This window comes from Andrographis paniculata, unplaced genomic scaffold, assembly GCF_009805555.1.
Source record: "Andrographis paniculata isolate CXL003 unplaced genomic scaffold, ASM980555v1 Contig75END, whole genome shotgun sequence".
Classification (NCBI taxonomy): domain Eukaryota; kingdom Viridiplantae; phylum Streptophyta; class Magnoliopsida; order Lamiales; family Acanthaceae; genus Andrographis; species Andrographis paniculata.
The window spans coordinates 2,595,392-2,667,480 of NW_026137612.1; the positions used below are offsets into that span (position 1 = coordinate 2,595,392).

Sequence of the window (72,089 nt, forward strand, 5' to 3'; positions counted from 1 at the left end):
AATATTAGAAATGTTTATTAAGTCCCTTCTTTACGACTCTCTCTCTCTCTCTCTCTATGGAAGTTTAGAGTGTTGCATTATTTTTAGAAAATAATTATGTAATTCTGAATATAGCCATGTTAACGAAATGTCAGAAGCTGTATTTGAAATTTTACTAGAGGGCATCTATGATATCTAATGAAGACATGTCGATATAAGAAATGTTTATGAAATCCTTTCTTTTGTATGTGTTGGGGGGAGGGGGGGGAATATTTATTTCTTTAAGACTGTATATACGGGAATTTTATAATCTCTCGTTATTATTAGAAAATAATTATGCGTTCTGAATGTACAGCCATGCTAATGAAATGTCAGCAGTTGTATTTGCAAGTCTAAATGGCCCTTGATAAATCAGTAGAGGGGAGAATCTGTGACATCTAATGAAGACATAGTGATGTTAGAAATGTTTCTAAAGTTCTTTCTTTATCTATTATTTATTTCCTTTGGGGTGGGAATATATTTCTGAAGGACTATATAATGGGAATTTTATAATGTCCCGTTATTTTTAGAAAATAATTATGTTATTACTGAATGTACAACCATATTAATGAAATGCCAGCAGCTGTATTTGTAAGCCTAAATTGCTCTTGATTATAAATTTAATTGAAAATGCTTTCTAAGTTGGAGCGGTTATAACAGACAATATTATAACTTGTGCCCACTGTTGTAATGCAAAATGCGATGTTTGATTTGCACCATCAAGCTGTGCTATATGTGTGATTTGTTAGAGCATTAAGATATGTGTGTGCATGTTCCCTGAGTGATCATGCTGAGGCTAGCATTGCATTGAATCGATACTGCAATTAGTATAATGTTAGTTACTTTGCACTTTGGTTGAAGCTTATCCTCGATAGTTGGTTTGAGAAGTTGGTGTGGTGTTTTAGTCTTTGTGAATGGATTCTTTTGTAGATGGGTGGAAGATCGAATGTTAAAGATGAAGTACTTTACCGTTTCACTTTCCCTGAGAGACCTGGTGCTTTGATGAAATTCTTGGATGCTTTGAGTCCTCGTTGGAACATAAGTTTGTTTCACTATCGTGGACAGGTTGTGATCCTCCAAAACTTGTCTTGGTTAAGTAAACGGCTTTGTTACGTATGCATTCATTATGCTTGTGCACTTAACTCATCAAATCTCCTTTTTAGGGAGAAGCTGGTGCAAATGTTTTGGTAGGCATACAACTTCCTGAGACCGACATGGGTGAGTTCAAGGAACGTGCAAAGAGTCTCGGGTACTACTATGAATTGGAAACACATAACGAAGCATTCCAGCTCTTAATGCGGTGATGGAATATCAACTTAAAAATCCAAGACTTTGTATTTGAAGTTTATTAGTTCGTTTTGAGTGTGTTCCCTATCCTACATTAGCGGACAGGTAAAATAAACTAGATAAGTGGAAACTGTTGCTATTGTAGAGTCAGTCTTAAATAGCATAGCATGTTAGGTGCATTTTTATCTAGCTTTTATACACGTCTCTCTGTCCGTCTGTCTGTCTGTCTGTCTGTCTTATGCGGGATTGAGTTTTCTATGAAATCATGTGACTTCTGTGTTGTGCAAGGATGCAGAAGATTTGGATGTCTGTCTGTGTAGTATTTATTGGCTTTTTAAGATTGAGGCTGGGATTAGTTTGATAAGTTTTGGTTGCTTGAATGACTGCCTTCACTTTGCCATCTGTGTAATAAATAATGTACGATTCAATTGACTAATATGTTGCTCTTAACATAGGTAGGTCTTCTTATCTCACATTTTTTAAGGAAAACTTTGGGGCTGTGTGTTTACTTATTGGTTATTTCATATTTGAAGTTGTTATAACATATAAATAATAGTTTTATGTGATATTTTTGTAAGGTAGAATTGAGATTTCATAGTAATGTAACTTTTTTATTAAAATAGAATGGGTGTAATAAATATAATAAAATAGAATGGGTGTAATAAATATAATGTAATTTTTATTTATTTTTTATAACATGAGAATCCGCAATATGCAATAGCTATTAGTTGAGTGTGTTCTGGGTAAATTTTCGGTCGAAATTAATAGCCTGCAAACTTCGTTTGACTTACTGGTCAAACCATGTGTGAAATATAAAATTGGAAAAAAATCAATTTTGGTTCCAATAATTTTGGTCTAAATATAAAAAATTCATCAATTTTGGTCCCAATATAACAAATTTTAATCAATTTTAGTGTCATCATTATCAAACTAATAGAAAATACTGACGTAGACATACGGAATCGACGTGGCAACTAACTTGGACTTTACACGGTCGTGTACAATTGAACACACCCCTGTGTTTAGACCATCAACATCCACTCAATAAAAAAACACGGTCATCTTCTATTTTTCACGGCCGTGTACATGTTAATAGTCATGATCCCTTACTGTATTTGTACATGGCAGTGACCAAGATGAAGATGAAATGGACTGATTAACAATGATGATGACGAGAGACCAATAGTGACGTGTGTCCGTATACCTTTCATTTTCTTATACTTTATTTAAGACAAATAACAATTACGGCTATTTAAAAAAAAAAAAACAATTATGCTATTATAACCAATGATTTTTAAGCTTTGTTTTAAAACAATTTGTTTGAAAAAAAAATATATTTGCATGATATTAGAAGAAAATATAAATTAATTTAAATAATGGATAAACATGATAGTTTTGGATGAAAATTAAATACTACGTCCATCATCAAAAGAATTTTGGAAATAAATTTTAAGACTATTTGACTAGCTGAACGTATTAATTGTTTGTGCGAAAATATTTTGTAAAATAATTTTTTTTTACATAAAATGATAATTAAGGACATCTTATATGTTTAAAAATATTTAATTGCATCATTTCAGTCTATAAGATATTTTAGAATTTTGATTATTAGTTGTTGCACATTATAAAAGTTTTATTAAAATATTTTATTTTGTTGTTTCTTAAAAATAGTTTTAAAGAAAATTATTAGATTGTTAATAAAAAATATGAGCTTTTTTTTCTTTAAAATTAATGTAAATATAAAAGAACATATTATTAGTATATGTATTATTAATTAATTTAATTTTTATCAAATTTATAATTTTAAATAAATTTATTTTAATATATTCATCTTTAGTAAAAAATTTGTCATAAAAAATATATATAAATAAATTAATAATATTTTTATTTTTATTTTTCCTTTATTTTAACAAATTTAGAAATAAAAAAAAAAGTTACATATAAAAAAAAATTAATTTCAATAACTTTAAATTTATAAGTCTTTAGAATAAATATAATAAATAATTAATAGATATTGTTAAAAATATAGTAATAAGAGTGAAATAAATATTTAATTCTTAAGGGCAAAAAGAATAAGAAAAAAGAGAGTGAAAAAATAATTTTGAAACATTGAGATGACGTTTCAAAAATTAACGTTTTAAATCCAATAAATTATTTCAAAAAATCAATTTATCAAAACATTTGAATTAATTTTTTAATTGATCAAATAGGTAAAAACTCCTATAAGGCTAAAAAAAATGTTCTCCAAATACTCTTTAATATGAATAATTTTATCTTTTATGTTAAAAAATAAAAAAAAAATGGTATATTTTTTTATTAAAAAATAAGCATATTTTTAAATGATAAATAAAAAAGTTTTTAGATGACCAGTCATAGAGGGAATAATTAATATATTTATTAATTTTTTAAAATAAGTTAATAAAGCTTAAAATTTTGAACCAATTCAATGAATAAAAGATGAAAGTTATCATCTTTAAAATAGAAAAATAAAATTTGACAAGTTAATGGGTAGAAGAAACCAAAAATATATTTTATCTTATTTTTAAATAACTATACAAATTAAATATATAAATACTGAAAATGTAGATACAAACAGCTAAAAACAACAATTCAAACCCCACCCCCATGGATATATACCATTGACCATTAAATATAGACTTCTCATATAATTCAACCTATTTCTTAGGTACATTATGGGATCCATTATTAATCAAATTAAGCAGATGATCAACTATTCTTTCATTGTATCTTATATATCTTGAATACCTCTCTCTCTCTCTCTATATATGTATATATATATATATATGACTTAGTGGACATCATTGACCAAATTGTTTTGGTGTTGCATCCAAAATTTTCCCCATATATATATATATATATATATTACTTTTTTATATATTCATATGTTTTTATTTTTGAAAATAAACTAATTATATAAAAAAATATATTCATATTGATATCATTTTATAGAAAATTTCTTTTTATATAATACATGAATTTAAAATTCCAAAAAATTTGACAATAAAAATATATTCTTTAAAATAAATAAATTAATTAATTAATTTGTTGCACAACTATCACAAATTTATTTATCTGATCCTTTCCTCTTTTTCTCTCTCTCTTCTTTATGGCCTATTTCATTAAAAAGATAATTAACAATACGGCGGCTGCTACCCTGCTGAATCTTAACAATATGGCATCATGCTGACAATCTACAACAGTACACTGTGCTATCACACAATACAAGTGTTACTAGAGACAACACATCTTATGCATTTATATAATACAAATAAAAGTAAGAACTAACAATACATGTTATAGTCTTATACAACTCAAATAATAGTTGATTTCAGCATACCAGTCATACAACACACTTGTAATTATGACCAACAATACAAATACATCACATTAAACCAACAACACATGCTATAGTCTTATACATCATAAATAAGAGTTAATTTCAACACACCACATACATACTATTATACAACATACTTATAATTATAAACCAACAGACATGTTTTAAGTATAATAAGATGGTATGTTGTTTATATATATTATGCTGAATTTTCTAAATTAGCACCATAACCGTTCCCTTACAATATATTAATATATTATGTAAAAATTTGGTTGATTGAATTGGTTTGGTTCGTTGACCGATTTTCTCCCAGTATATAGATGAACATGCCGTACATGTGGATCCCATCTTCCATTCAGATTTGAAAGCCCTGATTCTCAACCCACGACGGTGGTGTCCGTTGTCCGATGACCAACGACGCTGCTCATCTTCGTCGGCGTCCTGCAATGGCGCGCCCTACCACAGAAATCCTGTACCTTTCTGACGCTGACTCATATCACCATTGTCGTTGCCTCCATCCATCGGTAAGCCTTATCCCCGGTCAATTTTGGATTCTTGATTTGCAAAAGTTTCTTCATTCATTTCTTGCAAAATCTGATCAATTATTGGGTGGTGTGTGATTGATCGATTCATACCATCAATGTTCTTTTGGATGGTGGGGTGGTTCTCATTCTATTTCGGTTGTTTGCCTTGGTTGATTTGGCATCGAGAGCTTTGATTCTGCTCGACTAGAAATTTGTATAAGTGAATGTTTTTGGAGTTTTATTTTGATCATCCAGGCCTGGTTTCTTGATTTTTGGGTGATCTTCAAGTCGCCTGGTACCTCTTGATACCAGAACCTTGATTCAGCAGAGAAGATGAAAATTTCATTGATGATTTCGATTTTCTGTTTCAGAGAACTGAAATCACTCTTATGGGCGGATACGATTGATTGGTGTGAGTGGATGGATGCGTGATTCTTTCTTTGTGAGAATTACTATGGAGAGAATTATGGTAGGGGCAGTTGCAGTCTGGTTGATTAGTGTTTCATATTCAGCCCAATCTGGTAAATCTTCCGAATTTACTTATAATAATATTCCATGGTACAATTCATAGACAACTTACCACAAAAGTACATATGCATGTACAATGAAACTACGACTTTACAATATAGAGGTCGTAATTAGAGAATTAAATTATATTTCTAGGACCATGTTTGGTCTAATAATCGATTTGCTTTTAGTTTACACTATTACATGTTTACTTTCAAACTCTCTAGTATCATTTTTTTTTATAACGGTTTACTTTATTCTGAAGCAAAGTTTTCTGAATATGCATTCTCGATGTCTTATTGTATTTGTAGATTTGTGGCATAGCCTTTATATTTTTCTTGAAATGCAGAGGCTGGTGGTAGACTTTCTATCAAACTACCTGTTTCTGGCTATTTTGAGAGTTGGCTCAAGTAGAAATTTGATTGTGCAAAGAGTTGAATATGTTCTTGAGACCGATAAAAGAAGCCATTTGATAGACCTCCTTTATGCGCAGAGAGTGAATGGTGTTCAGGCAAAGGTAAAAATTTGGATTAAACATTACACATGTTGCTTTGCTTTCCTTTAAGAATCGATGGATTTTGTGTTCCAGGCTATATACTGATTATTTTTCCCTATCATTTCCCCTTTTTGGCATGTGCATAGAATTGGTGTCGGTCATTATGATTCCAAGAATAAGAAATGTGGCTGAAAATTGAATATAGCAATATTTGGATTTCTGAATTCTAGAATATTGGCATGTATCTTCTTAGGAACAAGCAATGTTGTTAGTTGTATACATTTTCTTTTATAACAAGCCAGTGTCGGTGGGTTTGACTTTGCAACAGACAATAATAGGTTTTGCTTGGTTATTGTTTTTAAGGTCTTTGAGAAGTGCAGATGTAATATCCCCAGTTGGCTCATACTGGAAATGCTACCGCTACACTACATCATGAGGTCGTCACCTCCTACTTTGGGCTCCACAATACAATGTTAAAGCTAAAATTAACCATAAAAGCGCATTATTATATATATAAAAAATCTAATTTATGAATATTTACAAAACACACTCCTAAACAAGAGGTTTTTCCGGTTAAAAATTTACATATAATACAATAGATGTAAGTTCACCCACTCAGCCCATCTTTCTATATCCCGAGACGTCCCCTGTCCCGGAGGTGCCATGCATACCTGAACCAAATATTTTTTCTTAAAAGCAGTTTAGAATTAAATACATTTTAAGAACTAATGTGAAATATGTCATGTTATACCTTTTAAAATAAAATATAATTTTCGTCAATCATAAAATACGTGTCATTGCATGCCAATAGGGGTGGAAATAGGCCAGGCGGCCTGTCAGGGGCCTATGACCTGGCCTACATCAAGCCTGGCCTGGCCTGTTCTATTTATTAGAAAGGCCAGGTTCAGATTTTTGTTAAAGCCTGTTTATATATACAGAATAGGCTTAGGCTTATGAAAAAGCCTATTTACTAAACAGGCCGGCCTGTTTAATAATAATATTATTATTATATAAAATTATTTTTTATTATTATAAAATAAGAATAGTTTTATATATAATAATGATATATAAAAAAAAAATTTTAATTATAAATTTATTAAAAAAAAACAAAAATAAAAATAATTTTTATCCCAATAAAAAATTTCAAATATGAACAACTACTGCACACATGTTCCTTTTTTTGTTTCTTTTATCATAATTCAAATATTATCCCGCTGTAAACTGAACAACAACTGTCCATATTCCTTTTCCACCGCTGCAAGCCTGCAACTGCTGCCAGACCTCCACGCCGTCCAGGGTTTTGCAATCTTCTTCACAGAGACCCACTACTTTTCTTTTTCCTTCTTCTGTCTTCATCGCCTCTTCTTTTTTATTGCTACCGGTGGAATTTGGAAAAATAAGGTAAATATCGTTTTTATATGTTTTTTTTCGTTATTTTTATTTAGATATGAATTTCAATATATATATTTTTTGTTTTTTGTTATATTTTATTTATCTTATATATTTTTTTATGACGTTTTTTTTGTTTTTTATAATGTCATTTTTTTAAAATAGTTTTGTTATTTTTATTTTTGTGTTTTATATTATTTAGATTAAAATGAAAATTTTATATTTTTGTAGAAAAATATAAGATATATATTTACAAGAATGAACAGTTTCTGATATTTTTGTTTATAATGTATATCATTAATTAAATAAATTTTTTTATTTATTTTGAAGCAGGATATGGCTTCGATGGATGAAACAAATATTTTTGATCTTCCATCTGATACACACAATAGTATATCAGTGGATTCCCTTTCAAGCCAACCTGTGGATGATAACAGAAATGAAGACGAAAGGAATTCAAATCAAGCAAATGAAGGTGCCAATAGGAAAAAAAGGAAAAAAACTTCAATTGTGTGGAATGACTTTGATGAAATTCAAGTTGCTGAAGGTGTTAAGAAAGCTATTTGCAAATACTGTAAAAATGCATTTGCTACTGGGGGAAGAGGTGCGAGCACAAGCCATCTAAAGAGACATTCAGAAGGGTGTTTGCAGAGGTCAGTACAAATGGCTTCACAAAAGAAACAATGTGTCATTCCTTTTAAGCCATCCAATTCAAGTAATCCGTTTATAAGTCCGGGGTTTAGATTTTCTAATGAAAAGATGAGGGAAGTCATTGCCACTTCTATTATGGTACATGAGTATCCTTTTAGCATTGTAGAAGACGATGCTTTTATATGGTCATTTCAGTATGCGAACCCTGAATTTCAGAAAGTTTCTCGTAAGACGATACGAAGTGATTGCATAGCAATATATGAAGCAGAAAGAAAAGCATTGAAGGAATTATTAAAGAGTGTGAGCAAGATTAGCTTGACAACAGATATGTGGAAATCCAGTCATCAAGTGATTGAATATATGGTAATCACTGGTCATTTTATAGATTCTGGGTGGAAGCTTCAGAAAAGGATTTTAAGCTTTGTCAAGGTGCCTGCTCCAAGGCGAGGAATTGATGTAGCCAATGCCATTTTCAAATGTTTGAAGGCTTGGGGGATCGAAGATAAAGTGTTCTCAGTATCAGTTGACAATGCTTCATATAATGACTCGTGCTTGAGGTATCTAAAAGACTACATATCACGCAGCACCAAGCTTGTCCTCGATGGAGCTCTATTTCATGTTAGATGTTGTGCACACATATTGAATCTTTTGGTGCAAGATGGGCTTAGTCGAATCAAAGATATCATCCATAATGTTCGTGAAAGTGTGAAGTATGTAAACTTCAATGATTCAAGATTGAAGAGTTTTGGTGAAGTAGTTGAACAAAAGCATCTAAAAGAAAGGAAGTTGATAATTGATTGTCCAACAAGGTGGAATTCTACATATCACATGTTAGCCGCTGCTTTAAAATTCAAGATTGTCTTCTCAGAATACCAAGAAAGAGAACCTCATTATACATTTGCACCTTCAAATGAAGATTGGGAGAAAGTCGAGAAAGTTTGTAAACTTTTAGAGGTTTTCAACTTAGCTACCAATTTAATATCTGGAAGTGAATATCCTACTGCCAACTTGTATCTTTCAGAGGTCTGGAAAGTGAAGCAAGTAATTGATGATGCGACAAAGGATGATGATCTTTTTATGATACAAATGGCAACGCAAATGAAAGAAAAGTTTGATAAATATTGGGGTGAGTGCAATCTATTGATGGCTGTTGCAAATGTATTGGATCCGAGAGTTAAATTTCATGGTGTTGAAATATGTTTTCCAATGATATACAAGTCTGAAGAAGTTGCTGCCGAGTATGTGAACAAAGTGCGTGCTTCACTGCAACAACTATATAATGATTATGTGGCCTTAAGTGTTGAAGAATCATCCTCAAGTCAGTGCAATATGGCTAACATCTCCTCTGCCACCACCCAATCTGAATCTGCGATAGTTACTGGGTTTGATCAAATTATGAGTCTTGTAAGAGCAAAAGAAGCAATTCCTGTATCAAAATCTGAATTGGATGCCTATCTCGAGGACAGTGTTTATATTCCTGATGGAAATATGTCTTCATTTTGTGCCTTGGAGTGGTGGAGGAACAACAGCATGAAATATAAAGTTTTATCGAAGATGGCTGCTGATGTACTTGCGATTCCAATATCAACGGTAGCTTCAGAGTCTACATTTAGTGCTGGAGGTAGAATTATAGATGAATATCGTTCAAGATTGAATGAAGAATCTATTGAGACACTAATTTGTGGAGGAGATTGGCTTCGACATAAATACAACTTGAAAAAAAAGAAGGTAAATTTTATTATTAACTGTCTTTTCTTTATCTTATTCATCACCCACAATATATTTTTTTCTAATAAAAATATTTCTCTCATTTGAAGGTGAATGAGTCTTTGAAGGAGATAAGCTTATAGATTAAAGAAGTTCTTTAATACTTTGGTTGCGGTACGTTTTAAATTTATAATATTTTCTGAAATTTTTTATACAGATTAATTGTTTGAAAATCTGATTTTTTTAGTAAGATATTGTTGTTGCATGATGTATTTTGGGAGGATTCAACTTTGATTTTCTGAAATTTGTTGCAGGATGTATTGTTTGAAATATTTAGATAGGTTTGCAGGTGGTTGTTTTGATATTACAATTATTTATTTATTTTTTTTAAAATATTTGGATAGGTTTGCAGGTGCTGAAATTTTAAATTTTGATTTTAGGAGTGGAAATGCTAATGTCCAGAAGATATTATTGATCTATTTGCTATTTTTCTCTTGAAACTTTTATTGTATTGGTAAGTAAGATATTCCTTTTTTCTTTTTGTTCTAATATAATTTTTTGATGCTTTGCGTAATTTATATATAGAAGGAAGAAATTTCAGATATAATACTAATTTGATCAACTTTTGTACTTGAACAGATTTAATGGTTTCAGAAACTTTGGGGGAATTTGCAATTCTTGTGGCTTGTGGCCTGTGGGTGACGTGAACTTGAAAAACTATGTTATTAATTTCTAAATATTTTTGTCGAATTTTTTAATATTGCTTCTGAGTTAGCGTTGCTTATTTCTTTGTTAGAACAATCAGCTTAATGACAATAGATTGATGTAAACTGTTTTTTTTTTAATGTCATTATGCAGTAATTTCTATCAGCTTTTGTCTGGAGTTTGCAAGACTTATTCCCAATAATTATATATATATTTGAATGAATTGTAATATACGTTTTTTTGCAAATTATTAGTATAATATATTGTATTTTTATATGGCAATAAAAATGATTATTTTTGTCATTAAAAAACAGAATTTTTTATTTTTTTATATATAATATAAATAATTGTATCTGTTTTATTTTTTATTTATAGTACGAAATTTACAAAAAAAAAAAAAATAATAATAATAATAAATTATTATGTAGCCTTTTAAACAGGCTCATAGGCCAGGCCAGGCTCAGGCTTTAAAAATATTTTTTTTCAGGCTGGTAGGCCAGGCTCAGGCCATATCTTTTTAAGACAGGCCAAGCCTATTTAACCAAAGCCTGGCCTGGCCTGGCCTATTTCCACCCCTACATGCCAATAGTGAAATGATGCAATAAAGATATCAAACTCGACAACAATATATATATACACTCAACAAGTTATTAGCAAAATCAACTCCCCCAATACTAACCGGAATTTGTATATAAAATTCTCGGCACTCTAATACTTCTCTTGATGGAAGTAAAAATTCCACTACCACTTCTACCGATGAATTCAGACCCAATCTTTTAACCAAACGTTTAGATATGAACGAGAACGTTGCACCCGAATCAAATAACACAAGAGCTGACAAACTGCAAACAATAAATCTACCCGTTAGAACCTCACCTAAGTGATGATCAGCCTCTGTTTGGGTAACAACATTTATTCTGCCACGCTGGTTAGGTCCTCTGCTTGGCTGCCTAGATGATGAACGTGACTGACTTCGACCATCTCGCCATGATGGTCCTAATCCTCTCCCCTGTGACTGCGAAGATGGCTATTGCCATGGCCGAAATCTCGGTTCTGCAAACTCCCTTGCAGTTACCACACTAAGGTATAACCTAACAATATGACCACTACCACCACACTTAAAACGTGTTAATGGAACTTTATCACAACGGGTACCTGAATGACTTGTTCCACAACGTCGACAAACAACCCCCGATTGTTGAAACCTCTCTTGACTCAGTTCTTTAATCGAAATCCCCTTATACGATAGCCCAGACCTGAATATTTGCCACTATTTATTTTTATCCTTTGATTCATCCTCCACCTTAGCTTTTCCTTTATCTCGAAACTGATGGTGATACCCCATTTTGTTCTCACTGTTCTTCTGCCTGACTTCCTACTTCTAAGGCTATTTAACAGAGAAAAAAAAAATCAGCACATGGGTAGAGCTAAAGCTAATTCCAACATCAACCAATATATAGTTTAGGGCATATCAAAAAAAATGAATTTAGCAAGCATTGCAAATTTTCAGCCGCTTTAACTCAGATGCATCATCTCCTATCACATTAATGTCATCTAAACCGAAATTCAAGAATACAAAGAAAACATACAACTTAGACAAAAAAATATTACATTGATGTACCTTTGAAAATAATGGTAAAATATCTAAGGCAGTTTTATCAAGATTCGTCTCTTTCTGGAATTATCAAGGGCCAAGACTCCATTAGTAACTTTCTTTTGCTTAAAGCAGAAGTGTCAAGAGTACTTTATCAGAGTGAATCATGGGGGACATAGAAAGTCTTTTCCCCATTATTTACATTCAACATTCACCAGTTTATTTTGGGAACTTCTGAAGAGCCTGAGACAAGTCAAAAAAAAATTGTTCATTGCTCATCAACTCATCCTCCAATTAACTTTCACCAAGGATTAATGCAACCATTATTGTATATCACCAAAAAATTTAAAACTAAACTGATAAGATGAACAATTGTGCCTGAGCATGTTATCCAATTCAACTCTATTTAGCTAATGACGGTAGAAACTAAAGCATGCTCAAGTACAGAAAATCCTAACATAATTACAAATGCATTCTAACAACTAATAATAGCAACTTAACTATTTAAAACATCAGATCGTTCATAAGAGCAATTCTCCGGGGTGTAGTACAATTTTGTTGGCATTTATGGTTTCAATGTCTTTAAGTGGCTATAAAAGATTCGCCTGCAATAATCTAATCCCGCAGTGATTTATTAATATAAGATACATTATTTGAAAAAACATGGTATCATATTATAATATTAGCAAGGATAAATACTTCCATTTAGAAGTAGTGAAGACTTCAAGGTGAGGCATGGTGAGATCGGCACAACTCCAATGAATCTTTTATTCCATACATTTACATACACGAATCAATCGCAGAAAATTATAATGCAAGTATATGTTACTTACGGAACCAACTACATTTCTGCAGTGTTTAATGTTATTCTCCTAGAAGTGACTCAAATGTTAATGCTTAGATTGTCATACACAATCCCCATCTCAGAGTTTTCTCCACAAATATCTCACATTACACAACCATATAAGTGTGATTGGATCTTGGAATTCAGCTCAACTAATAGAATTTTTTCAATTTTCAATTTTAACCTATAACATATTTTTTGCATAAAATCAGAATAACCCAAAGTAGCAACACAACATATAATTAAATAATTTTCAAAACAAGAGATTTGTAACTAGATATCAACAAAGCATTTGTTGCTACTCCAAGGAAGCAAAACACAAAAGGAAATAAAATCAAGAACACGGTAAGAACAACTTATCCTTCTTTCTTTTGCCGGAAAGCTCCTATCGGTGACAATGGTGTCTTCGGTTTTCATCTCCGACATCAATCGGCGACCACGAACGGAACAGGCGGACAACAGCTACTCTAGAGAAGAAGAAAAATGAAACAAAGAAAAGAAGTAAACGAAGAAAGAAAGGAAATGAGGAATAAAAGGCGGAAGAAGAAAACAAAGAAGGGGAGGACGAAGAAGGAGAAACAAGAAAAAATGGAAATGAAGAAGAAAAAGTAAGAGGAAGAAGAAGGCAAGCGGCGGCTAGGGTTTGATGTTTATATCAGGTTTTGTTTATTTTATTTTTATCTTTAATTTAAATTATTATATATTAATAGAAAAATAAACAATAATTAGAAGAAATTGAAGATATTTTTATTATTTCTATCAATTAATTTATAATTAGCAATGAAAATATAAAGTATAATAAATTAATTAGTTTCAATTATAAAAATAAATTTGAAATAATTGTATATAATTATTTTTTTATAATTATAATATTAAAATTTTTGTTACCGATTAAATTTGCAAAAAGTATATATATATTACATCTTACCTTATATGTAATTGCTACTGATATATTATCGAAATAAATATTTTTTTAAATTTTAAAATAATTTTATATTGATTTTTTTTATTTAAATAGAAAATTTTAATATTAACTTATTTGTTACGGCTTGAAATGCATAACAAATAGGTATATGATAACATCTCATCCAAAATGTGTAATTGTTACGAATAAATTACCGAAAAAACTAAGTTTTTTTAAAATTTTAAAATAATTCTATATAGATTTTATATATATACAGAAATTTTCAACATTTAGATATTTGTTACGGTTTGAATTTCGTAACAAATTTATATAGGACGACATCCCGTCGAAAATGTATTTATTACAGATAAATTATCGAAATAAATACAAAAAAAAGGTTGACCAACCATTAAACTTTTTATTCCGATAAATTTTGTAACAAAAGCCACTTTTTGTAGCAGACTTATTTTGACGGACAAAATACTCGCTACAAAAAGTCAATCTTTTAGTAGTGTTGGAAGGTCCGTAGGTCGGAAAGTCCGCAGGTCGGACAGTTTGAAGGTCGGAAGATCCGCAGGTCGGAAGGTCCGCAGGTCGGAAAGTCCGCAGGTCAGACAGTTTGCAGGTCGGAAGGTCCGCAGGTCGAAAAATCCACAGGTCGGACAGTTTACAGGTCGGTTGGTCAGCGTGTCGGATGGTATGCAGGTCGGGAGGTCTGTGGTCGGATCAACAACTCGAAGGATCTGCAAGTCGGGAGGTTTGCGGCTGGACCAACAAGTCGGATGGTCTGCACGTCGGGAGGTTTGCGGCTGGACCAACAAGTCGGAAGGTCTGTGGTCGGGCCAACAAGTCGGTTGGTCAGCCGGTAGGATGGTATGCAAGTCGGAAGGTCTGTGGTCGGACCAACAAGTCCGATGGTTTGCAAGGCGGGAGGTTTGCGGCTGGACCTACAAGTCGAAAGGTCTGTGGTCGGGCCAACAAGTCGGTTGGTTTGTGGGCAGATAGGTAAGTCGGTTGATTCACAGTTGGATGAACGAATTGTTGGTTGTTGTGGAGGTCGGATGTCGCGGAAAGCAAGTGAGAATAAGAGCTCGGTCGGCTGAGAGCACGTGTCAGCAAAAGAGGGTTTAGCGAACGATTGAGATGAGGCGTTTTAACCGTTCAGGCGACGGTTCCAAGTACCGTTTTTGAAGAGTATTTAAGGATTGAGATTTGCAACTGACAAAATATCTTCAATCATCTCCAAACGACAACAAAGTCATTGATTCGGGGATCATCATTTAAATTTTCAGTCTTTTATTTTCCAGTTTATTTTTTGTACCGTACATTGTTTAGAGATTCCTAATCTCAGGCGCTAAATATATCAAATTCAAAGATAATTTCCTATTTTTCAGATTTTACTTTTTATTGTTGAAAAAATACATCAACAAATTGGCGACCAGAGTAGGAGAAAGGCAAGATTGCTGATCCTACATCAACAGAGAATTTCATACGACTGAGGTCCGGCCGAATCATCAGAAAACTCAGTATGGCAGGCACACAACCTCAATCATCATCAGCACCGGTGGGAGAAAATATTTCACCACCCGTCATGCCAAATCCAGGGGAGATCCCCCAACCACCTACCGATTGGTTGTCTTATGTTCAACAATTGAACAATCAACAAACTTCGGCTATGCAGAATATGTTGCGCGAGCAACAGAATATCATGTTGCGCAAGCAACAAAATCTCATGTAGAACATGTTAGATCAAACTTTATCAAGGGTTACTCTTCAACTCACTCAGACGCCGCCAGGAATATCACCGTCAAGAATGCAAGCAAATTTCGCAGGGCCATCATACGTTGACAGCACACTTCCAAGCCCCACAACGTTCAACCGAACAGATAGGGGAAAGACTCCTATAACTTTCCCTAATAATGTTCATTTGGGGCCAAGAATTGACAATCTGCAGCCAAACGTTGTCAGGGAATAGAGGCAAGGAGCACATGTGCAAGATCCCATCTTCATCCCTGATCATCAACACCCTCATGTGATCCTGAAGAGATTGCGCAAGTGTTGAGAGTGCATTTCGGCCTGAATCCTCAGATGGCCAATTGCCCTGCTTATCAAAGGCCTTTCCCCGAATGGATCATTAATGACTATCCACTTCCAAGGAATTATCGACCACCTGATTTCCATGCCTTTTCAGGGGAAGACGGATCCTCCACCATAGAGCATGTGGGAAGTTGGAGGAAGTTGGAAATAATCCTTTTTATAAACTGCAGTTATTTGGGTTATCTCTCACCAGAACAACTTTCTCATGGTTCGTAAACTTGCCACCTGGGCAAATACAAACTTGGGAAGGTTTGGAAATGGCGTTCCATGCTACATTTTTCAATCATTTACCAACTGTTTCTCTGACCGATTTATTGGAATTTAAGCAATATCCAGAAGAGTCAGCCTCACAGTTTATTGAAAGAGTGCGCTTGATGAAAGGACGTTGTCCTACTATAATCAATGAAAAAGAAATGATCAATTTAGTGGTCAGGAATATGCATGGCCGCCTAAGGGAGGCACTCACTGCTCATGATGTGGAAGATTTGGCAAGTCTCGCTTCCAAGGCTGGACGTTTAGAGTCTCTTTTCAGAGAAAATGATCAGAATTTCAGGCGTAATAAAGTTCAGCATATGGCGAGTATGGAAAAAGAAGCATACGACTTTGATTATGATCAGACAGAAGAAATGGCGGCTGAGATCATTTCAGGAAAGTCTTATGTATGCTCTAAATTAAAGCCAGTACCATGAACTAAAGGGAAAGAGCAACCTACATTTGACAATTCAAAGGCTGATGAAATTTTTGATATTTTGCTAACTGACGGCCAGATTCGAATTCCAAAAGGGCAAAGGTTAGCTACTAAGGAAGAGATTAAAGGAAGACCATATTGTAAGTGACATAACTCTTTCACACATAATACAAGTCAATGCACTCATTTTCGAAATGAGATCCAAAAGGTCATTAAGGCAGGTCGGCTCAAATATCACTTTAGGTGTAGAGCATCAGCCTTTTCTAAAAGTAACCACAGCAATGGTTAATATACAAGTAAGTCCTAGATCGGGAAAAAGGAAACTCATCAAACAGTGGCCGACCAGAAGAAAAACTCAAGGTTTGTGACAAAACAGTGGCTGAAAAATGGGATAATCAAGATGGTTCTTTTAATGTGGAGTTAAAGGAGCAAGTTTTAGTTCGGGACCACCCGACTAGAAGGACGGCCTTGGTCGGAAGCAAATGGACTCGAAATAAAAAACATTTACCAATTGATGTGGATCCTCGTTTTCCAGGTATGAATTGTACTCAGATTCGGAATGCCAAGCGCAGGTATGCTGTGAGATACAGGAATAAGGTCGCATCATCGAAGCAGCCGAACAATATCCGAGGCGTTGCTAAATATACTGAAGGAGGTCGGTCCATCAGGGTCGTCTAATTTGAGCAACCGAATGATGCGCAAGGCGCTATTGATTCTCTGGAAGGAGGTCGGTCCATAGGGGTCGCCTCGTCAAAGCAGCCGACCAACATGCGAGGTGCTGCTAATTATCTGAGGGAAGTCGGTCCATAGAAGTCTCCTCCTCAAGGTAGCCTAAGTATGTGCAAAGCGTCTTTGAGTGCAATGAAGGAGGTCGGTCCATACAAAAAAGGGGTAAAGAGGTACCAGATGAGAGAATTGAAGGTTTCAGATGTCAGTATTGTGAGCGGATTAACATCAATCCATCTCTGGAGGAGTTTCGTTTGCAATCTCTGACAGTTCATCTCCTGTCAGTATTAGGGCCACGAGTTCCCTGCCGAATGACAGGAATCAACCGAATTGAAGAAGAACCCTTGTGGGCAAGTTTGGTGGATGATTATTTAGAAGAGCCAGAATGGGCAAAGATTTCAGATCCTGATTTTCAATCAGAGGTTCCTCCAATAATCTTCCCTCCCATTCCAGAAGGCACAACATCCCATTTGAAGCCTCTATATGTTAATGCTCATATTTGTGGGAAACCAATCACGAAGGTTTTTATAGACAACGGAGCCGTCTTCAATGTGATGCCATTAAAGACTCTCAAGAAGTTAGGGAAGGGAATTCACGATTTATCTCCTGTGGATTTTGAGATGACTTGCTTTACAGGGTAGCCGACCAGACCAGAAGGCATGATGGTCGCCTCAATTGAAGTCGGTCCTAAAAAGATTTCTTCTGTTTTCTTTGTGGTGGATGCGGATACTACATACTCAATCCTACTTGGACGAGACTGGATTCATGCATCTAAATGTGTACTATCGACACTTAATCAACAATTAATGTTCTGGGAAGGCAATCAGGTCTTCAAAATGGAAGCAAATGACAACCCTTCCGGAGCATCAGAACAAGTTGAAGAATCAGTTTTTTATTTTGGTCATGTACCTTCAATGTCTCAGTTTTTTATGGCTAATGAATACCAAAAGAAGGGTTTTAAATTCATCGGCGAGAATTCAATGTTCTTTTAAAAGAACAGTTGTACTGTATGGCTCTTGAGGAAGCCAAACCTATTTTTTATAATATATCTTTTATGGAAGGTGAAAATTTACAAGATTGTAGTGTACTTATAAATCAGTTTTATTTAGATCAGCTTTTGAAAAAAGTAGAAAAAATAAAAAAGACTCATGATGTTCATTTCCAAGAAGACGAGCATTTTCGTTGGCCTGATTTATTAGAAAAAACAGAGCCAGCTTTTTCAACACAAGTTCCTTTGCTGGAATTTAACTTAGGAACAGACCTGGTTCCAAAAATAATCAGGATGAGTGGTTATTTGTCTAAAGAGCAACAAATATTGATGCTCGACGTTATAAGAAACAATATTGATTGTTTAGCTTGGGATTATTCAGAAATGCCTGGTTTAGAGCGAAATCTGATAGAGCATCGGTTACCTATTAAAAAAGGTTTTAAGCCCTACAAGCAGCCTCCAAGGCGTATGAGTCCTGACTTAATGCCTCAAATCAAAGAGGAAATTCAGAAACTTCTTAAAGTAGGTTTCATCCGGCCTTGCCGTTATGCAGATTGGTTGGCCAATATTGTACCAGTGGTTAAAAAGAATGGTAAGATCATGATATACATTGATTTCAGAGATCTTAACACGGCCACTCCTAAAGATGAATATGTGATGCCTATGGCCAACATGCTAATTGACTCAGCAGCAGGACACAAAATTCTCAGTTTGATGGATGGTTATGCAGGATATAACCAAATCTTTTTTGCAGAAGAAGACATTCACAAGAAAGCATTTAGATGTCCAGGAGCTTTAGGTATTTATGAGTCGACAGTTATGCCTTTTGGTTTGAAGAATGCTGGGGCGACTTATCAGAGGGCCATGAATTCGATTTTTCATGATCCCATTGGTAAATCTATGGAAGTATACATTGATGATGTTATCGTCAAATCTTCCAATTTTGAGGAACATTTGAAAGATCTTAAAGATGCTTTCAGTCGCATGAAGAAGTACAAATTGAAGATGAACCAGACTAAGTGTGCTTTCGGTATCTCAGCCGGGAGTTTCTTGGGATTCTTGGTTCATGAAAGAGGAATTGAGTTCGATGCTAATAAAGCCAAGGCAATTCTTGCCAGCCGACCACCCAAGACAGTTAAGGAAATTCAAAGTCTTTTGGGGAAGGTAAATTATCTCAGACAGTTTATTTCCAATGCTGCTGGCAAGGTCAGACCAATCACTAAATTATTGAAAGCAAGAGGAAGCGCTTTTGAGTGGGGACCAGACCAACAGACAGCTTTAGAAGCTATAAAGAAATCGTTGGCTCAACCACCTGTGTTGATGCCTCCTAAGGAAGGTCGGCCCCTAAAACTTTATTTGGCAAATACATATGAAGTGGTCAGTTGCTTATTAGCACAAGATGGAGATGATGGAAAGGAAAGGACAATTTATTAATTGAGCAAGACTCTCACAGGACCAGAATTAAATTATACTATGCCAGAAAAAAATGTGTTATTAATTGGTATTTGCATGCACCAAACTCGAGCATTATATGTTGCCCAGGAGAATTGAGGCTATTTCAAGGATTGATCTCATCAAGTTAATTTTGCAAAGACCTACTATGCAGGGCAGACTTATGAAATTGGCCATTAAATTAGCTCCTTTCGATTTGTATCATTCTCCTCTAAGGGCGGTGAAAGGCCAAGCAATAGCAGAGTTTTTGGCAGACTTTGCATGTTATGAGCAGGAACCGACCGGATACATGTCTTATGTAAGTACCCGAAATTGGTTAATGTTTTTTGATGGTTCTACCTCAGGAAACAGATCGGGTGCAGGTGTTTTGTTGGAGGGACCAGATGGTCAAAGGATCAAGTTGCAGTTGCAATTAGAAGCCATGACTCATAATTCAGCAGAGTATGAGGCTTTAATCTTGGGATTAGAAGCCTTGATAGCCAGGAAAGTTCAGTCGGTGATCATAAGAGGGGATTCTCAATTGGTAATTAACCAAGTAAACAAACAATATGTTTGCAAGTATCCCCATCTACACAGATATAGGGATATGGTAGGTTGGTTGCTATCAAAGATCTTCGAAGTGATAATTGAGTTCATCCCTAGAAAAGAAAATTAATTTGCAGATGAGTTAGTTCAAAAAGCTTGTAAGGGAATCCCAAAAGATATCTGTGCAGAGGTTGGCCCTGAGACAAAAGCTGGAACCGACTGGAGAACATAAATCATCATGTATCTGCAAGACCCAGGAGCAAATGTACCGATTGGAATACGGTTGAAAGCGTTGCGATTTCAGTTATTAGAAGGAGTATTATACAAAAGAACATTCGAAGGATTACTCCTGAAATGTTTGGGGTCCAAACAGGCTTTGGAGGTGATAACAGAAGTACACAGTGGCATCTGTGGAGCTCATCGGGCAGGTTTGAATATGAGATGGGCTATTCATCGTCTAGGTTTATTTTGGCCAAAGATTTTCGAAGATTGCATACAATTCGCCAAAGGTTGTCAAGAATGTCAGAAGCATGGGCAGTTGAATCACTTGCCAGTTACCGAATTGCAAGCTATGGTAAAAACCATGGCCCTTTAAATCTTGGGCTATGGATGTTATTGGTAAAATCCATCATCCATCATCCAAAAATCATTGTTTTATTTTGGTTGCAACAGATTATTTCACCAAATGGGTTGAGACGGTTGCTTTAAAAAACGTGGATCAGAAGGAGGTGATAGATTTTGTGTTGAATCAGATCATATATAGGTATGGTATTCCTCATTCAATAACAACCGACCAAGGTCTGGTCTTTACTGGGAAGAAGTTTTTAAGCTTCTTGACAGAGTTTGGTATTCATCTAAATCATTCTTCGCCTTATTATCCCTAAGCTAATGGGCAGGCAGAAGCAACTAACAAGATTATTATTGGGATTATAAAGAAAACGATTGAAGGAAACCCAAGGAAATGACATTTGTTGTTATCTCGAGCCTTATGGGCGCATAGGAATAACAGAAACTCTGCCACAGGGTTTTCACCATATCAGCTCACCTTTGGACAAGATGCTGTGTTGCCAGCTGAAGTTCAAGTTTCATCTGGACGTACAAGCTTTACCACTTATGAATTTACGGAGGAATATCAACAAAATATGTTGCAGCAATTGGAAAATTTGGATGTCAATCGACTTCAAGCAATTGATCAAATTGTGAAGCAGAATGAGGTTAGAGCTAAGACTTATGGAAGGGAAGTTTTTTATAGAACATTCAAAGAAGGAGATCTAGTTTGGAAAACTATCCTTTCTCCATATAAGAATATTGATCAATTAGGGAAATGGTCTCCGAATTGGGAACGACCATTTATAGTTCAAAAAGAGATCGGAAATGGTGCTTATATTATTATAATCAAGAAGGTAAAAGGGTACATGATTGTATTAATGCTAAATATCTGAAGAGGTATTCTCCTGCCTTTTCAAACAACAAGAAAGCATGAAACAGTAATTTTAGTTAGAACCCGATTATCAAGGTTTCAGACCCAAAAATGGTTCACTCATTATCAGATGTTGAGTCGTGCAGAGGATTACTTTCTTCTGAGTCAGAATTTTCATTCCAGTGATTAGGGATTAGTTCTGGTTCTTCATCAATTAGGTCCTCTAAGTCAGGTCGGTACTTTTCCCATTGGTCTTGCATCTTCTCTACATCATAGTCGGTGCGAGCTTTCATGTCTGTCACTGCTTGGCGCTCACGATCAACAAGAGTGCGTAATCTCGAAAAGACTGCGCGCTGATTGGAGAATGTATGATCCCAACCAAGGTCTGGGAGTATTTTTGTCATATGGTGTTCAATTAAATCCATGTGATGATTAATGTCAGGAAGGCGATTTTGTATATCCCGAAGGGTCTCATATCCTTCTAGCACGTTTTCCATCAGGCGAATAACACAATGAATGGTTTTTCTGCCTCGTTTGGAAAATCTGAATTTAAAATCTAATTGCTTAAGTATGCATAGCAAGTCCTCGGCATGGCCTCCAACCGGATGGTTACCCACGAAGAAGGGTTAAACAGCACCTTGCCAGTTGTTTACAGGGACATAAGGACGATCGTGTGGCATTTTGTTAAATATTTCAGGCATGTCCAAATTTCAGTTTGTGGTTAAGCGTTTGGTTGTTGATTTGCAGGGGGTTACAAGTGTTTAAAAAGGAAATGAGTTGGATTTGTTCCCTGGAGGGTCGGAATTTTGGAAAGTGATCCTTAAGGAGAAAAATTTATTTACTAAGTCAAGGTTTCCAAAATTTTACATAAGAGACACTAAAATAATTTTAATCTGGGACCATTTATCCTCTGTCCTGGAGAGTCGCCTGTTGTTAGCAGCCGACTGGTACTGCCTTATAAGTTGGGTTCAGGCTTGAATCTTTAACTCTTGGTCCAGGTCGGCTTCATTTTTCTTGTACCGCTCAATCAGGCGTTGCTCGTCGTTTATGTGGCCTTCCAGGACAGATCTTTCTTGATGAAGTACTCTCAGTTCTGCCTCATTTTGTTGAATTGATTCTTCTAGTTGTTTTTTAGCGTTAGAGAAGCCTTCTAGTCTTCCAGTCGCTTGTTGAATAGATTCCTTAGTTTTAGTCAATGAAACCTCCAGATTTATTTGATCCAAATCGAGCAGAGGCGTTTCAGCTGTCAGAAGTTGAGCGAACAAGATTTCATTTCGGAGTTCGGATAGTCGCTCCATCAGCTGGTGAAGGATGGGGGCAGTAGCCGATTCTGGAGAAATTTGAAATATAAGGCCACCAAAGGCTTGAATAAGACTGTCAAGCAGGTCTGATCCCATGTCGGGAAAAGATTGATTAACAGCTTGTGCAACTATAGTTCGGACGTCCGTCGGAATTGGAACAGCCGACAAAGAGGCTAGATCAGAACATCCCTGAAAGAATGAATATTTATTTCAGATTACATAAAGCACAAATATCGAGAATTAGTTGTGAAAGTGGTACTTACCTCTGGACGGATCGTAGTCGCAGAAGGTGCCAGGATTGCGATAGGTCTGGAAGGATAGGCGACTGGTATTTCGATGGCCGACTCATCGGCTGCTTCAAATGGACGCTGAGGGATGGATCTGGTCCCTGAATGATGGAGATATAGTGTGTTTAATATCATGAAAACACCAATTCATAATTTGGAAAAAGAGTTTCAAGTGTCTACCAGGTTAACAGAGGTCTCTGAATCAGATGAGACAATTTCTTGTAACTCTTGTAAAAGACCCCTCGGTTGCACAGGTGCAGGTTCTTCTTCCCGTCTGTCTGCTTCTGGAAGAGGGTTTGCTGTCCTCGGGTCGGCAGCCCTCAGGTCGGCTACCCCTAGGTCGGCTGCCCCCAAGTCGGCTGCTCTTTGGTCGGGTGCCTCTAGGGCGGCTGCAGCCGGTTCGTCGGGCGCAATACGGACGGCCGCATCAGAGACATTTCTGTCAATTGGGACGACCGCATCAGAGGCGTCTGCACCAGTGGCGACTGTAGCAGAGGCGGATGCGGGCGTGGCCATTGGTGCCGTATTAGGCAGAGATGGGTCTGAAGCGACATAAGGCAACCTACCCATCTCTGAAGCAGTCGCTTCACTGTGGGATGAAGCCCCGGATGTTGCCGGTTCGGCTGGTGAAGGCGCTCTCATTGAGGCCCGTATTTTGGTCAGGATTTCAGGTTCGTGAAGTTGGTCGGTTGGTGGCTCTGGTGATTTGTTTGGGTTTGAAGCAGCTTGGACGGTCGCCCTGGCCAAAGTCGGACCTAAATTTAAAAATGAGGATTAATAAAATAGTAAGGAAAGAATCAGATTAAGTTAGGAGTATGGTAACATACCTGGACGAAGTCGGGTCTTTACGGGTGCCCGACCTGATGAGCGGTCTATCAATGTCTGTTGATTGTCTCCAGAGAAGGGAATAGCCTGAGTCTGAGAAGCTCTTCTTTTCCTCTGTGGGGTGCCTGATCCAGTGCCTTGAGTGATTAATTTCCTTCGGGTGTTGGTTAATGGGGTCGTCCCTAATATCAACGCAGGCTGGGGTAGGAGAATGCCCAATCATGCAATCCTTGTCAGGAGCAATTAAGGCCCATGTGACCGACCACCATTCGCGAAAGGATTCGTTTGAAGCTGGAGAGGTTCGGAAAGGAATGTAGGAATTAGAAGTTATGTAATTGGTAAGCTGAGATACATAAGGAGCGATCAATTCAGGAATGACTCTCCCATCTGGACTTTGAATTATTAAATGTGGATAGGCGATGGGACCAGGTAAGCCTTGTTGGCATCTGAATTGGCGTGCCAAAAATTGAGGCTGATAGTTGAAGGTATAAAATGCTTTGGGGCCTTTCTTATCAATTTTCTTACTAATAAATAAAGACCTAGGTTTAAGAGCAGCATCCCAGGAGAAAGAGTAAGTTGGATGCGGAAGTGGATCTGGTTCGGACAAAGGCGAAGATACAGGGATTGGCCAAAACAGGCCGGACGCGTAACCGACGTACTTTCGGTACATGTAGAATCGAGAGTTACTACGGTCGTCGGCTAGAATAGCAGTAATGATAGGGTCGGATGCTTGGAGGTTATTACGACCCAAGCAGAGTCTGTTGAGGGCTATTCCCAGAGATTTATCAGGTGTGGGAGCAACGGGGGGTTGACCAAGTTGGAACGCGTCGAGAAAGTAGAGACGGAACCATAATTCCAAGAACCAAAAAGGGCCCGACGCGGCGGTATCTAATTTTTTACCATCCTTATCTGTAAGGCGGGTGCTAACCTTGGATAACCCTTCAAAGAGATTGGCAAGGAAAAGAGTACCTAGAGAAAAGAATCGGCCAGAGGCTATATGTATGGCCAAGTCAAGATGAGAGGGAAGGACGCATTTCGAAGGGGAAACGATGACATACCTACAGAGCCAGAAGAGCAGGCAGGCAGTATGCTCACGGTCAGTCACAGGGGTCCCATCTGCTCCTTGCTGGTCGTTTAAAAATTTGGTCCAGCCCCATTCCTTAACACCAGCCAGAGACCAGCCCGAATGGTCTGCATTGGGCTCTTGCCCATCTAGGGCACCCATTACAAGGTCTTCTCCTACAATTGGCAGATGTGCGATCATGGCCATATCCATGAGTGTGGGGCCGATGGGGGCTGTAGGAAGAAGGAAGACGCACATCTCATGGTGCCAGAACACCGACAGTGCTAGAAGAACTTTCTTATGTAAATGACATGGGAGCGTAGACAGAAGTATGACCTGGTCGATTTGTTGGTTTTTCCATTGATCTTGAAAGTGTTCTGCTACCCTTTTGTACCAGGTGCGGTAGGGATCTTTGGGATCCGTCAGATGAGTTTTGATGCTATCATGAAGACGGATAGCGTTGTAGTTGGGATTTTTGATAGCTAGTAGATTTCCTGCCTCCAAGACCTCTCTCATTCGATTGGAGTCTTCCGAAGTAGTGCAATATGGGCGAATGGTTGGAGTGATCATTTTTGTCGCTACGAAAGCTGTTTCAGGAACTGATCCGTTGAAGGGAAGCGCAGGTATGTATTGATTTGTCATGGTTGGGAATTGCAGAGAGTGAGAACAGCAAAGGCTAGTAGTGGAGATGGAGAGTTTTGTGGCTCACAATGTGTTCAAGTAACTAGTTGCAGTTGCAGAGGCAATTCCTTAGAAGGGGTGATTATATATATATATATTGCGAACTTCCAAACGATGATTGAGGAATCACGTTTGAAAGTCTGATGGCGGTGGGCAAGTTGTTACGTATGAAATTTATAATTAGGTTAAAAAGCCCAAGTTAGAAGAAAATATGAGCCTATAATTGGGTCTGTTAGATTGATCAATGAATGTTTCGAGAATCGGGTGAATAATACGTATTTCTAAGCATATAAGTGGGCCGGAAGGTCCACAGGTCGGAAGGTCCGCAGGTCGAAAAGTCTGCAGGTCGGACAGTTTGCAGGTCGGAAGGTCCGCAGGTCAGAAAGTCTGCAGGTCGGACAGTTTACAGGTCGGTTGGTCAGCGTGTCGGATGGTATGCAGGTCGGGAGGTCTGTGGTCGGACCAACAAGTCGGATGGTCTGCAAGTTGGGAGGTTTGCGGCTGGACCAACAAGTCGGATGGTCCGCAAGTTGGGAGGTTTGTGGCTGGACTAACAAGTCGGAAGGTCTGTGGTCGGGCCAACAAGTCGGTTGGTCAGCGGGTCGGATGGTATGCAAGTCGGAAGGTCTATAGTCAGACCAACAAGTCGGATGGTTTGCAAGGCGGGAGGTTTGTGGCTGGACCTACAAGTCGGAAGGTCTGTGGTCGGGCCAACAAGTCGGTTGGTTTGTGGGCGGATAGGCAAGTCGGTTAATTCACAGTTGGATGAACGAATTGTTGGTTGTTGTGGAGGTCGGATGCCGCGGAAAGCAAGTGAGAATAAGAGCTCGGTCGGCTGAGAGCACGTGTCAGCAAAAGAGGGTTTAGCGAACGGTTGAGAGGAGGCGTTGTAACCGTTCAGGCGACGGTTCCAAGTACCATTTCTGAAGAGTATTTAAGGATTGAGATTTGCAACTGACAAAATATCTTTAATCATCTCCAAACGACGGCAAAGTCAGTGATTCGGAGATCATCATTTAAATTTTCAGTCTTTTATTTTCCAATTTATTTTATGTACCGTACAGTGTTTAGAGATTCCTAATCTCAGGCGCTAAATATATCAAATTCGAAGATAATTTCCTATTTTTCAGATTTTATTTTTTATTGTTGAAAAAATACATCAACAAATATAATTTCATCAACCCAATTATTTTCTATATATATTACTTTTCTTTAATATTCATATACTTTTATTTTTTAACAGTATAAAAATATTTATATATTGAATAATAATATAATTTAAATTAAATATACTTATATAATAAAATATTATAACATTAAAATATAAGTATAAAAAAAATAATAGTATACTAACTTTTAATCCTCAACAATTATTTATTTTTTATCAATATTGATATTAATATTAATATTATTTTTATGGAATAGTATATAATATTTTTAATTATAAATAATTATATTTATAAAATATACACTTCATTCTAATCACAACATCACACAACATCACATATTCTGGTTCTTCCCGTCTCTCTTCTTCTTTCTCATTCTTTTTTTCATTCCTTCTTTTTTTTACTTTTTTTTTTTCCTTCTTCGCCACTTTAGTTTGACGGCTTAGTGTCCGATTAATACATTTTTTTAAAAAAAAAAAAAGAAAAAGAAAAACAAATCACCACTAAAAAAACGTTTGGAAAAATCAACTAGCCAATTTCATTCAAGCCATGTTGACCGAATGGGTATGAGATCAGCCGAGCTAAGGCCCTGTTGACCGATTGGGTATGAAAATTAGTCGATTTAATCCTTGTCGATTCTTGTAACTCAGAGGTATAATTTTATTTTTGAAATCAGCCGAGCCGAGGCCCCATTGGCCGATTGGGTATGAAAATCGGCTGATCTAATCCCTATCGATTCTTATACCCCAGAGATATAATTTTATTTTTTAAATCAACCTAGCTGAGGCTCCGTTAACCGATTGGGTATGAAAATCTGTCAATCTAATCCCTGTCGATACTTGTACCTCATAGGTATAATTTTATTTTTGATTTTTTTAATGAGTAAATCTTCAAAATCCCCTTTTTTGAGAGAGAGAGAGATTCATATGGCTTTGCGATCCCATTTCCGGTCTTGTGGTACATAGTTTCTTCTCTTTCCATTTGTACTGAAAGTGCCCCCAACAAGGTTAATTGTCATTGAAAAAATGAATATTTTTTAGATTAAGAATGTGGGATTCTAAGTTGCCGCCTGTGTTCTTCGATTCAGACAACCCCCCAAAAAACATTGACTTTTGACCGATTCCATTATTTCAGAAATCTGGCCAGATTTCTTCCACCATAAACTGACCATTCTTTCCTTTCAACTTATTTTAATTTATGATCATACATTTCCAATAAAATTTGCAATTCAAATAATATCTTCTATTGTTAAGAATGAGAACCGAGGTTCCAACTTCAAACCAATTGGTTATAAGTGGAGTGATCCTTCATCCCTTATAAGGTAGGAAAATCTCAACGTTACATCAAATGTAGGATACTTAACACTCCCCCCGGAGATAAAAATCTCGAAAATCTATACAGAATCCAAACTCAATACGGACACCATGATTGTGATACCATGTTAAAAAAATGGGATCCGAGCTTTCAACTTAAAACCAATTGGTTGTAAGTAAAGTAGTCATTCACCCCTTAAAAGGTAGGGGAATCCCAACATTACATCCAACGTGGGATAATAAACATCTATATCAAAACACTCAACATAATATTAACAACTCATTCTTTCCAAATATACGACAAATAAACTTATCTAATATTAATGTCCATTAACCAACCCTAAATTTAGAAAATATTAACCGATTCTAACTAAAATCTCCCAAAATTCCCCCATACAAATGCAGCTATAATTTCTAAATTTTCCAATGCAGCAACTGTTTTACCCAGCAAATATAAAACACAATAATATTAACATCACCATTTACCAAGTTCTTTTATGCAATTCCTTCTACCATTACACTAATATATATATATATATATATATATTTACCAAGTTCTTTTATGCAATTCCTTCTACCATTACACTAATATATATATATATATGTGTGTGTGTGTGTACATATTAAAAAACATTATCAAAATCACATAAATGCCCCTTATAAAGATGGTAAATATAGCACACCACACTAAACCTTTCAGCAATGCAGTGTGTATTAATTATCATCAAATCAAAATATAGCCATACCTCCAAACTTAGCAAGCAATCCTATAGTATTTATATGGGAGCCGAGATGAGGAAGTGCATAGGCACAATAATTAGCCATACATCTTAACAGGGCTTAGCCGGAGTTCGCCGATATCTACTGAATTCAGAGAGAAAGCTTACCCAGTCATGAGCTACACAACATCTACAATGCCATGGCTAGAGCTTCTGCACGAGTGCATAATGAAATGTCAGAAACAGACAAGATTATGTACCTTGAATCTTGTTCGCGCCATGCAAGAAATACACTCTTTCTGTTCGAAACCAAATTTAAAATTAGATTTAACATTTGATGTGTAAAAAGGTCTACCTTATCATCATTAGCATCAGGAGAGCTCAAATCCAGCATTTGAATTGATTGCATAGAGGAGTTTCTCTCTCAGCGTGCTCACACGTTTATATGTTGGAAGCTGTAATCAGTACTGTTAGGCTTATGCACAATATTTGAGGAGAAAAGGAAAACAATAAGAATGATCCGCGGGCTTCCCTAACAGTACCTTCAAAGTATTGTAGCATGTCGAAGCTGATGGAAGCCGGTCTACATCTTGTCCGCCAAATGAAGCCCAAAGAGGAACATCACAGACCACCTAAGTCATGGCAAATTCCTTAGTCAGATTGCACTAATCCATAATCATCATTTGGTGTGAATAAATGGAACAAATGAAATGAAGTGTGTAAATACCTTATGGATGGTAAAAGGTGGGTGAAGATGCTTGAATCCAAGCAAAGGTGCTCGAGAGCAACTGGTTACAAACTTAATAAGCATGCATCGCTCTTTTGGCCGAAACCCCAAAAAAACCTACAGTCAAACATGTCAAGAGAGAATCAAATAATTTTTTATTTTCAACAGTTGGTATCATGAATACAAGAGAGCACATACCTCCCAGAATAGCTTAACAGTTCGACTCCCTTCACTGTAGCCCCCAGTATAATGTGTGTTTTTCCTCAAATCATCAACATCAATGTCATAATCTCCACCCGAAAGCAGCTATAAAAAAGTGCAGATCAGCATGAAAGTAATTAAATGCTAATTAGAACATTTTGCATTATAGAAGGTTGAGTGGTCATTTATTTAATAAATACAAACTAGATTATTAATTTTCTATCAAGAAGTAAACAGGTGTATTTTGTAATAAGGAACCATGCATATTGACGTAGCCGTCAAAATGCCACACCAACCGCTTGGATCAATTACCGAAGCCGAGCTCGTAAACTCCAACATCATTTTTTTTGGCTTAATCTGAGAGCTCGAGATGAAGAATATAAACAAAGATGAAGCATGAAGACCCATTGGCCCGAGCCTAACGGTTATCCAAGCTCAAAATAATTGAAGATATGTAATGATGTAATTGCTTACATCATAAATATTGACATCATTACTTATATCACTTTTGGGGAATATACTATCATTAATTACAATCTTGAAAATATACTCTTTTGGAAATGTGTTGCCATTATTGTGATATTAGTAATATGTAGCAATTATGTGTAAGTGAGTGATTCCTTTCGCATTGATTTCAAATCAGGTCTTTGAAATTAACCATCGGTTCGTGATTTCTAAATTCTTGCAGAGGATTCCTCATCCATAGTTTGAATTTTGAATCCAAGATTAAGTTTTTTAAGTTCTTAATCAAATAGGTTGGGTATCAAATTTTCTGCCCAATCTCTTCTATTTATTTTGTCTTCCTCACTTCCTTACATCAATTAAGGTTGTTCGTCTTTTCACCTGAAAAAAAAAAAATATTGATCCACTTGGGTTACATCATTTTGGCTTATTGGTTAGTAGGAATGAGATGAGACTAACTGAAAAAGAATGTACATTATTTATTAGCATTCACTAAGCCTTTATATATATATATATATATATATCTTAACAAGATACTAATGTTCTTCCCTCTAGTATTGCTACCTTATTGCAGGATTATGAAATGTGTTTTCCCAAAGAAGTTCCTTGTGGGTTGCCTCCAATTCGAGAAATCGAACATCAAAATGACTTTATTTTGGAATATTCTATTCTTAATCGACCAGTATATAGAGCAATTCCGGATGAGGTTAAGGAAATCAGGAAGCAAGTCGATGGTTTGTTAAGCAAAAGATGGATTCATAAAAGCCTTAGCCCTAGTGCGGTGCACGTATTTTTGGTGTCAAAGAAAGATGGATTGGAGAATGTGCGTTGACTGCCGGGTTGTCAATGCAATTACGGTAAAGTATTGCCATATAATTCTTTGATTGGATGATATGCTAGATAATTTGAGTGTTCAACTATCTTTCCAAAATTGATTTAAAGAGTGGGTATCACCAAATTCATATGAATCAAAATGATAATGAAAAACAACCTTCAAAACCACTTTTGGTTTATATGAATGGCTTGTTATCTCATTTGGACTCACATATGCCCTAAGCCATTTATGAGGTTGATGATCTATATTTTGAAAAATCTCATAACAATTTTGTTGTTGTGTATTAATGATATACTCATTTATAGTCAATCTATTGATGCACACATAAAACATGTTAATGTTATACTTGATGTTCTTTGAAATAAAAAGTTGTTCGCTAACTGAAGGAAGTGTGACTTTTCTAAGTGCGCAATTTTTTTGGTTTTATTATAGAAAAAGATGGGATTAGTGTGGATGAAAGTAAATTGAAGGAAATTCAAGAATGGCCTACACGTCGAGCATGAAGGATGTCTAAACTTCCGTGGCCTTACGAGCTTCTACAGTGTCGATTTGTCTGAAATTTCAGCACAATTTCCGCCTCACTAACTACCGTCACGAAAAAGGATAATAAGTTTGAATGGGAAAGTATTCAACAAAATGCTTTTGATACATTGAAACAAAAACTCACCCAAGCACCTATCATTGCTTTAAGTAATTTTTTAAAAGCTTTTGAGATTGATTGTGATGCTTCTTGTGTAGATATTGGAGCTGTTCTAACTCAACATAAAAGACCCGTAGCCTACTTTAGTGAAAAGTTACATGGTGCAGCTCTTAACTACTTCACATACGACAAGGAATTCTATTCCTTGTGTAAGGAACACTTTCCCAAGATGAAAAAAAAAATATGGGAACTCCCTTTGGCTGGTGAAGGGCCTCTCCGCTTAATACCAATTTATTTTAAGTTGGATGGTATCAGAGCTTGTCTGAGTTTTCGAAATTATCATCTCAAGGGAAAGTGTTGAATATGTCCTACATTGGAAAAAATGTGGGAACTCCCTTTGGCTTATAAGGGTGAAGGGCCTCTCTACTTTATACCAATTAGTTTTAGGTTGGAAGCCCGAATTCCTTCTTAACATGGTATCAGAGTCATGGTACCCATATTGGGTATTGATCTTGTTTAGATTTTCGAAATCATCCTCTCGAGGGAGAGTGTTGAATATATCCCCTATAGGAAAAAATGTGGAAACTCCCTTTGACTTATAATGGAGAAAGGCCTCTTCCCTTAATACCAATTGGTTTTAAGTTGGAAGTCCGGATTCCTTCTTAACAAATCTCATGCGGTGATAGTCTCTTCCGTGTTTTGGAGAAAATGAATGACAATGCTTACTGCATCGAACTTCTGGGTGAGTACCAAGTCCATGGTATCTTTAATGTTGTTGATTTAACTTTGTATGATGTAAGAGACGATAATGTTGTTTAGGAGAACAAAAAATCTCTTCAAGAAGGGGGAATGATGCGGACGTCAAAATGCTACCCCAACCACTTAAACCACTCGAAGTCAAGCACGTAAACTCATCGGCCTGAGTCTGACGGTTATCCAAGCTCAAAATAATTGAAGACATGTGATGACGTAATTGCTTACATGATAAGTATTGATATCATTGCTTACATCACTTCTTGGGGATGTACTACCATTAATTACAATATTGAAAATATATTCTTTTGAGAATATGTTGCCATAACATACTTTTGGGAACATGTAACAATGATGTGTATTGAAATATGTTTTCTATGGAAATGTATTGTCAATTTAATTATAGTAATTGTTTTGTCCCGCCTCCCTTTGGCCTATATATAGGCTTTGTATCTATTTTCATATTAACTTTTGTCCTAATATATTTTTCTACCATTGCAAACTTGTGTTTCATTGTATTTACTTTCAAAATGTAAGTAATCCCTTGCCATTGATTTCAAATCGGATATTTGGAATTAACCATTGATCCATGGCTTCTAAATTCTTTTAAAATAATTCAAACTACCACCTTAAATATATTATAAATTACATTTGACTCGTTAATCACTCATTTAAAATTTAAATTATTCACTAATGACAATTAACTAACAAATTCAAATTCAAATTATTCATTTTAATAATATTTAACAACCAATTCAATTAGCATTTTATTCAAATTCAATTTAATTTTCCATCAAATGCCTCCCATAAATTGAATTTGCTCTTAATTCCCAAAGCAACAACATTTCTTGAGAAAGTGGGCCCACCAAGCAGTTTCATGAAGATGTCAGCATCAGCCAACTGGTCTTCACTCGGGCAATGTAATGTCAATCTTACGTAGAGGAATTAAGCCTATCAATTTGTTCCTCATCCTAGTTAGGATTTTGGGTCCAAAGATTAAGTTTTTGAGGTTGGGTATCAAATTTTTTGCTCAATCTCCTCTATTTTATTGTCTTTCTCGACCCCCTTATATCGATTAAGGTTGTTCGTCTTTTTACCTGGGAAAAATATACTAACCCACTTGGGTTATGTCACATATACAGAAAGGGACTATATAGCAGTGCAAATATGTTGCTCTGTCAAGCCTTTTGAGTTACTTCAATCAATAAGTTCTCTACACAGATTCTAGAACACTAACAGAAAAGAGCAGACCTAAAAGCCCCCATGAACAAAAGCTAATACATAGAGATAAGCAAAGAAAATTACCTGATTGAATTCACTTGCATTAAACAACTTTATCCAAGAAGGGGATATTAAATCTGTCAGACCTCGGTAAAATGCATTGGAGAAAGCAAGTATCTGCAATTCAGTTCCATAAACAACGTACTAAAAGCCATTAAAAACATGCAAACTTTAGATAAGTTGCACATATATGTATAAGATATATATATATATATTCAAAGTCCAGGAAAACCTGTCGGTTAAGTTTGTAATCAGCCATGGCATGAACATATTGCAGTTTGTTTTCATTTGTCACAGGAATATTCCTGCCACCTGGTTTAAGTTCAATGACAAGTCGTTTTCCAAGGGACTCTTCAGTAATAGTGAAATCCAAACAAAGATCACTAGCATCACCATCATAATGCTGCATGTTCAATTCATATCAATTATCAGAATCTTTCAAAAATGCACATGAAACCTCATTCATAACAGAAAAAAAGGTAAGCAAGAAATCCAAACTACAAGCATATGCCACATCTCCACACTAGGTCATGTTCAAAATCTGATCCTGTTACATAATATCACTTGTTTGGCATTTGCAATCACCATGCTAGGTCCAGTTCAAGATTCGATCCTATTACATAATATCTTTGTCTCACTTGTTTTACATTTCCAATCAACCTTAAATGGCATATTAGTCTCAGAATAACTATTTTTGAGAGTTGAGACATGCATTGCTTCAAGTCAAGATCCTAAATTTTGCTGCTACTACCATCACTTAATCAGTTAGCTCTCATCTCTTCCCTCAAATCCTAAGCAACAGGATGTATTACTTTTTCAATAGACTACTGGACAAATGTCCCAGATCCAGTAAACTAAACACTAAGTATTTTCCATAACCTAAGACATGTCTTCAGTTTAATTTCTTACCATGGTCCATAAAACTTGAATACTATGAAGCAAGGCTGTCAAATGATAGCTTGAAGATTAACACTGAAGAGGGAGCAGATTTGTAAAGACTAAGGATAAACTAAAAACTAATTTATTATATAAAGTCAACTAGAATAAAACGAACTCGTCAAAAAATTTTTAATCAAATTATTAAAACTGCAAATTATTTAATTATAATAAAAGTAGTCATTTTCTGTAGGTCGTTTGCATAGGGTTCTGATGTGCTGCTTCACTGCCATCCACTAAAGTAAATGTTGTTTTTTTATTCGTGATACAGTGGTAGTGTGCTAAACAGTAGACTCGTGAGTCGTGAATATAAAACAAGTTTAGATGAGATATCAGCAACAATACTATGAAGAATATAATCATTTTTTAATTCATTCACGTTTACATATCCTTTTGCAAGGACTTGTTCAAACTCATGGTTTTATACAAGGGCACAAGCCAGAGGGAAAATGCTTATAAACCATTTCCTGAATATAACTCCCTAAGGAACAAAGAGGTCTAAACAGTAGCAGGAATAGATGCCAAAGCAAAAAGCAATTAAGACAGTATACATAATTACAGAAAGTTAAATACTCTTCTGAAATATTAATAAGTTCAACAATATGATCACCTTAACATACATGAGGTTCCTGTAAAATTCAGGATCCAGAGTGGAGAGTTCATCCAAAAAGCTATAGCGCCCCAACAATTTTTGCACAAAAACATGTGAAAAATGGAAGTCAAGTAGTATTCCTTCATAGAGAGCTTTACCGACAATTCTTCCTAGAAACTCAATCATTTGTATCCCATTATCCAAAGATCTTGCAGTCGTATTGGGTACCAGACACCTATCAGAAGTTGTCGTCTGGGAGAATAGGCCATACCTGAACAACATGCACTCATGCAGTCATTTCAGATAATAAAGGCAAATCAGAATTACTTCATGCAGCAAGAGAACTTACTCTGGTGAGAATGCTATTTTTGCAATATCAGTCAGGAACTCCTTTGACAATCCACCATAGTCAAGTCCAGCCTCGGGAAGACCAGATTCACTAACAAATGAAACATGTATGGCAGATTTCAGCTTTGAACCAAGGGAATTTAGTTGTTGTAATCCATCTTCAAAAATATGACCCCGGCGGATAACAACCTCAAGTGCCCGTCCAGGTCCAGCACCTTCACCAGCTAATCTTCTCGATACCTTGTCCATGCTGATAAATTCTCTGAACATCATTACTCTGCCATATTCAGAAAGTAATGCTGTGAATCACTTTTTATGCCCAGAAAACAAGTGGAAAAAATTGAAATATAATATTTACATAGATATGACACGTGATGCCCAAGCAGGAGGTTGCTTGAGAACTGAACTATTCAACATGGAGTCCAAATGCGCCAAAAGACACCCATCAGTCAAATTGCTCATTCGAATGACTTTTAAAAAAAACCCAGAAGTTACAAGAACAATTTAAAGAAACTATACTTTTTCTAAAAAATTGTTAATGAGAGGATAAAACATAGCAATACTTTCTATTGTTGTAATTGACCATAAATCTCCCTCCGTCCCAGTCCAATGCATCCATTTGTTATTTTGTAGTAGATTAAGAAATAATACTCCCTCCATTCCATATTTATATATCTATTTGCTTTTTGCACGGAATTTTAAAAATATTAGTATTATATTTGAATAAAATAGAAATAAAGGTAAAAAGACTAAAATAACCCTATTAGTATTGTATGATATAAATGTAATGGAATTTGTGTAATATATTGTAAATTGGAATGGTATTTGTAATGTTAGGTAGATAGTACAATTACTAAAAAAAGGAAATGGATATTTTGTTATGGGACGGACCAAAATGCAAAAATGGATAGATTATTAAGGGACGGAGAGAGTAGTATTTTACTGGTTAGCGGAATTGTGCTAAGATTATTTTGACATTTTTGCCTTTTGTGAACTGATATTGTTTTGTTCTTATTCAGGTGGACACTAGATTAGGAATGTCTAGGGTCTCTATGTAACAGTCACTCCCCCTCAAGTTGGTGCATAGATGTTAGTCATGCCCAACTTGCTAGATCGCCGTGCAAAAAAAAAAAACATTCTTGACATCTAGCCGACAAAGCGGCCAGCCATGTAGCTCCTGATATGTCCTTTTGAAATCCATAAAATAACTCACATGAGATTTGTTTGTCATTTCAGCCCAATAAAAGCCTTGCACACATTGTATATTCAGGTAACATTTCTTTTACCCGAGTATAAGAACTCCAAATATTGAATCAAGTCTTTGACAGTATTGCAGTAGACCTCCACATCAATCGAATTTACGATCTATAGGAATAACCTTACATCATCCCGAAGCCATGCCCTCCTCTCCTTTTCACCGGTAAATGGGTCCTCCTCCAAATGATCAACCTTATCAATACTTAGCAAGTATAATTTCACGGTTATGCTCCACTCTAGATAATTCGATCCAATTAAGTTTGTACACAGTAATTTTGGACGTAATTGAAGCAACTTCAGAGACAAAAATAGGCTTGCCTCACTCATGATCAATTAATGGCAAAACAATTTGGAATTCCAGGAACAAGATGAAGCTCGACAGCAACAATCTGGAATTATTGTTAATCTAGAACAGAACGTTGGAACACTATTTTTACAGTCTTGGAATTATTGCAAAATCTGAGCACTCTGGAACCCATATTTGTTCACTAAGCAGATTCCTAAACCTTAAACCCAGCACCAACCGAACACAGCAACCCACATAATTGTCATCTGGCAGATTCCACCCCCAATTGCACACGCCGGCGCGTTTGACGAACGCGCTCGCTAGAATGCCGCCACCAAAGTCACCTGACACCGCCGGACCCTTACTCGCCGAAGGTGAGATGAAACGCGGCCAAAGTGCTCTGCCTAAATTGATTTCTGATTATGCGTATAGCCCTAAGAGCTCTGATACCATGTGAACTGATATGTTTTGTTCTTATTCATGTAGACATATTACACACATATATACAGTAGATTAGGAATGTCTAGGTTCTTTATCTAACACTCTCTACAAGTCTCTATGAAGAGCATAATTATGCTATGCATTCCCATAAACCTACTATCATAGCTATGCTACACATTCTAATATTGTTAACACCCTTAAAAGTAAAAATGAAATGAATATTTTTGTAAAAGTTATAGATATTTTGATATTTAGATATGATTATTTTTAATATAATTAAAAATTAATAATTTTGAGTGGAACGGATGAAAAAAAAATGATACATTGTGTTGGGAGAGGGAGTAGAAGATGGGTACCATCCTTAAAAAATTTCTTATTAATCTTATATATTGAAAATAATATATTTACAACAATATTTCAAATATATTGATAAGTATAGGCTGGTTCATTTTGTATGTTCGTTTTGATTTTTGGCTTAAATAGTGATTAATGTGATATTTTATAAGAGAATAATTATTTTATTAGAAATTTGTGAGGGTTGCATAGTAAAAAAAACTGAAAAAGAAATAAAGAACAAAAGAAAGCAGAGACATGTATATTCTTTTGAAGTTTGGTTTTGAGTTTTGGTTTGAATAATAGTTTGGATATGATGTTTTGCGAGAGAAATAGTGTGTTCTTATAGGGAATCCCATAACAAACTCAAGCAATTATTTTCACCTCAAAACAACAAAACAAAAACAAAATTACAATGAACAATCCAATATTTTATATCAATATATTATGCTTTAATATATTTTCATTTTTATATTCATGTATAAAATAAATTGTATGAATTGCATTATTTCATGATTAATTATTTGTAAACTTAATTAACTATATCGCATGAATATAATAATTAATGAAAAAAAAAAAAAAAAAGAGCCCACACAAGACAATCCAAAGTAAGCTTCATGTTTGGGTTGTAATAGTTATGCTTGCAAATTTGTAATCCCAAGGTAAGAAAATGCATCATGAATTTCCAAAACCAGAACAATCTGATACTACATTTCACACATTTATAAGTTAGCCACTCTAGTTCTTTACTCTAGACTTGTGAGCACAATAACATTTCTAATATTTCCTGTCAAATGACATGGATGGATACAAGGGTATGTTTGGTACAGGAAATTGAGACCAATGAAAAAGAAATGTTTCCATTTCTCTTATTTGTTTGATCTAGAGAAAAGAAACTTGAGAAATAAATAATTTTTATTTTTTTATTTTCATTTTTCTCCTTATATCAAGAGAAATAGAAAGAAATGAATATTTCATTTTTAAATTTTTTTGTACTATTTAATTTTATAATTTTTTAAAATTTTTTTTATTTCAATTTTACAAAACATCACATTTAATTTATTATTTAAGTATTAATTTTTAAAATTTTTTAAAAATTTATACTAAAATCTTAGTTTACAAAACATGTATCTAATTTATTATTTAAACAAAAAATATCACTAAAAATATTTCTTCAATTCTCACTCTTACTAATCATTTATCTTTTTATCGATCCATCCGGATAGCTGCACTTATTTACATTTCTCACCTGAAATTCTTTATTTTACCAAACAAAAGAATTCATTCTTACTCTCTACTTAATTCTTTTTCTATACCAGACGCCGCCTAAAGGGCTTATTCTCTTAGTTTTTCTAGGTGATCTGATTCTCCATAAATATTATTTAAAAAATACAATACACACACATTAACACAATATATATAATATATATATACTTATTTACTCACAAAAAGTCAACAATTCATCATAAAATATTATTCCCTCCTTCCCAATCCAAATGGGCATTTTGGGTTTTATAGTAAATCAAGAAATAATAGTATTTATTGGTTAGTAGAAGCGGATAAGAGGTTGACATTTTTGTCCTTTGACTTTATGTATAAAATAAATATGTGTAATGGTCTGTTTGTAAATTAAGGGTGTGTTTGTTTGGGGGATTGGATTTTAAATCCACTGTTCATCAAATTTTTTTCCTCCAAAAACATCAAATCAAACACCTATTTTTCATTTTTTATATTATACTAAAAATCAATTTTACATTCAAAACATCACATCAACACCTATTTATATCACATCATGCAACTATTTAAATTCAAAATTTTTACTATTCAAATCCCAACTCAAAATCCAAACCCCCAAACAAACACACCATAATTAAAAGTTAAAGTATTTTGGTATTAGTTTATGATTATTTTTTTTTTAAAATAAGAAATTGGTACTTTTGAGTGGACAAACAAAATAGTAAAAAAGATACTTTGAGTTGGGACAGAAGGAGTATTTTTTATATTACCAATACAATTCCCCATACCAAACCTAAAAAACACATACAAAAACACAAAGTGAACAAACCCAAAGTTTCTAGCAGCAACAAGACAATTAGCACCTCCTTTATACTGTGATCAATCATCAACGTCTATGTGGAGCCAATTTCAGGGATCAGATTGTTCAATCAAGTCATGTATTTTAACTAACATTTAAATGAACTATCTCTTCTTATACTCATGTTCAGTTCTGTCTAGGTCTTGGCCTTCCACCTCCCTTTACTTAGCCCTCCTAAGATAAACAAATTGAGTATGTTTTCTAATTTCCAGAATAGGAAATCTAGAGATCTCCTATGTAACATTCTAAGAGAAATTTTTGAGATGTTTATTGATAATGAAATTAAGGTTTATTTATAGGCATTACACTAAAAGATAAAGTCAAATAACTAACAACCTAATCTAGTAGATATATCTAGATAATAACAACCTAATCTAATGGACATTATAAAATAATAACTAACAAATCTAAATAATATCAAACTTAGGTCCCTTGCACAATGTCCATCAACAACTATTTCTATCACATACAATCTCAAGGAGTTGTGCATACCTCTCGTCAAAGGGGAATACATGTGGCATGGTAGTGATTACAGAACCCATGCTTGAGGAGAGTGCTCCATCAGCAGCTGAAAAAACTTCATGAGTCCTGGCAGCAACAGCAATTGGCATTCTGTTACTTCTCCCAGGGGCAAGCCACAAAGATGGATTGCAGAATGGGCGCCTACAATCCCTTTCGTATAAAAGATGCATGCACCGAATCGCAGAATCCACAAGTACTCTATTTGGAGAAGTGATACCACGGGATAAAGAATTATACACAAGGTTGTTGATCATTGATGCAATTTTTTGTTGCTGCTCCAATGTGAATGGAACCTAAGAACTTACAAGTATGAAGTTAGTGAATCTATCTCCATGTAAAAAAACAAGTTTCACACACCATAGCGGAAGGGGATTTGAATGAGCTAAAAGTATAAACACAACCTGCTTATCATAGAACTCCATGTCATCAAGAACCAACAACAGATGAGAATAGCTTGAACAGAAGAGTAGAAGCAGACAAGATATATCTTCGGGTATGGCTTCAGGACCCTGCCTTAAGGATACAATGTCCCACCAATCAGAATGAAGTTCCTCCATTTGGCTAAAGCTAGACTGCCCATTTCCTGAATACGCATAATCATTCTCTGTTTGAGATTTTCCAGTAATTTTCTGCAGTACATTGGTCCATTTATTACCAGTGTCTTTGTTGACCCTCTTCTGCCTCCTATCATAATCTCCACTGCTTCTACCTTGAGATGTAGTGATTGAGTACAGTGAATTTGATTCCATACTTCGATTTTTGCCTTGAAAGAGATAATTTTCTAGTTCTTCCCACAAACTAAAGAGAAACCCAGGGGTGAAAGACAGCATGTTGAGGACTGGCAAAGATTTTATCACAGGATTCAAAGTTGAAAATAGTCGAAGCATGCACGAATAATAATGAGCAATGTCAAGCAGCCCATACTTCCCTTGAGGCTTTAGACAACCTGAAGGAAAATCCCCAGCTACGCATACAGAAGCATCTTTTGCAAAGGCTAGGAGTTTCTTTAAATGCCACTGTTGATAAGCAGGCTTTAACATGTCCATATAAGTCAACTTTGGGAAGACACTTGTATCATCAAAAACCAAACCAGATTCAGAAGAAGAATCATTACCACCTTGAATGTCTTCATCTTTCCTTCTTATTTGTTGCAAGCCACCAAGTGAAGTCAATAGTTTTTCTGTAAGTAAAATAACTACTTGGAGATAAGATGCAAAGTCTAAACCCTCACTGAATTTTCCTGAATCGAGTGATGCAAGGTACACAATGTTAGCTAGAGCCCAACCCACCTGTGGCATCTTTCGGGAGGTTACCTCCAACTGATCCATCTCAGACATTTCCTCCAAAATCTTCTCTCTTAAGACCTGTCATCACCTGCCATGCTTTGATCAGTCCCCTTGGAGCTTTATGCTAGGACAGCCATAAGTGACAATGTGACATGAACTAAAGCATCATACTTCTTCATAAAAATTTTCACCAAGATTTTCAAGAATAACTAATGGGAAAAAAATAAATAAATCCAGAACCTTAGATAGAGCAACTATACTACCTACGTAATTATATCCTTAGCAACTGTTAATGAAACAGTACGTCTTTATTGGCCAAACTTACCAGTAACATCCTGAGGCACAGTGATAAAACTGACTTGTGTCTCAAAGCAGGCACAAGTATTGCAGGCAAACGTTGAGGAAACCACGGTATTGTGAGTAGAAAGATACAAAAAAGCTCAACAGCGCGCTCCATCATCCATTCATCATTTGCGTCCATCATTGATAGGTGGAATGGTCGCAGAGATAAAGTTACAGCACTAGCAATTATCAAGAATCTATCATCTGTCTGACAAGATAAAACCCCTTGAGAAGAAAAAGGAGCTTCTAGTTTCAACATAAATTTCCTGATGCCATCATATAATCCCCATTTTTCCCTCCCAATAAAGTGCACTAGAGTTTTCACAGTAGTATTTGCATCCTTCCGGTCATTATCACTAATGCAATTCCAACCATTTGGATCAGTTAGGAGAACTGACAATCGCATTGCTGTGGATGTGAGCACAACATCTTCAACATTTTGATTAGAATAGTCAAACACAGATAAAACAAACAAGCATATGGAAAGGAGTTTCTTTGATTGTTGAAGCCATATTTCCTTCTCTGCAATACTACCAATCGCCATCAAGCAAAAATTTTGATGTGCGTCTGCAATTCATGGAATCTTACATTAGAATGAGTCATCATTTTCAACTGTATTCAGGTCGGCCTAAACAGACAAAATGTTCCTTACGTTTAGCTAGCATGGATCAAAATATTGAGTTCAGTTATTTCAAACCATTATATCACCTGCATTCAATCCCTATCTACATTTTCATATCAAGCCTATCAGAAGAAACCATCCCTATTCCACCATAACAACGTGTAATGACTTCCCTATATTTAGCCATGTATAAATCTAAACACTAAACCCATGAAATCAGCCTCTACCTTAAAATACAAATAGGATTCTCCACAAAGAAATTAGCATCTCATAGCTGGAATATTCAATTTGATAACCATCCCTTACTGCAAGAGGTACAAGACAGCATTTCATAAATACAGCTAGCAAAATAATTAATGAGAGAACTCAATTCCCTTAAAAATTGTGAACCGAGATAAACAAAAATACCAGAATGTTCAGTTATATCCAAATAAATGTAGATTCAATCGCAGATAAACACACAAGTCAACAACTGACGCACACCCAATTTACTTTGGCACAACAGACTCACGTTTCTCTATCCATCCCTCACTCTATCTTCTCCTTGCCATTTTAGTGATGAAAAACATACAGAGATAAGTGAATTCTCACATCTTTTCATTTTGATGTGTAACCTACTCCTGATTAATTCCAAAGTGCAAACTCAGTTACACAGCACAATAAGCAATGGCTCATCAAATGCCAACACCTCCATCATTAAAGGTTAAGTGATGTGTTGGTTCGGATACCCATTATCAGATCTCATGAAGAACCTTAATACAAAATTACGCGCGTCGTAGTGCAAGGCTTACCCTTTGAAGTCATGTCCTCCAGAACAATTCTGAAGCAACTTATCATACACTCCTTGTCCCTGGCCCTAATTTTCCCACAACGAACCGGCAAGCACCCGATAAAGAAGAGAAATGGACGCAAAACATTGCCAGATATCTCCATTCCCGTTAGACCGCTGGGACGATTGTTCATCATTACTTCCCACACCTCCCGCATCTGAAGCGCCACCGCCTTCGTCACGTGATGCCGCCTCCATACCCTCTGAATGAACTCCAAAAAGAATAGAATGTTACAGTCGACCACTGATACCAAACTAGGTTTTCACAGAATCAATTGCTAACCTGGATGAACAATCCGGCAGCGTTAGCCCGCCTGGTATAAATCCGTAGCTCCCTCTCCTGATTAACCCTCTCTAGAAGGGCGTCTCTCGTGATTTCCTTGGCACTAGCTCCTCGCAGCGACACCTGATCCATTAATCCAAAGTCCGATTTCATTATGAACCTGAATCGTTAATCAAACATCAAAGGGGTAGGGAATTCTAGGAAGTGATTCGAGAAGTAAACCTGGTGCCGCCGAGATTCGTTCATGGTTCTCCGCGATCGGAGACGATCGATCCGTACAAGGAATTCACGACAACCTCCTCGTCAATATTTATCTTTAGTGTCGAATAACAAGTATTTTAGGGTATGTTCCTTTTAGGATAGGTTTGGAGAAATTAATTTTGAGTTTCAATTGAAGTTTAGAATAAGTCTCAGATTTATATGTTGATTTAGGTTTATAGACAGTGAGAAATATGGCTTTGCATCATCTTAATAATGACAAAAGTAAGAACTACAAATTTAGACGACGAAAGCGAAATAAATTTTTACTATCAAAAGACTCTCAAAAGCAAGTAAGTTACAATTATATATGAAAATATTACTTGTCTAATTTTGATGTGCTCAAAATTTAACCCAAAGCCATCAATTTATTAAGATGGGCTTATGACTAATTTGTCATCACAAGCAAACGTGGTCCAACGTTGACAAAATAGTGAGTTTGCTCCGCCTTCTTAACAAAAACTGTATTAAGCTAAATCAAAATACTGAATCCAATTCAACTAAAGCACTGTTTGAACTTGAAGACTGGAAGAGATTTTGTAAACATATCAATGGATTCTCCTTTGTATAAATTTTTTTACGGAGACCTTCTCTTCAACAATGATATCTCAGATGAACTGATACTTCACATCGATGTGCTTCGTTCTGTATGTCTTTGGTCTTTAGTCAAATGTATCGCACTTAGACTATCATAATGAATAACAATAGTACTCTAATGTAGACTGAACGCGCCCAAAAGACCTTTCAACCATAAAGTTTCTTTAATTGTCTCTCCATTGTCATATATTTTGTCTTTGTAGTAGACAATGTCACAATTAGTAGTAAGGATGTTTTCCAACTAATTGCACAACCGCCAATGCAAAATACATAGTTTGAGAGAGATATTTTTTTATCGAGATCGTCAACATAATCAATATCTACATATCCAATCAGAGACTTACTTTTTCTTCCAAACTCCAAACAGACATTCAAAGTGTCTTGTAAGTATCTCAGAATCAACTTCACAGTATGCCAATGTGCTTTTTAGGACAAGACATATATTTTCTAACAACACTGACTGTCTGCGAAATATATGGACGGGTGCATATCATTGCGTACATAAGACTGCCAACTGCATTTGAATAAGAAACCCGCGCAATTTCTTTTTCCTCTTCAACTGATTGTGGTGACTGACCAGCTGATAATCGAAAGTGATTAGCAAAAGGGACAATCACTGGTTTGACATTATTCATGCCAAAAAGCTGCAAGACCTTCTTAACTTAGCTTTTTTGAGTTAAGACCAGTCTTCTCTATCCATGATCACGTTGGATATCCATGCTAGGAATTTTCTTTGATGCTCTCAAATCCTTTTTTTCAAATTCACTACTAAACTACAACTTCAGAGAGTGAATTTCGGACATATTCTTGGCAACAATAAGCATATCATCAACATACAACAATAGATATATGCGAGTACCATCAACTAACTTTCAAAAATAAATGCAACTACCATAAGTACTCCTAAAATATCTATTACTCAACATAAAAGAGCCAAACCTCTTATACCACTGCCTCGAAGACTTCTTCAATCCATATAAGGATTTTTTTAATAAACAGACATGGTCTTCATTTCCTCTAATTTTAAAACCCTGAGGTTGCTTTATGTAGATATCTTCTTCAAATTCTCTATGCAGAAAGGCTATCTTAACACCCATCTTTTCTAACTTAAAATCCTCAATGGCAACCAAAGCAAACAAAACACGAATAGAACTATGTTTGACATCAGGTGAGAAAACATCATTAAAATCAACACCTTGTACCTGACTATAGCGCTTTGCAACCAACCGTGCTTTATATCTTACTTCATCACTCCCTAGCATATCTTCATTTTTCTTGAAGGCCCATTTTTTTCCAATAATTCTCTTATGTAGCAGTGGTTTCATAAGAACTAAAGTATTATTCTTATGAAGAGACTCAATTTCTTCATTCATCGCCTTTATCCACTTAACAGAATCATCCCACTAAATTGCGCCTGAATATGTGAATGGCTCACTGTCTCCACATATTTCTTGTGCAACAGAAAATACATATGTGACAAACTTTGTATACCGTTGTAGAGGTTAAGTGTCTCTGTGTTGTCTTCCTGTGGATACGGAATATGGCTCTTTTTCTGAACTTTTGATATCTACTGATGTCTGCTGAATAGAAGAGTTTGGCTAAGGGTGCTAGAATTACCAATGTTGAACTCCACCTACTTCTGTGTATTCTCTCATGAACTCAAAGACTCCTTGTTAAACAACATGGCTATTTAATCAAAGGTAACATATCTAATGATTGCAAACTTTGGAGATTTAGGATCAGGACACCATAATTTATATCATTTCACTCTAGAAGCATAACCAAGGAAAATACATTTCTTAGCCCTAGGCTCCAATTTTCCTTAATTTACATACATATATGTTGAACACCCAATAATCTTTAAATTAGAATAATCAGCAGGAGTACCTGACCAAACTTCTTCAGGAGTTTTGAATTTGAGAGCGGAATTTGAAGAGCGATTGACAATGTAAGCAGTCATGTTGATTGCTTTAACCCAAAAATCCTTAGTCAATCCTGCATTGGAGGTCATACATCTTGCCATTTCCAAGAGTATTATGTTCATATGTTCAACCATGCCATTCTGTCGAGGTATCACCTGATTGTGCGATGCCAAAGAATTCTTTCTTTCTTACAAAATTCAATAAGCTCTCATCCGAAAAATTTCAAGCCGTTATCAGTTCTCAGCCGCTTGATTTGTTTTCCTGTTTGTTTTTCAATCAAAACTTTCTACTATTTGAAAGTTAGGAAAACATCATTCTTATTTTTAAAAAAATATACACAAACCTTTCTTGAGTAGTTATTAATAAAAGTCAGCATATACCTGGCATCACCTTTAGATGAAATACAAGATGGACCCCAAATATCAAAGTGGATATAGTCAAGTGTATCTTTCGCCTTGTGAACTGTTGGTGACTTAAAACTCACTATTTTCTACTTCCCAAATACACAATTCTCATAGAAATCCAACGATCCAGTACTTTTTCCACAAAGAAGTCCTCTCTTGCTTAAGATTCTCATGTCCTTTTCACTCATATCCCCAAGACGTATATGCCATAACTTGGTGATATCAAGTTCAGCAAAAGAGGATAATGAAACAACTGCATGCCCAGTGACAGTCGTCCCTTGCAAAGTATAGAAACTGCTAGATCGGATACCATTCATAATAATGAGAGCATATTTGAAAATCTTCAAAACACCGTTATGACTCGAGCACCTGCAACCAAATGCCTCAAGTGTGCCCAAAGAGATTATATTCTTTTTCAAATCAGGGGCATGTCTAACATTAGTGAGTGTCCTCACAGTGCCATCATGCATCTTGATACGAATAGTGCCCACAACATTGAAAACGCGTTGTTGTCCATTAAGACAGTTTCTCTGTTTCCTGAATCATAAATAACAAACAAATCCCTATTGAGACACATGTGATAAGAGCACTCTATATACAAATCCATTTATCTGTAGATCGCACCCTATCATGAGTGACAAGAAAAAAACTACCCTCACTATCATCAGCAGCAACACTAACTTCAACGGTGTTATCTTTCTTTTTGACCAATTTTTCCTTTTGTTTAATTTTCAATTTAAAACAATTGGCTTTAATGTGCCCCATCTTATGACAATAGTTACACTTTATATTTCGATGTTTAGATTTTGATCTAGATTTACTATTGCCATAGTTTTTCTTATTCGATCTTCTTCTAACAACTAGGCTCTCAACATTAGCCCCAATATTTTTTTCAGTGATATCTATATCTATCTTCTCCTTAGATTTCAAGGCAGACTTAATTTCTTGATAAGAGATAGATTTTTTTTCCCCATAAAATCATAGTATCACAATTTTTTTAAAAGTAGCAGTGCCTTATCCTTATATTCTATCTTAGGATCAATATTTTCCAAATCCTTAATAATCGAATCAAAATTATTAAGATGTGAAAGTAATGATGTACATTCCACCATTCGAAGCATATAAAGACTTTACTTTAGGTACAGACGATTATCAATAGATTTCTTAATGTACAAAGCCTTAAGTTTATCCCACATTGCCTTAGCCGAGGTCTCCTTAGCAACTTCCTGCAAAATCTCATTAGAAAAATTAAAGATAATGCTCGAACGAGCCTTCTTATCTAGCTCCAAAAATTTGGACTTCTCCATATCCTTGGGCATTTTTTCAATACTCTGGATAGCCAAAGCAACTTCATCTTGTACCAAAATGGCCTCCATTTTTTTATCTGATAAAAAAAAATGGCCTCCATCTTGAGCTACTATATCCCAAAGTTGACATTTATATCAAACTTCTCCACTACTGTCTTTGTGATTGTCATTATGTGGTAACAGAAGATTCCACAAATATAACAGGGGCTCTAATACCAATTTGTGAGGAATATGACCCAAACAAATATTTGTAGAACTTTAACAATGACAAAAGTAATAACAAGAAATTTAAAAGACACAAGAATATACGTGGTTCGGTCAAAATGATCTACATCCACAGGCAAAGGAGAAGCAAACTTTCACTATTAAGAAAGATTACAAAATAGGCTCGAATAGCAATTTTAAAGTCCACAACTCTCAATCTCCCAAAAGCTCTCAAAGCAAATCAAGTAAGCTACAATTATATATAGAAATTCTAGTTGTCTAATTTTGGTGTGTTCCAAAACCCAACCAAAAACTACAAATTTATAGAGAGTGACTTATGGCTAATTTGTCACCACAAGCAATGTATGACAACAATCTCTCTCAACTTTAAAAACACTCCAATGTGGGACAAAGCTACATAACAATAGGTTTGGTTTGAGTTTGAGGGGTTTTGATAGATATTGATTTGATACGTAATAAATATATGATATAAATGTGTACTAAATTAAATTTATAATATTAATAATAGTGTAATTTGAATATTAATTTATATTAATTTTAAATAAATATTTGTATTTTTTATTTAATCATTCAAATCGAAATTGGGGAAAAATCAATTTCAGATTTTGATCCCAAAATCGATGAACGGTGTCGATGATTCCAACACCGCAGGTTATCTCTTGGACGACGATGACCACAACAACTGGACTCCCTTTGGCGGTTCAAAAAACAACACCTCCCGTGAAGAGAATCAGCGTCGAACAACAACGCAAGTGCTACGTGCATCAAACGTCTTCTCCCATCTTGTCTCTCGCCGTCAATTCACCGCCACATTGCGTTGTGAGTTATGTTTTATTTTAAGAAGCTTACAAATTAAAAAAAAAAAAAAAAAAAAAAGTAAACTTTATAGGGTCAGTTTTGCGCCTAAATGTGTCTAGACAGTGTTTCTATAGTCGGTTTCGCCAAACTCACGCAAAAGAAACATATCCTAAATGATTTGTAAAAATGTGTAAAAAATTTGGATATTTTTTTTCAATATAAAATAATTATATATATAATGATATATTTATAATTTAAATAAAAATTAAAAATATTTTTTTTATTAATATACGATTATTTATATTAAAAATAAAAAATAATTTTAATTGAGATGAAAAGAATATATTTTAATAATTTTACTTCAATGGACTCATCCAAGAAACATTTTTTCAATAAACTTTTATGTTAATATTATAAAAAATAATATCTTAGCATACTTACATAATATAATATATATAGGCATTCTGTATTCACAATATATATATATCAAACCCTAAACGGGTGTTGCGGATTTTGCCTGTTATATATGATTCGTCTAATATAATTTACTTTATCGGTTTAATTTGTAAGCTACTAAGCTCGTCCAGATTTATCCAAAGCAAAGTCGAATATCTGCTACGGATTTCCATATCATAAAAAAAAAAAGTAAAGGTGTGTTTGTTTGGGGATTAGATTTTTTTTTTTTTTTTTTTGAGATTTGAATAGTAAAAATTTTGAATTGGAATAGTTGTACGATGTGATATAAATAGATATTGATGTGATATTTTGAATTTAAATTTAATTTTTAGTATAATATAAAAAATAAAAAATAAATTTTTATTTGATGCTTTTTGAGTGAAAATTTTTAGTGGATAATAAAAATTTGATAAAAGAATATATCCTCAACATCAATGTAAAATGCGCCCTAAATACCTTTTATATTTTCGTTTTTATCAAGTATCATATTCGTATCGTAGTAAAGTAATCATTTACTAATACTAAAATATCTTTTAACTTCTAAATAAATTATAAATATACTAGTATTACATATATATATATATATAGATGGTACAAATGCAAAAAAATGTCAAAGTCATCTTATATGTTTTTATTAATCAATAAAATACTGAAATATTATTTCTTAGTAATATACTATAAAATAAAAAATAAAAATAAAAATAAAAACAAAGGTTACCCGTCATATTAGAGATAGTACTATTTTTTATATTATTAATATTTCTATTATCTAATATGAAAAATATTTTAAACTAAAAGTACAAAAACAAGTACAATATTGGATTTATCAGAATCTTACGTAAGCAATTTTACCTAAAATTTAAATTAAACACACAATCATAAACCCAAATCAAATACCCTTGCATCTAACATTGATATAGTTTTTAATTATAGTATTACCTATGTTCGGATAAATTGTTCGTAGATACAATAATTACTGTAAAATCTAATTAGTAAGTGATAAAAAAATATATTAGTAAAAATAATTATTGTATAATAAAAATAATTATAGATTAAAATTAAGATAATTAAATAATTTAATTAAAATTAAGAAATTTAAAATGAAATTATAAAATTTAAATGTGATTTAAGTGTATAATTATATTTTTAAAAATAAAAATAGAACAAATTACGTGAGACAAACCAAATTAAAAAAATATATATATTTTATGCGGGACGGAGGAGTATTATTTTTCTAAAAATGTACTCCCTCCGTCCCACATAATTTGTCCATATTTTATATTTTCGTCCGTCCCACATAAGTTGTAATTTCTTTTTTTGAAAATATAATTATACACTTTAATTACATTTTAAACTTTATAATTTATAATTTTTTTAATCTAAATTAAAGTATTTAGTTATATTAATCTTAATTTATAATTATTTTACTATACAATAATTATTTTTACTAATACACTTTTTAATTACTTACTAATCATATTTTACCTAAATTCTCATATCTACAGTAACACACCCAAATTACCTAGGACGGAGGGAGTATTCTTTTAACAAAAAAACACACACGGTTTTCCAAAAATATTAATATATTACACACATTTATTATTTTTATATTTTTTACATAATTCTCCGTACCCCGTATAAAAAACTCCCTTTAAATTATCTAACAAAATAAACGCACATATTTAGATTAAACTTTAAAATAGAAAATATTAATTTTGATGAAAATACAACTCAATGATTATTGGTTGATAGTTGAATAACTTACTATGTAACTTTTAAATCTATTTGGTTAGCAAACAATCTTTAGAACATATGTTAGCACGAAATAATCAGCCTTTGGATAGCTCAAGATAATATAAAATTAACTTATTGATATTAGAAAATGCAAATTATTTCAAGACACACAATCTATATTAGCAAACATATGACTATTTATCCTTATTTATAATAGACAATTGTTGAAAGGAGTGATGAAAAAATATTCAATATTTAATTAAATAAAACACTTACTGGTTGTTTGGTTCAAATAAGAGGATGAGATAGAGAGAGAGATTTTAATAGGGGAGAAGAGAGACGAAGAAATGAAAAGAAATATTAAAATTGTAATAATATATTTAGTTCATATAAAAAAAAATGGAGGGAAGAGAATGAAAATATTTTTGTATTTGGGAAGAGAATGAATGAAAATAATAATATAATAATTTTATTATTATCTCCTTATAATATATAAATAAAGAAAATAAATTATATAATAAAATTTGAATAATTTATTAATAAAACATCGATTCTAATATAATAAATTGTATAAAGTTGTTTTAAAATATGTAGATATTTTTATATCATATAAAAAATAAAATAAAATTATTTGTGTAAGAAAATTAAATAATTTAGGGTGTGTTCGTTTGAAGAATTTATCCCATATTCTAATATTCATCCAATTTTTTTTTTCAAAAAAGCATCAAATCAAACACTCATTTTTTATTTTTATATTATTCTAAAAATTAATTTTACATTCAAAATATCACATCATACAACTATTACAATTCAAAATTTTTACTATTTAAATCCCAACTCAAAATTCAATCCCTCAAACAAACATATCCTAACAAAACAAGCATTCTGCCATAAAATCTATTTATTTAGAATAAATTATAAGATAAATATCATTCGTAGCATTAAATAAATAGAGAAAATATATATAAATTTGTTTTATTAATTAAAACTGGATCATTAGTTGATTGGTTCAACAATTATACTAAAATTAATTAATTTGATTTATATAAAAAAATTTATTTTATAATTTTAATTATATTATATAATTTAAAAATATCAGGTAGTTTGTGAAACTTGCAGAAAATCTTCCCCTAGTCTTTAAATTCCAATTTATCTATTTGTAATTTTGAAAATATTGCACGCTCACTCTTATGTTTAAAATTGAACTGACAATATTAATTTTTTATTTGTGTAGACCGTTATGTTTCAATCATTTCTTCATCATACACAGATACATACATACTGACGTAATTTTGTATTATATTTTTTTTTTGTATATATTTATGTAAATATTTGTTAGCTCTTTTAGTATTTTAGTAGCTATTTAAGTTAATTTAGTGTACTGTTAGCCTTATTTGTATTTTTTTGGTAACATATTATTTTTTGTGATTTTTGTAATATTTATAGTCAATTTATATAATTTAATCCTAATTTAATCTAATTTTCAAGTTATATATATATATATTATTAAATTTAGTATAGTTAGTTGTAACTAATTTAATAATTAAATATGACCATTGGCATTTATCGGCAAATAATGATATTTAGCTTTTGGAGTTTGCTTTTTGTTAGTCTTTTTGTTGCTTTTCTTTGTTAGCTATTTAGGTTTGCCTTTTAAGTTAGCCATTTGATTGTTTCTAGAGTTAGCCTTTTGAGTTGATTTTGTTAGCTATTTATGTTGGTTTTTGTTTTATTTTTCTCTTGGTTTGTTAAATTAATACTTGTGTTGATTTTCTATTCATTTTGTCTTTCTATTTACTGTTTGCTTTTTAGATAATTGTGCATAAAAAACTAGCTAATTATCCATTGTAAGTAAATGCTACTTTCTTTTGGAGGTTTGACTTTTAAATATTTTCCGATCACGAAGAAATCATGAAAATTGTGAAAAATCAACCCAAATGTGAAGTCAGTGTAGGATAGCGGTGAACAAAATATTCGAAATCCGAAAATCCAATCCGAATCAAACTGAAAATTAAAATTTGGTTCGAATTTTTTGGATTTTCGAATTGGATCATATTGAATTTTTAACAAATTTTAACATTTTAATAGATTTTTTTATTATACATATTTAATATTTTATTAGAAAATATTATATTTTAATATAAAAACTCAAATTTATTAATTATATTTTAATATATTTAATTTTATATATTATATATATTTAATATTATAAAATAATAATAAAATATAAAAGAATTTTAAAAATTTTAAAAATAATAATAAACATATTTAGAATTTCGAATTTTTCGGTTTGGTTCAGATTTTTTAGTTCGGATTACGGATTTTTGGATTTCGGATTTTGGTTATTTCGGTTCGGTTCGGATTGGTTTTTTTAAAAATTTCGGATCCGAACCGAAAATCCCAATGCTCACCCCTAGTGTGGGATGCAAAGTCAACATTCACCATAAAAAGTCAACGACAATGCTAAATAGTGACCTCAAATGGCAATGCTAAATGGCGATCTCAAACCCCAAATCGCGAAGTTAACTCTTCATAAAATTGCTGGTAAGGTATTTTTCAAACAAGATTATTCTGATAATGTCATATTTTCCTTCCGATGGGCGGTTAGTGCAAGTTCCCATTGTAATTACTTGGAGTAAAGCACTAGTGATTTATAAGTGATCTTAGTCTAGATAATATGAGCAATATTCCTAAAATATGCATGCATACATAGATGCATCCTTATCGTGTTTAAATACACACAATGCACTCATAAATCCTAGCATTAATATATTAATTCGCTTAATATCTATCTATGTCTCTGTTGTGTAGGTTTGTTTATGCCTGCTCCCACACCCATGTTATTGTTTAGTTGAAATTAGTTTGTTAATAATTTATAAGTTTTTGGATTCCATTGTCTAGAGTAAAAGTTTTCCCAAATCCCAAAACGTATACCATGTGAAAGGCCTAAGAGCCTATGTTGGTTTCAATTTTGGGAACAAATCTTTTCCAAAAAGAAAGTATGAATGATCTAACAAGAAGCTTTGCATTATGCTTTGATTTTGTCAATTGATTGGTAAGTCCATAAATTTTCTTTAATAATTTAAGTTGAGCATTCGAGATTTTGTTAATTGATTGGTAAGTCCATGAATTTGATTTTTTTGTTTTATATTATAAAGGTGCAATTGGCATAGTTTCTACTTCTTTATGCTTTCCATTCTCCCTAAACTCCCAATGTTGTTTAAAGAAAATACAAAAAAAATAAATGGTTAAAATTTGACTCGAAAGATGACAGTTCTTTTACCAATATGTGTTAATAATACTTAAGCATGGATTTAGAAATATTTAATTACAAACCATATGCCATGTCCAGGAACACAATTTATGTTAGATATATATGAATTTGAACTATCTCCATTGATTGCTATACAATCACCACTTCAATTTATAAGTCGAAGAACTTATGTCAATGCCATCAGTGTTAGGACTTGAATTTGGGGCTGTCATTTCTAGACCTGATACTCCAACATGGCTCTTCTAGCTATTTTGTGCTTCAATCCGGTGACTTTTAGGTTGTCAAAATTTGAAATCGGATTTCCTTGAAAGTGTTATTGATTTATTTTGATATTAATGATTATAAAATAAGGACTCATGAGATATAGATTGAGATATGTCTCCCTGTAACTTGTAAGTAGTAAGTGGTGTACATGTAGTAAGTGGTGTACATCGGATGCTAGGACTTAGAGATGGCTGATTACCCCCTGCAATTGAATGGTGAAAACGCTTATGATATTTGAGAAATAAAAATTGATTAAAGAAGCAAGATATAGTGTGCCAGAAATTACTGATAGTTGCATGCCACCATGACTGCCTTTGTCCATTCAAGGATCCGTGACCATTTCCTGTAACATGAAGCCCCTTCACTCTAATGAATCTTATCCAACTCTTAGAATTACTTCTTCATTGTTGTTTTGCTGGTTCAATAATAGCTCTTAATATCTAGTTAGCACATATTAATGTAGTTATGTTTGTTATCGATAATTTAGGTCCTGATTTCACTTACATATGTTTTCTGTTTGTTTAATAGATTTTCTAAATAATACCTGAAAGTGTTGTGTTGGATTCCTTGTAGGGACCTTGAAATTCAGCTTGAGAGATCAAAAAGGAGTTCCCATTAGGTACTGTAACTGTTGGAGTACCCTTATTAGTACAAGCTGCTTGCCATGCTGATAAAAATGCCTGTATTTTGTTTGGTAATCAGAAGTTCACCCATCAATTCTTAGGTAATGGATTAATACTATTAATTCAATTTTTAGTTATATGTTTTGATAAATCTGGTATATGCAGGAAGAATAATATAACTAAGATTTATCTAATATATGGCATGCGTAATTACTTAGTTTTGAGTCATCCAATATTCCATCCCCTATGGCCTCATAATCCATGTCATTGATTCCAACATGGTTGCTAATGACAAGTCAGGATTCCAATCACCATTGGTTATTTCGGATATTAAACAAATACAAAATTAGAAGATACACTAGGTATTCCTATAATTTCGAATTTGAGCTAGAAGTTATTTTACTAAAGTTTAGAGAATGTATGTATTTAACATATACATATATATATCAAATAGCAAACTAAACTAAGATAAACTTTACTTTACTTTTCTTTTTTAAAATCGTTTATATGTATGTATCAAATATTCGAATGAGGCTAAAGTAGTCATACACTACGCCTCATGGTTTTGTAGATATTTTTGACTTAATGAAAATAAATTCGAGAATTTTTGTGTATCGTATTTTTGGTAGTTCTTTTTAACTGATCAGAAGCCTAATGTATGACTTGATCAATTTGAGTTCCTTGTAGTAATATGGATTGATTAATTTCTATTTTAGGCCCTACAATAGAGACTTGAGTTTGGTAGCCATAAGTTAGGAACAACATTCTTTCATATTATTAAACTAGTTATTTTAAGTGCACAACATGAAGGCAAAGTAAGCTAAATTTTTGCGGACAATACTTGGCTTTTAGTTTTAGATGCATTTTATACATGCATAAAGTTGTCTTATTCGGATAGATCAAGTCACGAAGTACTTTTTGAGGGGATCTATAAAATTTTCTTATTCTAATAGATCATGTCATATTTTATATCTGATCTTTGTAGCGGTTTTCAGCATGAACATAAGAGGATTCTATTATAAAACAACAATATAATACAACTTGTTGCTAGTGTCTGTTACAGGCTGATGCTATATTAAGACACATGCATTATATTAACATTGTCGGTTGTTATATTATGAAAAATATTACAGAACATTTAGCTTCTTAAACAACATGCAACATTTCTTACATGAATAGGCATATTCATGTTCCCATATAGTTGAAAGCATAAATATTTTAACTTAAATTACTTTTGTGTATAAAATATATTCGCAATTAGCATATAATGCTTTGTCAAGATGAGTGCATGTTGTTCCTAAAAGAATTTTAATGATAGTAAGAAACAGTTTGGTGTAGATTGGAATACGTGTGCTTTTGCTTTCTCGGAGCTTGGAGAAACGTGTTGTTGGCGAAGGTGTGATATTGTCCCTCCTTACACAACGTTTGTTAAAACTACATATGAGATTATGATTTTACGTTTTTAGATCTTGTTTGATATTATACTAATAACTTGTATAGAGGTAACAATTAACTTTAGGGTTTAGTTTATTTGGGTAGGAGCAATTATATGAGTATGAGGAATTTTTTTATTTAATTATTGTGTTGTTTGGGGATTCCATCAATAATATTGGCTTGGCAAAGTATTTGTCATAGTTGTTACGGTCCTTGAGACCCCACTTGTACACCCTAAGAATGTCGGAGCAAAGATACTTGGTGAGGTACTCGTTGGATATAACATTGAATAGACATACCAACATGTATGTATTATTTTATTAGTTTTACAATTTAGGGAACTAAATGATTTAAATTGTAGTAATAAATTGTTATATATATTGGTTTCTCATTGTAGTTGGTTTGCCACTCCTGATTTCTTCCCTTTGTGATTCTGTAATTGATGAGCTTGATCGTACGAAGTAGTTGTTCCTAGATTTCTTTAAAGACTGTATTTTCCTTTGGTGCTGGATTGAACTTCTTAAGTATTATATTTTAAATTCGGGGATCGTGTATTAGTTAGTTGTTATGATGGTTTAGGGCATGGTCATAGTTAGTGATGTTTCAAAGTACCTATGAAGATTATATTTCTACTTTTCGCATGTCTATGAACGTCGTTGGATTGACGTCATTTTGTAAGACTTGTAAAGCTTTTCGGATTATCTATGGCTCCTTCGCTTGAACCAGGAATAGCTTCTTATATGGGAATATTTCATTGATTTCAGGAGATATGTCCTCTGCCTGCCTTAATCCACTGAGGTGGTCTGCAATGTGATTTTCCTTTCTATATCAAATTCTTGGAGCAACAACACCCATTTGATCAAGTGGGCCTTTGTATCCTTCTTTTACATTAAAGATTTGATTGTTGCATAATCTATATGACCAATAGTCTTGCTTCCGATAAGATATTGTCTGAATTTCTCGAAAGCGAAGAAAATATCTAGCAGCTCCTTCTCGGTTGTAGTGTAATTTTTCTGAGCAGAATCCAATGATTTACTAGCGTAGTAAATAACATTCAGCTTGGATTCCACTCTTTATCCTAGCACAGCACCCACGGCATAATCGTTTGCAACCGTCATCAACTCGAATGGCTCGCTCCACACTGGTGCAGAAATGATAGGAGCGGTGGTTAGCTTTACCTTTAGAATGAGGAAAGCCTCCTCACACTCGCTTGACCAATCAAAGTGAGCATCCTTGCACAACAGTGCAGTGAGCAGTTGCGTAATTTGACTGAAGCCCTTGATGAAGCGATGGTAAAACCCCGCATGTCCAAGGAAATTTCGTACTCCCTTCTCATTCGAGGGCGCTGGCATCTTTTCAATTACACTAATTTTTTATCTGTCTACCTTTATCCCGGAAGCTAAGATCTTATGGCCTAAGAAAATTCCTTCATTCACCATTAAATGACACTTCTCCCAGTTCAGTACGAGATCAGTCTCAATGCAGCGAAGAATTACTTTTTCCAGGTTATTCAGGCATCTGGAAAATGTCTTGCCATAAACCGAGAAGTCATTCATAAACACTTCTATGCAGGAGTCCAGGAGATCACTAAACATATGTTACGTGCATCGCTGAAAGGTGGCCGGGGCGTTGCAAAGCCCAAACGGCATCCTCCTATAAGCGAACGTACCATACAGACAGGTAAACGTGGTCTTCTCACAGTCCTCCGGCTTGATGGGGATCTGATGGTAGCCGGAGTAGCAATTGAGGAAACAGTAGTATTCGTGTCTTGCGAGCTTCTCCAGGAATTGATCAAGGAACGGAAGCGGGAAATGATCTTTCTTTGTTGCAGTATTCAACCTCTTGTAATCGATGCATACCCTCCAACCAGTCTTATTGATTTATCTGCAAGTTGAATTACAGTTCTGCATGCTTCTAATTCATAAAGCCCTAATTTATAGAAAAGTGAAAAAGTCATAAGATTGATACTTGCTCCTAAATCACATAATGCCCTAATCGACTCTAAATTGCCAATAGTACAAATATTGATAAAACTCCCAGGATCGCTCAATTTCTTTGGGAGGTCCTCCTTAAATACAGCGTTGCACACACTCTCTATTTGTACCGTTGTCGCTTCATCAGGGAATGGCCGCTTTCAATTGATTATGTCTTTTATGAACTTAGCGTAATGTGGCATCTACGACAAAGCATCAACAAACGGTATAGTAACTTTAAGACTACGGAAAGTATGTACAAACTTCTCAAATTCTTTAGAATTGTCCTTCTTCCCACGTCTGGTAGGAAAGGGGGCCCTAGCCACAGGCTGAGCGGGGCCCTTTTATTTCTGTTCAATAACCCGAGCGACTGGTATCACTCGTGGCTAAGATGGACCTTCTTCCTCAGTTGGAAACTGTATAACTTCATCCTATACAGGGAAATTAGCAACAAAAGGAGTAGAAAGAGAATTAGTACCTCTGTCTGGCAGCCGTGGCGATTGTGTTCGCTTTCCACTCCTTGTCTCTATAGCCTTCGCTTGGTTCAGGACAGTCTCAACTGTCCAAGGCAACGTTTCTTTCTACTTTAGCTTCATAGCTTCAGCTATCTGCCCGACCTGGATCTTCAACATTTTGATCGAGGCAGATGTATTTCGTTGAAACTCTTGATTTTAGGGCTTGGTGTTCCTCCAGAGCTCCTCCAGACTCAGCGGTTGTTGAGCCGCTGTGGGAGGTTGAGCAAAAACAGGTGTCTGCTGCGGAAAGTGGGGGGTTTGAAAGTACTGTTGTTGTGGGTAGAATCCCCCTTGATGATATTGTTGCACAGCAAACTGTTGCGGCCGTTGGAATGGTTGCTGAGGACGCGGTCCAGCGGGGCCTTGACCATGCCCTTTATGGTATTGCTGGAACTGAGGAACATTTATGCTAGTCTTATAAAAGACCTCCGCTGGGTTCTTGAATCTTCTCGTCCCCAAGGAAAGAGCTGCTTCACCTCGGCTTGGGTTGGGCTGCTATCTCAAGCATAGGAGCGAAGCAAAGCAATCTGGGAATAGTGAAAGAAAGAGAAGGATTCGAGCTAAGATTCAGCCTTGAGTTTGCTCAAATGAGTTCTCAGCAACCTGTAGGCTTGATTGGTCCACATAGGCGCACTCCTCAGTGACCGTGGCCTCGTTGATTGCCTGCTTCCCTTTATTACGCATATCCTGCTTCACGAGCTTAGACAACTCTTTAACTTGGACAGACAAACTGTCAGTCCGTACATCGTGTGAAACTGAAGCAGGGACTTGGTATAGACCGCTTGATGGCTCCGGCATGTTGGTCTCTGGCCAACTAGTCCGATTGGCCACCATTTTTTCTATCAAAGCCCTCGCTTCGGAGGCACAGTGCCCCATCAGTGAGTTTTCTGCCGCTGCATCCAAGGACATCCTCAATTCAGGAGTGATTCATGAGTAGAAAATTTGAAGCTCCATGAAATCCGGGATCTCATGATGAGGGCAATTGCGGAGCAATTGCTTGTAGCGGCTCCAGGCTTTAGGAAGGGTCTCGTCACTCGCTATCTTGAAACTCAGAATTTCATTCCTCTGACGAATGGTCTTTGATACAAGATAATATTTGCTCACGAAGGCCTGCACTGATTCCTTAAAAGTGGCAGGAATGGAATAGAGATTATTGAACCATTTCCTAGCTTCTCTTGTTAAAGAAAAAGGAAAGAATATTAACTTCGCAGCGTCCTTTGTGATGCCGTGTGATTTGGAGGTGGTAGCAATCCTGTTGAAGTTCTGAAGATGCTCGTATGGGCTTTCATTGAGCAGCCCATGAAATTGGCTCTGACTTGCCAGGCTGATGAGCGCTGGCTTCACCTCGTAATGGCCAGAACCTCTGGGCGCAAAACTTGTAATCAGCGTACATGGGGACCTCACCAAGCGGGCGTTCAACAGCCCTTTGTCCCTCAGGCCTCTGGTTAGGCTCAGCAGTAGGTAGAGGAGTGATGGCGACGGGTGTCGCAGCTGCGTTGGCGGCTTGAGCCGTTTGAGAAGCGATGAATGCCCCTTGAGCAGCTTGGGCCTTCTCCACCTGAGCGAGATGCGCTCTTAGTCCAGCCATCCCTTGTTGAATGCTACTGAGTGCTCTCATGAGTTGTTCCTCGATCGGTGTCAACGTGTGGGGAACAACAGTTGGGACTACAATGGGGATATGGAGCGGCACCTCCTACAACGATGCTGATGTGGTAGAATTGGAAGAAGTCCCAGCGGCAGTCTGGAAAGCCGGGACGACAGTAGAGGGAGGGGTGGAACTTCCTTGGTTCGCCATTATCCTTTCTCTAGATAACTCTCTGAACAGGCATCTCTGTGAGCGAGCGGAAAGAGTGGGACTCATGGAACACTGAAAACGCTTTGGACCCTTACATAAAGATAGCCACACCAAAATAAAAAGTTAGAGCCAGTGTTAGTGAAAACAGAAAACAAAATTACAGAATTTAAAGGTAAATTATGGCGTTTCAAAAGATCTTAATAAGAATAAATTTTATGAGTTTAAAATCCTCGGCAACAGCGCCCAATTATGATAACAAAAATTTGTGGATGTATATATATATTGTCACAGAGAAGTTTTACTCGAAGATTGAGATGTAATGGATTATAGAAAGTGATCAGATATAGTTAAAATGTGTGGTTGTAGACCCTGAGTAGTTATCATAATTATTTATACTATTTGACTGGTGAGTTTCTAGGTCAAACACAGGGATTTTAAGTCATGAATTTAAATCAAGTATGGATCTTCGTGAAAGTGGAGGAAATGCCGTAAGGGGAACCCGCTTTACAGTGGGTCAAAATCCTAATCTACAAAAAGGTGTAAAAAAAAGCGGTAAAGAGTGAGGGGAAGCGAGCGGAGCGGAGGCGAGCGGCAGTGTGCCAGTGATGGAGGAGCGATGAGGGACGTGAGCGGATGGCACAACATATATGTATATAGCTTGAACGGTAGGGGGTGAAGGAGATGTGTTGTGTCTGAACTGTGCGTTACTTAATGATTAGGTTTTCCTGGATGAGATGAGCGAGCGGCGCTGGTGTTTAAACGGATATATATGTATAATACGGAAGCGGGAAGAGGAGATGATGTAAATATATAAACCAGATTATAGAAAATTTTTATCACTAGTAATTGACCTTAAGGGATTTACAACAAGACTTCAATGACACTCAGAATCAGAAGATTATAAGAAAGAAACCCTACTATCACTAGGAGTTTCTGCGACATAATAGACCACCGCCTATGCCCCATTAATTATCCCAAATTCTGCCTCATTAGTAGCTTTACCCTTCTGTTAACTCTTTTTAATCAAAATTGAATTCAAACCAGTAGTTAAGTAGGTCGACAAGGCTCTCACGTACTTAACTACATTGAATATGTTTGTGACAAAAGACAAGGCTTGGATAATCAATTTTTCTGTGCTCTAAATTAGTGAAGTGAAATTCTTTACAATTAGGGTATATATAAGTGTGAAAAAAAGTGTGGAAGAAAAGATAATGATGAAAGAATGATATTTCATTACTTACTATGAAACATGGAAATGTTAATTATATAAAAACTGTAATCAAAGCAGTAAACTAAACTAAGTAAGCAGTAAAGTAGTGGCCAAGGGAGAAGACGAATCTCAACCCCCTTGGCCATTCCTGTGGAGAATCCCTTACAGGGTTGGAGCTCTCGGGAAATAGGAAGACAGCTAGAATGCACAAAAGTAATTTCTAGTATACTCCTCTCGAAGTATATTTTACATACAGGTATCTGGCCCTATTTATAGTAGGTAGAAGTAGCGGCTACAAGCAGTTACAAAGTGGTTTCAACCGCTAGGCAGTTAGGCAGTTGATGACGGTTGTTCTGTTGAAGCAATTGTTGGTCATAACTCTTAGGGTGTTCGCTTCGCTTGCATGGGTTTGTAAGGGCACAAATCTTCCTTATTTGCCGGATGACTGGAGGGCATCAGCGCAGTTAGCTGGGCTTGCTTGTGCTGGCTAGTAGTGGAATGGCTGTACCGCTGCAATTGGGACTCTTAGGCAATACTTGAGTTGAGTTGCCATCGTTCCGCTGCGGTGGGTGTCTGGAGTGTCGCTCGCGAGCGGTAGAGGCTGTCGTTTGTGGGCGGTGGAAGCTACCGCTTGCCTCTTTTGCCTTAGGTTTTCTGGGCGATGGAATCATCGCTTGCTAGTGGAGATGACTGTCGCTTGTTTCGTCTGCCTTAGCTTTTCCGGATCCAAAACACCGCTTAAAAAGGGAAAATTCGTTAATAATCTCAACAAACCAACTCTGTATCATGCCAAGCGATATAGATCAATAAAGTATGTCAGAAACCAGTTATTGTGATAGTTTTTATACAAAAATTCAAGTAATATGTAGTTTTGTCAAGTTAGGAATATGCTTATATTTGGAGTCATCAAATATGAAAGTAGTGTAGCATGCAATGCTCTATCTGTAAAACGGGTGTTCTTCCGAGCAATACATGCCTGCCCCAGGTCCAAAAACCTGTGGCTGGATGGTTTTATGAAGTTAGATTCCATATTGAGCGTGAACGTGCTGTCTGACCTCCAAGAAGTGATGCGGGACAAGGAACTAAATCTGGGGACATATATGTATGAGATTCTACTACAAGATGATCATGACATCGATTGATACTTAAGGGAAGACGGCATGGCCTTTCCTTCATTAGTGGTAAAGATCACACATATATATCTACTTCTATCAGTCACACAGACACATATATCTACTTCTACTACTAATTTTGACGAGGTCATCAAAAGCGATGATGAACCTACACTACCACCTAACTCGATTACTCAAAATCGTGCTAAGAAGTTTCAAACTAATATTATGACATTAGTTCTGCACTTGGAAGAGGAGACATGCATAAAGTGGAAGCATGGAGACCAATGGGAATAGCGTTGTCAACATTGGAGTGCATCTATGATCCATGCAGTTCATTCCGTTGAAGACCACAATTTATAACATCTATGGGAGTTGCTACTACGTATTATCCCATGTGGGATAAGAGGTATTTTATTTTATTTAATAAGGTAGGCCATTTTAATATAATTAATTGGACCTTTCTTAGTTATTTAATTGGTTGGACCTTATTTTTATTTTAAATTAGCGGGCTTTAAATAATGTGTACTTATTGTCCCACATTGGTTGAAGAGTTTTTTGCCAAGTTAGTCTTCCCTATAAATAAGACAATTGGTCTCATATGTAAGACATCTTGAAACTTATATCAATTAAACTTTTCTTCTTTATTCGATTATATTGAAATTAGTTTGTGAGTGAGGGTTTCCCTTGCATACGCGTATCATTCTCAAATCGGATCCTTCGGTTGATTCCTTGGTTCGTGGCTTTCGAAACCGACTGGAGTTTCTAGCCAAATCGTTCGAGTCTCCATTAGTTTAGAGGTGTTAGGTCTAGGCAACGCTTAGGTTCACATCGTAACGATTGACAAGTCAGACACCAGTAATATCTCTCTTTATTTACATAGTGTTCATTTGAATTTAGTTTTTAAGTTTCCACTAGTATAGTTCAGTTACTTGGGTTGTGACATCAATTTGGTATCAGAGCCCGTTTTTATCAGAATTCTTATTCTGGTAGTATTAGTAGCCTTTATTTCATATTGTTCAATTCTGTTAAGATCTTCTATTTTTATTTTTGTAATAGCATTATCATTGTTGGTCAAAAAAAAAAAATACTGCAAAAAAAAAGAAAAAAAATTACTGCAACAAAATATTTTTTTTTAAAAAAATTACTTCAAAAAAAATAAAAAAAAAAAAACAAAAGCCCTATTTGAAATATATTGTGATTTTGAGTATTGTATCCATTGTTTATTTGTGGATATCGGTTGTCTTGCGGTTGTGCTTGCATTGTTGGTTTGTTGCTATTGTTGAATTTAGCTTCTTGAGGTACACTCGTCAATTTATATTGGTTATATTCTGTGAGGCTTAGTTGGCTATAAATCGAGGGACTTACCAAGGACCGTGAAATTTGAGCGGGTGTGTAAGACGGAGAGGTACCTTACATGGGTATGCACGAGAGGGTGAGGAAATCATTTATCTAACCATTTATATATGTATATATATTTCTACTATATTTTTCTATGGCATATGAGAAAAGTGACGAGGAACATAACATGGCATCCGCATCAAGCTTTGACCCCAAAATGTTCGTGAAGGATAAGATAATGGAAGTGCAAAGGGTACTTCGACATGAGATTGAGGGACTCCACGCCCGAATAAATAAGTTGGAAACATCAAGGGTAGAAGGAAATGCAACCCCTCCACGCCAGCACAATGGCATTCCACCTTTAGAATGACGACATCCCGGGAATGCTCCAAGGCGGGAATGCTCCAAGGCAGGAACGAGTTCGTGATCTTATAGAAGATGATCTTGACAGGATTGAGTATGATGGAGAAATTGAGGGCAATATTCCCCTTCGAGCTCGACGAGGGACACATAGGAGGGATGACAATTAGCCAATTCGCTCAATGAAATTCCAAATTTCAGCCTTCTACGGGAAATATGATTCAGAGGCATATCTTGATTGGGAACGGAAGATTGAGCTGATATTCGATTGTCAAGATTTTGATGGTTCACAAAAAGTCCGAGCTGCAGTTTCCGAGTTCAAAGATTACGCCATTAATTGGTGGGACAACATTTGCCTCAATTGGAGGCGAGGTGGAGCACCGATGATTAAAACATGGGAGGAGTTGACACTTATTATGCAAACTAAATTTGTGATGAGTTCGTATATGCAAGAATTGCATGTTCGACTGCAATCGATGAAGCAAGGAAACATGACAGTTGATGAGTTCTATAAGGATTTGGAGATGACTTTAATGCGGGCTGGTGTTCGAGAGAGTCAACAAGCCAGGGTAGCGAGGATCTTGACTGGGCTGAATCGAGACATTGCTGACAAAGTGGGATTGTATCGTTTTGATGATATTGATGAATTGGTGGAACGTGCCATTACAATTGAAAAGCAATTGAAGTGTAAGGGAAAACAACAAACATTTGGTACAAAGCCCTTCTCACCAAATAATACCAACAAGAATAAAAAATCCCAAGTGGCCCAAGGGTTCGGTAAACGAAAAGGTGTTCTTAAGGATGACACGCCAAGGAACAAACATGTTGTAGCTGATCCGAAAAAGCCAAGGAATCGAGATATCATTTGCTTCAAGCATCAAGGTTGAGGACACATTGCACGTCAATGCCCAAACAATAAAACGATGATCCTTAACAAGTTTGGGGAATACGAGACGGAATCTGAAAATGAGGAGGGGATTGATCAAAGAGCACATGAGAAACATAACACGGATGATGATTCTGATTCCGGTGTTGGTTTAAGTTTGATTACTTTACGAACCTTAAGCACCATGTCAAGGACCTTTTAGGAGGAACAACGAGAAAATCTCTTTCAAACTCGTTGCATAATTGGAAGCAAGTGTGTAGCCTCATTATCGATAGTGAGAGCTGCACAAATATTGTAAGTGAACTTGTTGTTTGAAAATTGAATTTGCTAACAACACCCCACCCCAAACCATTCAAATTGCAGTGGGTTAGCAATTTCAGAGAGTTGAATGTGAACAAGCAGATGACAGTTCCTTTCAAGATCAAGAATCATAACGGTTCCTGCCACAAACATATATCTACTTCTACTACTAATTGATGAGGTCGTAAAAAATGATGATGAACCTGCACTACCACCTGGCCCGATTATTCGAAACCGTGCCAAGAAGTTTCAAACTAATATTATGACATTAGTTCTACACTTGGAAGAGGAGAACATGCATAAAGTGGAAGTATGGAGGCCAATGGGAAGAACGTTGTCAACATTGGAGGGCATCCATGATCCATGGACTTCATTCCCTTGAAGACCACAATTTATAACACCCATGAGAGTTGCTACTCACATATTATACCATGTGGGATAAGAGGTGTTCTATTTTATTTAATAAGGCAGGACCTTTTAATATAATTAATTGGACATTTCTTAGTTATTTAATTAGTTGGGCCTTATTTTTAATTTAAATTAGTGGGCTTTAAATAATGTGTACTTATTCTCCTACATTGGTTGGAGAGTCTTTTGCCAAGCTAGCCTCCCCTATAAATAAAGCACTTGGTCTCATATGTAAGACATCTTGCAACTTATATCAATTTAAGTTTTCTTCTTTATTCCATTATATTGGAATTAGTGTGTGAGTGAGGGTTTCCCTTGCATACGCGTATCATTCTCAAATCGGGTCATTGGGTTGATTCCTTGGGTTTGTGGCTTCCGAAACCGACCGGAGTTTCTAGCCAAAACGTTCAAGTCTCCATTGGTTTAGAGGTGTTGGGTCTAGGCAATGCTTTGGTTCACATCCGATCGATTGACAAATCGGACACCGGTAATATCTCTTTTTATTTACATTGTTTTCATTCGAATTTAGTTTTAAGCTTCCACTAGTGTAGTTTAGTTACTTGGATTGTGTTACTAATATACTACCTCCGTCCAGTTCTAAGGGTCCTATTTACTTCACGCAAAAAGTAGATGTGACCTAAAAGGCGGACGGAGGGAGTATATGAGAGTTAGTACGAGAGTTATTACAGATGGCTACATGTTTTGCCTATTCTACCCTCTCTTTTTTCACCCAATAACATTTCTACCCTCATCTCTTGACCTCTTTCTCACAAGAAAAAGCCCTAGGACGAACGCATCTCCCTTTTCCGATGACGTCTTCATCTTTGCATTCGTTGAGGCTCATGCATCTCGGTAATTGTAGACAAACACACCAAATCATACTCAATAATCCTAAGAATGGGCAGCAGAGGAGACGCCTCGTTGGAGGAATCGGCTGGTGACTGAGCACGGCGTGAGTGGGAATGGGAAGAGGATGAGAGATTGTAAAACCTCTTGCGATGATAATAGCTTTGCTAAACTCATCTCCAACCGTGCTGAGTCGCGCTTCTCTCTGACCATATCAACAATTCATCCCAATCCAGTTGATTTGGCCACCGACGGTACCCTTTTCTGAATTTTTTTGTTGTATTCAGCATTAATCGATTTTTGTAGCAATAATTTTTTGAAATTGGGGATATGGGTAGGATTGAGAAGACGTCATGAGGGTTTTGGACCAAGCATAAATTGATCACCTAAGTCTAGCGCAAAAAGGAATGAAAACCACAGAAAATGGCTTCCCCAAGCCTTTCATAGACCTCGTCTTCATTGCAAAAGTAATTTCTCTATTATTGAATTCTGATTCTATGCTTCCATTTTTGTTTTCAATTATAAACTTGCACTGGACTATGTTTAGCTTTCACCATATTGGAAAATTGGGTTCTATGTTGAGTGTGTAAGTAGAATTGTTCTTTGGCCAAAGTAATTGATATTAGAGGGGAATTTAAAAGAAATTAAATGATGAGTTGTCATTTGTCTCAGGGATGATTATGTGTTATGAAGCCTTTAGAAGGGGTGAATTATGGTTTATAATTATGATTACACCTGTAATTGGGATTATTGCCTTGCTTAGTTGCTGTGTGAGTAGATCTTAGAGCGCATCATATTCTATTTTTTTTTTCTTTCAATAGGTTTGTAAAATAGTTGAAGAGAAGAGATATTCAAAATTATTAAATGAAAGGAAAATTACTAAAACTCCTTAAAGTCACATGTCGACGACTCCACGAAAGAGAGCAAGACATTCTCCAGGTTAGTCTTTTGGTGTAACATATACAATATTATGGCATCATATTTAAACTGACTCATGGTAATTTCTTTGTTAATTTTTATATGCACAATTCCATCTATGTTGGACATGGATAATGTAAGCAACTTACTTTGAGGACGTTCTTGGAACTCTTTCTTATTGTATAACGTTTTGCATTCCTTATCAAAATTTGGGTTTTCAATATTCCCCAAACAGTGATTATTACATAGACAACTGGAGATCCATTTTTTTGCTGCTCGATTAGAAGAGCAACAATGTAACACACCAGCCGGCTCAAACAGGAGTGTCACCGCTACGCCATACCGGAAGGCTTATTCATCAACCAACGAGACCTACGTTGTGATGCTAAGGCTAAAATAACCATTACAAGCAACTAATTAGAAATTTAAAATTAAAGTGCACCGGATTATCATTTAGATAAATAAAGTTTGAGTCAAAAGCATAAGTCGAATATTAGTTCAAAAAGCATTAGTTCTTAAACACTAAAATGGGTTTAAAAAACATTCTAGAAGATCAAGTAGTTCTAGTTCCCCCGATGGATCATATGACGTGAATGCATCATTTAGGTATAATAGAAGTACCATCACCTAAAAAAGTTTGTAAAAAGAGGGTCAACACAACGTTGAGTAATCACAATTAATCGAAGATAAATTAATATGGGATAATGCCACAAAATCATTTAAAGAACATAATTTGAATAAAATGTCACATATCATATAAGGATAACTCACACACACAAGTCTTTTAGCGTCTCCCTTATATCTCATTTTCATTCGCAAATAATGATGATGAACACATCACGAAGAAAACTCCACTTAATTAGGGCCGGCTCGACCCGGTTTTCCAACCTTATTACTCCGTATGACACGTCACATAATTACACATAACAAACATATGGTTACAACCCTCAAGAAAAGCTCCACAATGTGTATCTAAGGGTTCAAAGCTCAAAGTACACGTAAATCATTTTATTTATTAAATTGCGAGGGGCGTCAAATAGCCCACAACCCTCTAGTCTCCAATATAACATACCAAGAGGGGATTGTACGCAATACATTCCTCCATCACGAATGACGGTCTAAAGACCTTTTCATCATGAATGACGAACACCTCGGAATCACCCAAAAAGGGAACCCGCCATCTCGATCCTTCGGCCTAGCCCATTCGGTTCTAGTTCGAGGTTAGTTAGTTATTCTAAAATACCGGTATACCCTCACATATTTGCAAGACACATAGGTGGAAGGCTATGCCTTATCATCCAAACAATCGACGAGTTGATCGGACTCGACGGGTAGTTTCAATTACCAATTTCATCCAATACTCAACATGCTATTTTTGAAATTTTCAAAAAGTGAGCTTTAAACTCAAAACAATTCAATTGCCAACATTTAACCAAGCAAAAAGTAGGATATTAAAATCCAACAAGTTTATTATAATCTCACTTGATTTCGCTAAATAAATATTTGAATAATATGTCCATCCCAATATGCACAATCTAACTCAAAATATTATAATATTTAAACATAATCATAATGTATTCCCAAAAACCATAACTAAGTTAGGGCAAAACTAGGGTTTCAAACCTATTCCAAAAATTCTACGATTTTTAACTTAAAATATTATAATAATCTTCACATAAGCCTTAAGGGACATTATAATCAACTTTCTATAAGAAATTAGCAAAACCTAACACTTTTAGGGCAAACTCATTTGAAAATAAATTTTGAAAAATATCAATAAAAAGGGGCCTAGGAATTAAAACATATCATCTATCTAAGATTAATCTCACTTACCTTAAAAGAAAAATCTAAGAGGGGAAGAGTTTTGGAGAAGAAAATTCCAAGGAAGAAGAAGAGTCACTGGGGCGGCGGTTGGCTGTTGATTGCTAGTTCTGCCTCTGCCTCTCTTATTTTTTTTTATTTTATATTTTATTAAACATAAAAACTTGGACCTTTATTATTTATTTTACCCTACTTGGGCCCAAAATGATTTAAACTTATTTTTACTCCTAATTTTAACCCAATTCTTTAATTTTTTACACCAAAAGTCCAAAATAAATTTGGCCCAAAATAATATTGTCTGACTCCGGCATCGGATTCCGCCAAGTACCGGTGAACTTCCAGCAATTTTTTGACGGGGTTTTACGAAGCACACTAGAATTTCACCCGAACTTCTACATGCAATAATCAAGCATGCAAACATGGAACACCGACTTGTAAGATGATGAACAAGCTGCTTCTGATTTGAATTAGCTAGCTTATTATAAATTTGTAATTGAAGTTCAATTTTACATATAGGAATACCGGGATGGTGCTTGTTTCTTGTATGAGCAATCTATAGCAATTGAGAAAGGAAAAGAGTAGTCACAAACTTTGCCATTGTAGTTTGCACAATATTCACGCTTCATATACTTCGTACGCTACGCCTGATCTTTCAAGGTTTTGTTTGCTATTTCCTCAATATTATATTCCAAGTAGCTGTATGCAGTGCTGATTTTCAATGCACATTATTTTAGCACTATGTACTTTTCTGTTATGTTGTTACTTGTGCAATATATACATTAATACTCCATATTACATTATCCCAATAGTTGAATTGTTAAGTGCATGCCTCAAACACATCTTCTGCATCTAGAGCTTCTTAACTTCCTACTAATTGTCATGTCAACACAATTTCTCTCTAGGCCAGTACCAGGTCCAAATGATGTACACCCTCTCATAGATGCAGCAGTGGGCCAGGTGAATGTCAAATAACTTTAGAAGCTTAAGTAAATTAGTAAGAAT

General features: G+C 35.2%; 3 protein-coding genes and 1 long non-coding RNA gene across 12 annotated transcripts in view; 2 read left to right on the forward strand and 2 right to left on the reverse strand.

Annotated features, from left to right (window-relative positions):
• The window catches only part of LOC127266323 (threonine dehydratase 1 biosynthetic, chloroplastic-like), a 5,045-nt gene extending 3,360 nt beyond the window's left edge, over window positions 1–1,685 (forward strand). The window contains exons 7-8 of the mRNA XM_051296535.1: window positions 949–1,083; window positions 1,182–1,685. Coding sequence (XP_051152492.1) covers window positions 949–1,083; window positions 1,182–1,322 — 276 coding nt within the window. The 3' untranslated portion in view covers window positions 1,323–1,685. The remainder of the gene's footprint in view (window positions 1–948; window positions 1,084–1,181) is intronic.
• Window positions 1,686–4,990: 3,305 nt separating this feature from the next.
• On the forward strand, window positions 4,991–10,785 carry LOC127266373 (zinc finger BED domain-containing protein RICESLEEPER 2-like). Of its 7 annotated transcripts, XM_051296597.1 has the most exons (9): window positions 4,991–5,187; window positions 5,559–5,708; window positions 6,044–6,211; window positions 6,554–7,591; window positions 7,910–9,958; window positions 10,048–10,111; window positions 10,252–10,286; window positions 10,378–10,451; window positions 10,577–10,785. In XM_051296597.1, the coding sequence occupies exons 4-6, from the start codon at window positions 7,340–7,342 to the stop codon at window positions 10,078–10,080; spliced, it is 2,334 nt and encodes a 777-aa protein (XP_051152554.1). In that variant the 5' UTR covers window positions 4,991–5,187; window positions 5,559–5,708; window positions 6,044–6,211; window positions 6,554–7,339; the 3' UTR covers window positions 10,081–10,111; window positions 10,252–10,286; window positions 10,378–10,451; window positions 10,577–10,785. The 7 variants fall into 7 exon arrangements, with proteins under 7 accessions (XP_051152554.1, XP_051152553.1, XP_051152552.1 ...); XM_051296596.1 differs by lacking the exon at window positions 10,252–10,286 and having other exon boundaries at window positions 10,342–10,451; XM_051296595.1 differs by lacking the exon at window positions 10,252–10,286.
• LOC127266376 (uncharacterized) lies at window positions 6,753–11,911 on the reverse strand. Its single transcript, XR_007842130.1, has 3 exons — window positions 11,798–11,911; window positions 11,519–11,695; window positions 6,753–6,861 (listed from the first exon to the last, which is right to left on the reverse strand). It is a non-coding gene; the product is annotated as an uncharacterized LOC127266376 (long non-coding RNA).
• Window positions 11,912–29,139: 17,228 nt separating this feature from the next.
• Window positions 29,140–44,707, reverse strand: LOC127266246 (E3 ubiquitin-protein ligase UPL7). 3 transcript variants are annotated; one of them, XM_051296429.1, is made up of 15 exons: window positions 44,529–44,705; window positions 44,307–44,429; window positions 43,986–44,226; window positions 42,556–43,139; window positions 41,346–42,308; window positions 40,915–41,237; window positions 36,012–36,287; window positions 35,681–35,933; window positions 34,367–34,537; window positions 34,159–34,251; window positions 30,161–30,268; window positions 29,963–30,079; window positions 29,778–29,867; window positions 29,591–29,690; window positions 29,140–29,448 (listed from the first exon to the last, which is right to left on the reverse strand). In XM_051296429.1, the coding sequence occupies exons 1-14, from the start codon at window positions 44,550–44,552 to the stop codon at window positions 29,607–29,609; spliced, it is 3,450 nt and encodes a 1,149-aa protein (XP_051152386.1). In that variant the 5' UTR covers window positions 44,553–44,705; the 3' UTR covers window positions 29,140–29,448; window positions 29,591–29,606. The 3 variants fall into 3 exon arrangements, 1 of the variants encoding a protein (XP_051152386.1); XR_007842119.1 differs by lacking the exons at window positions 29,140–29,448; window positions 29,591–29,690 and having other exon boundaries at window positions 29,963–30,078; window positions 30,159–30,268; window positions 44,529–44,706; XR_007842120.1 differs by lacking the exons at window positions 29,140–29,448; window positions 29,591–29,690; window positions 29,778–29,867; window positions 29,963–30,079; window positions 30,161–30,268 and having other exon boundaries at window positions 35,691–35,933; window positions 44,529–44,707.
• Between the last annotated feature and the right edge of the window lie 27,382 nt (window positions 44,708–72,089).

What these genes read in the sequence shown, in the direction of transcription:
- LOC127266373 (XM_051296597.1), top strand. Translation starts at nt 7,340, where the DNA reads ATGAACAACTACTGCACACATGTTCCTTTTTTTGTTTCTTTTATCATA. An exon ending in GTGGAATTTGGAAAAATAAG is followed by an intron (nt 7,592 to 7,909) that starts GTAAATATCGTT and finishes TTTATTTTGAAG; the next exon opens with CAGGATATGGCTTCGATGGA. An exon ending in ACAACTTGAAAAAAAAGAAG is followed by an intron (nt 9,959 to 10,047) that starts GTAAATTTTATT and finishes TCTCATTTGAAG; the next exon opens with GTGAATGAGTCTTTGAAGGA.
- LOC127266246 (XM_051296429.1), bottom strand. Translation starts at nt 44,552, where the DNA reads ATGAACGAATCTCGGCGGCACCAG. An exon ending in TGTGCCTCAGGATGTTACTG is followed by an intron (nt 42,309 to 42,555) that starts GTAAGTTTGGCC and finishes AGGTGATGACAG; the next exon opens with GTCTTAAGAGAGAAGATTTT. An exon ending in ATTACAAACTTAACCGACAG is followed by an intron (nt 34,252 to 34,366) that starts GTTTTCCTGGAC and finishes ACTGAATTGCAG; the next exon opens with ATACTTGCTTTCTCCAATGC.